Genomic DNA, 72089 nt, shown 5'->3' with positions numbered 1-72089 from the left:
TCTTTCTGGCAAATGATTTCCCCTTATCATCCAGTTCCTGCCCTCACCTATTTTGTCTGTCTCTTGTACTATCTTCAGTTTGTATCTTGATCTCTCATTCTTTCCTTTTCTTAGCTCACTGCATGTGATGTGATACATATTCTCACTCATCATCTTCATCACTTCTGTGCTCTCTGACCTTGTCTCTGCTTGTTTGGGAGTGCTGGTCCCAAAGCATTGTGTCTGCAGTTGCAGGATTAATAGTGGGCTCCTAGGCTGCATGGGTGACTCAGAAATCCTGTGCACAGACAAGAAAAGGATGATGGGTTAAAATTGGCTTCAGCTGATCTAAATCCATACAGCTGAAAACTAATTTTATTTTTTTTTTTTTGGAGGGGGGTGGGTGGGTGGTGGCTAGTATTCAGATTATTTCAGTGTGTATCTGCCTGTCTATGTATCTGTGGAGGCTGAACCCAGGGGAGGAAAGAGTAGGAACATGGACCTGGACATGGTGTGGAGAGAGAGATCAGCCCTTTTGGTTATAGCGCAGGCATAGTTTGGCTTTATCTGATCATGAAACCCCATCCTCAAGTTTAACCAGTTTAAGGAACAGGAGTGAGGATTAAAACCTGACTTTGTTATAGTATATTTTGAATATTTCTCCTTCTTGGGAAACCAGGCCCTCGGGTTATGTTTGGCCCAGGGAATGCAGATGCACTTTTGAACTCTGACATGCATGAGTGTGCCTCAGTCACATCTCAACTCTGCACTAATGTGAGACCCAAAGTAAATGGCCAAACCCCAGATGTTCCAGCCAGATCTTCAGTCTCAATGACCAAGAGACCAAAAACCTAAGACATGCTGCAACACACTCTCAACTACTCACTCCTGTATAGGCTACCGAACTTGCCTGGGGAGGGAAAGATCAGCTAGATTAGATTAGCAATGTGTGCACAGCAATCCTAGCTAATGGTAGCCCACCAGCCTGCCAGCTGCAGAGACACAGTGAAAGCAATGCCAACAACAGTCATAAGTTTGCAGACACCTTTGCAGGTGTACTGATGAAAGGCAGAGATTTTATTATACTTTTATGGCATCTTCGGTAATTTTTTAATTCCCTTTTAAGTTTTAGTGTCTATCATACATCTGTTCCACTATAGCTGTTTCTGTGGTGGCAGCAGTGTGCAAGCCATGCCCAACAGTGTCCTGTGAAGTAGTTTGTGATGAAAGTGGGGATCATTTCTGCCTTTATATATTAACTTGGGCATATCTATGCTTGAAATTCAGCAGGAACACAACCTGTACAAATGCATAGGTGAGTGTAAGAGGGGGAATAGTGGGGATGAGCTCCAGATGCGCTTGATGCAGCAGTGACATTGTGCTCTGAGCAGGGAGGGCTGCCCCGTGGCAGTAGCTGTGATCCCAGAGCATGCAGAGATGCACCAAGACTGGTGGCCTTGAAGTCCCCCAACACCTCTAAACCATGCAAATAAAGTTCACGGTCGAGATTGTGTATGCATTGTGTTCAGCTTGCTTTTCTTTCCCTTCCCTTTCCTTCTGAATGATGGTGAGAGGAGAAGGATCCTCCTTTATCTTTTCAAATTCAGCAAAAGAAGAAACTAGAGCAGCTGACAAAACATCTTTTTGTTGGAACACCTTTGTGTAGGCAAATTCAGGCAGTTCAACAGCTCTTCTACCATCTCCTACCGTTCCCCCTTCAGTGCCTCCCACCAGCAAGGAGGAGGAAGGAGAGAGTGCAGAAGCAGCAGAGAAGAAGGAATGGGATTTGGGGGGAGAATTTAGAAGCACAAGAAGCTTCCTTGGAAATCTGCGGCTTTGCAAATCTTCCCCCTGCCCTCTGTTTCACTGTGCCAGGTGGTTCCCACCATGTACCCTGTCTATAGGCAGCTGAAGGGTTTTCTGACACTTGAAAGAGGAGACACAGCCTGACCTGAGTCATATTAGGGAAAGTCAGTTTTAGGGGTGGAGGGAGGCATCTGCTTCCCCCCTAGATTTATGGCTGCAGCGGAAGCTCCTGTCATCCCTCACTCTGCACCTGTGTCTCCAGCCTCTTCTCCATTGTTATTTCCAAGTGATGACTGATTTAATTTTGCTCCTTAATGAAGTGTGCAGGCTGGGGCTTCTCCATGTGCATGCTCCAACTCCACAAGATGTCCACTGGCCACAGAGGGCCCTCTGCCTGCAGACCTAAACATGTTTGATTAAGAAGTACCTGCCAAAAAGCATATTGTTCTGTATTGTTGGAGTGTTTATGTTCTAGTTTTTTTTCGAGAGATCCTGCCAAATAGCTAGATAGTGGTAGATAGCATATGCAATGTGTTTATTACTGATGTGAAGGGGGCCAAACAGATGTGGAGCTGAGTCCCGAATTCTGGCTACTGCAGAGGTTGTGGAGGGGGAGGTTGTTTCTTGGCTCCCACCTTCATTTGTAGCTTTATAGATGGTTCCCTTGTCCTGGCATCTCCCTCAGTCCAAATTTGGCTAGAGAGTGTGAATTTTACTGGAACTGGAGTGTTGCACCAGCACAACTCTTGTGTATCTGGATATAATTACAGCTGCCCGCAATTTTGAGTTAATGCCATGGAGGTTATATCACTGTCCTACAACTTGCCAGCTAAAGCAGTTGAATTTGCAGTGAAAACCAACCTCTGGTGAACCCTTTACCCAGTTCTGCTGCAGTGTAACCTTTTGCTCTGATATGACTAATCATCACCTGAGCAAGATGCCTTTGCTCTTTGTTAGTTTTTCAAGCCCCAGAACTCTGTCCTGTGCTCATTGGCACTGGAGGGTTACCAGCACAGCTCATACAGCTCAATGGCCAATTTGAACTTGTGTGAGGGAGATCAGAGCCAGACTCTGAGTGCCTTGTAAGTCAGGTCAGCTTTTAGTATACACCCAGAGAAAGCCACTGTGTCCCCTGAAGGACAATTTAGTAGCAATCCTATGGCAGAGCACTTGCCACCCATTTTTTTGGTTAATGAAAGGGCTACAGCTCCTTAGATATTCTGATAAACCTGCCATTCTCTACATAGTCCATCTAAGTTTATAATTGCCTTTTGCTTTGTAATACTATTTCCACTTCAATTTGTTTGCAGCTTTATGTTAATGGTTGCTTTATGTTTGCAGCTTTATGTTAATGGTTGAAGAAGATGAAGAATTATGGACTGAGTAAAGGAGAAAACATGCAGAGAAAAAGAGTTAAGGATCCAGAAAAAGACACAGAGGTCTGAAACAGGTTGACCATAGGTGCCTAAGAGCAAAGTTCAAATCCCCAAAAGCCTTTTTAGTAGTTGCTTGACTCTGCAAGTGCCTAAAATTATCAGGCACTGCCATATGTGACCTGGAAGTGTCTTTTGATACTAGCCACAGATTCAGCAAGGAGAGTGTCCCTCCCTTTGCCCCTTATCCCGGCCAAATCTCTATCAGAAAGGATGGATTCAAACGCTTGCATGCAGAGGGGTGGGGGACCCTGGCCACCCTGCATACATTCTCTTGGCCAGCATGGCTGAGGAACGTCAATGGGAACCATAATGGATGCGAAGAGAATCTGCAGGTGTTAAATGAACTGTGTTATAACCCTCTTTTTGTCTTATTTCTTTAGTTTTCTTCACAAACAGGCAGTTCCCTGAGGAGAGAAACCTGAATACTAATTTGCCCATCCTTGCCATAAATGTGTTCTCAAGATCAAGGGCACACGTATGGATCTGTGAATGCACACCATAACTAATAAACAATCACAAGCCCTTGTATTAATTGTGACCTATGTGGCTGTGTTTGGAAACAGAGCTTCAGAGACTAAATTGAAGCCTGCGCTGCCTTTGCACATCTCAGCTGGATGGCAATGGGGGGACGTTTTCTTTTATAACACCCTTCTGGCATGGATTATAATCAAAGTGATCTAAAATTCAGTGAGTTTAACTATTTCCAATTATTTTGCTTCTTACCACTTGGCAACCTTTACTAGATTGTTTGTGCTTTACCAGCTTTTTTGCATGTCTTTTGTAAAATTAACTCTGAACCTTTTAATGATGAAGTAATGAGCTGGTTTTCAGCAGACGGTCAATTACTGCTTGATTCTAGACATTTTGCTGCTCTTTCTGTGAGCAATTAGGGATGAATTGCAGCAGTGCAGACCATTGGTCTTAATGAACAGTGTAGGTCAGGGAGATGTTACGGTTATAACCCTTTGTAGGTAACATGACTGGATGATATGCAGTAAAAACATTGATCAGTGTTTCACAGACAGTTACTTACATGGCAATTTAGTGTATAATGAGTCGTCTCAGTAACAGAAAAAACTGCAGAAATGTTACGTGACATTTTTACAGTGAGGAAAGCTGAAGGAAAATTATAGACACTTTGTTCCTCCAACATTTTTGGCATGTCATTAGCCACACTGAGAATTGTACTAACAAGGCTAGAAAGGTCCAGTCTGGTGGATTGTCTGGCCCAACTGTTTATAGCATGAGATAATGCTCTTTTACCATGATTTAATATCACGGGCAATGTCTCCTAATTATTGACCCCAGCAACATACTAACCTACTAATTGCTCCTAAATAGGGTTTGAGGTATCATATGAGGCCCCGCGTATGACACGTGCTAATAGCTTTAGTATTCACTTGTGTGGCAGAACCAGACGTGTTGCTACATCTGTCCAGATCACTTACACCTGACCTCCATGGCAAGCTGTAAACTTGCTGCTACCCATGAGAGGTGCTCCCTCAAGGGAAGAAATGTAGGACAAAGCAATTGAAACTGCAGCCATTTCAGTGTCCATCTCTTCCATATGGAAAAGGCCAGTGGATGGAGCAAAGATGGTTTAATTCCACATTACTTACTTGTATTCACTTGGAAGCATAGGCAAGCAACCTATCAGTGCTGCAATCAATAGGTAGCAACCACAACTGATATCTCAAACGATGGGAAGACTGAGTAAATTAAGACTATGCAAGTGAAAAAGACAGAAAAGGGGAGGAAAGCATCTTTGGAAAAATACACAGTAATATAGCAGTGGAGGGAGGAAAAACAACTGCTGAAGTAAACAAAAACATTACCAGCCTCAAGCAGAAGTCTCAAAAAAAATATAAAAAGTGAGCAGAACAAAGAATCTGTGAACACTTTGGATACGTGAATGTAAGGGTCGAATCTGCAACAAACCCTGCAGTCTCCAGCTTCCCAAGACCTGCTCAGAGAATGGGATTGCACACCACTACCTAGTTTTGCATAGTTATGTGTGTATTCAAGGCAGCTGGTTCATTAGATGGTCTGTTTTTCTCTTGGCTGCTGACTGCTGCTCCATTGTGCCCTGCCTGCACTTACTGCTTTGTGAATTGCATGCCCACGTTTTGAACGTTCCTGGTCTGGGCATTTGAAATATTGCCAAGGTGCCATCTTAAATCACTGTTGCTGCTCAGAAATAGATGTAGTAATAGTGGGCGATAGCTAAAGACTTGTTTTCACTTGTAAAACCTAGATATGCTCCCAGCCTGCAAACAGAACATTATTATTAATTTGTGTCGGTGCCTGCCACATGCCAGACATTTTATAGACAAGCAAGAAATTATAATTTTTTTTGCATGATTAGACAGAGAAGCAGACAGCTGCAAGGGTGGGGGAATAGCAACAGATTATTTCAGTGTAAAGTTAGCACAAGCCTCTTAAAGCAGAAAGATTGGAGTGAATTTTCTAAAACTACATGGAAAAAGGTGCAGAGGTAGTGGCTGAAGAGACAGACAAAGGAGCCTGGAAAGATGGGGAGGCTAATGGATTACAGAGTGTTGGGGATGGCTTCAAGTGCAATGTCTGTAAGAAGACTGTGACCAGTAATATAAATATGATCAGAAAGGAGATGGTCAGCTTTTTTGCATTTGTTTCTGTAAAGCTGAGAGGTAAGCACATTTTCTAAATGCGGACAGATTTTGATGTTGCCAGCTACACTAATAGGATACACCATTCAGGCTTTTACACTCCTCTGCAAGTAGTCAGCCATTTGGGATCACATGTTATGGGACATTTCACAGAATCACAGAATCACAGAATGTTAGGGATTGGAAGGGACCTCAAAGGATCATCTAGACCAATCCCCCTGCCGGAGCAGGACCACCTAGATCAGGTCACACAAGAACGCGTCCAGGCGGGTTTTGAACATCTCCAGAGAAGGAGACTCCACAACCTCTCTGGGCAGCCTGTTCCAGTGTTCTGTTACCCTTACTGGGAAGAAGTTCTTCCTCATGTTTAAGCGGAACCTCCTATGTTCCAGCTTATATCCATTTCCCCTTGTCCTATCATTGGATGCCACTGAGAAGAGCCTGGCTCCATCCTCATGGCAGTCACCCTTTACATATTTATAAACATTAATGAGGTCCCCCCTCAGTCTCCTCTTCTCCAAGCTAAAGAGACCCAGCTCCCTCAGCCTTTCCTCATAAGGGAGATGCTCCACTCCCTTAATCATCTTTGTGGCCCCGCGCTGGACTCTCTCAAGCAGTTCCTTGTCCTTCTTGAACTGAGGGGCCCAGAACTGGACACAATATTCCAGATGCGGCCTCACCAGGGCAGAGTAGAGGGGGAGGAGAACCTCTCTCGACCTACTAACCACACCCCTTCTAATACACCCCAGGATGCCATTGGCCTTCTTGGCCACAAGGGCACATTGCTGGCTCATGGTCATCCTGCTGTCCACCAGGACCCCCAGGTCCCTTTCCCCTGTGCTGTTCCCCAACAGTTCAGTCCCCAACTTGTGCTGGTATATGGGGTTGTTCTTACCCAAATGCAAGACTCTACACTTGCCCTTGTTGTATTTCATTAAATTTCTCCCTGCCCAATTTTATTTGAATTGTAAATACATATACATATGGTTTGGAAGCTCTCATCCACAGCCCTTCTCTAATGGAAACAGAATGTCTTACATGAAACAGTGATCTTCTGTGATTCACTCACTTATCCCTGCCCTTAGAAAAAAATATATTTTGGATGCCTCTCTTTTAACCTGACTTTAATTTTCATGAAAACATGTCTCATAGCTTTGGAGACAATATCCATATGTTCTGTACAGAAATTTTACTAGCTGCTGTTGGTTTTTTTTTTTCCTTTGGCATCAACTTGAAAGAATTGTTAGAAGATGACACCTACTGGAAACATTTATCCATTTAATTTTAAGAATGTGAGCAACTGTGTAGTGTATGTCATGCATATTAAATGTTTCACTATGAAAACAAATTTTACTCATTATTGCTTCTTATGACATTCCAATATGTTCTCCTGGAATACACCTTGCTTTCTGCCATCTGCCCAGTTCTGGAATTAGGATGCAGGATTGATCCAATACTTTGTACAAATCACAATGGTTTTAAGATTAGGCTTTGCAAGAACTCATTCCACCAGCTCTCCAGCCTGGAAACAACAACAAAATAAGTATGTGGTGGCAGGAAGGGACACAGCCTGTTGGAAGTTTGGAATCGTGTGATACAGTGATGGAAGAGCGTTGTTAAGTCTATTCCCTGGCAGATAGGTTGTCAGTGTAAGGAGCAGCTTAATCCAAAGGCACGTCATATTGGCATTAGACTGGTTGAGCTATCAATTTTTATAGAACTTCTTTTTTCATTGAAACCTTAGATTTTTTTAGTCCCTGTGCAGTCTTGTTCTGAGCATGAACAAGTATGCCTAAGACAGCAGAAAGGCTATACAAAGTTATAGTTCAAAGACTATATGAAGTTATAGTTCAGAGGTCCCAAATGCACAGTGACAGACAGAAAGCATCCTTACAGATGCTGGGTCATGCAGGTATCACAGAAACAGTGGTGGGAAGAGACCTATGGAGGTCCTGCAATCCAAAGATCTAGCCCAGCCTCCTGCTTAGATCAGGACTATTGCCAACAATAAATCTTATTTCTATGTATCTGTCTAGGCGAATCTTGAAAACCTCCATGGATGGGGAATCCACAGGAGGGTAAATAACAAGGTAACAATGAGGGAAACTGCTGGACATGAGGAAAAGCACTTAACCAACCCAACCTGGGGTTAAATTAATAAAACAATAGCGGGTGAAACTTTTAGATAAAAGATCTGAAAGGAGGCATTGGGAGCTCACTTAGGTGAAGAATGCTGAAAGATGGTAAAAGCAGAGTGGAGTTGCTGACCAAGGCCAAAATTAAAAATAAGTGTGTAAAATAAGCAAAGCTAGGACCAAAGGTGAAAGTTTAAAGCAGAGTAGGTTGTTTATTTGGGAGGGAGAGAAGGGAACTTAGGCAAAGCAAAGCAGCTGATTAGGTCTGTGTGGGGACGTCCCTGTCATTCAGACCTGTGCATGATCACAGCAGTCTGAAGCAGGACAATCAACTGGTTGTTCTCACCATGCCACGTTCATCTGCCCTGTTTGATCAGTCAAGGGACCTAGGGTTATTACCTCAGAGGTGATTTGAGATAGACCCATGGTATCGTTCAGAGAAGAGGGAGCACAAGAACTAGAGCCACAGCTGGAGAAGAGGCTATTGTCAGGAGGGGAAATTGCAGCATGCAAAGGGATTCTTCCCAGATTATGACAAATCCAATTTCTGTTATAAAGAATATGACATGTTTTGAGGCCTCTGTAGTTTCAGGGAAGAAGGAAACTACCTCATTTCCATGCTCGTTCTCACCCCACTCCCTCACACTTTGTGACCAGGATAGACTGAAATGGGGAAACTCTGTGAGCCCTTGGGGAAAGAACAAAGAAATAGGAAGCTCAATTAGGAGCTTTTAATCAAGTTTCATTTCCTTATAATCCCAAGAAAGCAATGGAATATACTGGCCTACAAGCTACTACAGTATGCATCATCCCTGTTCCCTGTGTGCAGCATGCAATGTGTTGGAAGGGCTGGGATACTTCTTGCCAAAGCTTTGGGATGGACAGACATATTCTTGCTTTATGTTCCCTGAAACAATGCCTGGAGAGGCTGGTGGGATGTTAGCAGGCAAGATACAAGGACTGTTGAGGTACAACACAGAAGACTAACCATCGAGCCTGGATAACTGAGTGCTGGAATAGGTGAGACCTGTAGGGAGATGTGCCAGCTGGACTTCCACAAGGTTGGCTTTGCTGATGACCAAGCACTTGCTCTACAGTGAAGAGGTACCTGATCTCAGGGCCCCATCCCCAGTTTATGCAACTTGACGTAAGAAAATAACTGAAGAAACCAGTCCATTGTATGCCTTTTCCGAGGAAGTCCAGGAATGAATTTCAAGCATGATGCTGTCACAGTTAATATATAGTGTGATTACACTAGAGTAACCTGTAAACGTCAAGACTAAATATGAGGATTTCTTACATTGCTGATCTGCCATCCATGTGTCTCAAAGAGGTATGTGCTGTTAAGTGTGAGGTTAGAGATAATTACTGACTCTCCACTTTTAAGGAGCTGGTTTCGGTTACTTTTGTTTTGTGTTCGTTACACTTTACATTATTACTGATTCAGAAAGGCACGGCCAATAGGTATCTAACAGGTGGATGTGAAATGGGGAAGCAAGAGAGGTTTGTTAGCTATTGCAACTAGATCTCAAAAGCATGAACAATGTAAGTTAATGATAAAACAAATCAACCAAATTCAGAATCATCGGGTTTCATATACCACTCTCAAATCTCACCAAACATCAACTGTGTGTGAAAAACTCCAATTTCAGTTAATGGCATATTTTCCATTACCTTCAATAGGAGCTGAATGTAGTGGTATGAATGTGCAATCCTGGCTCTGTGGCTGCTCATTTCAACAAGATCTTGGTGAATGTTGATTTTGGAAAGTAGAATCATAGAATGGTTAGGGTTGGAAGGGACCTCAAAGATCATCTAGTTCCAACCCCCTTGCTATGGGCAAGGACACCCTCCACTACACCAGGTTGCCCAAAGCCTCATCCAACCTGGCCTTGAACACTGCCAGGGATGGGGCATCCACAACTTCTCCAGGCAACCTGTTCCAGTGCCTCACCACCCTCAGAGTGAAAAATTTCTTCCTTAGATCTAATCTAAATCTACCCTCTTTCAGTTTAAAGCCATTGCCCCTTGTCTTATCACTACATGCCCTCATAAAAAGTCCCTCTCCAGCATTCCTGTAGGCCCCCTTTAAGAACTGGAAGGCTGCTAGGAGATCACCCCGGAGCCTTCTCTTCTCCAGGTTGAACAGCCCCAACTCTCTCAGCCTGTCTTCATAGCAGAGGTGTTCCAGCCCTCGGATCATCTTCGTGGCCCTCCTCTGGACCTGCTCCAGCAGCTCCATGTCCTTCTTGTGCTGGGGACTCCAGAGCTGAATGCAGTATTCCAGGTGGGGTCTCATGAGAGAAGAGCAGAGGGGCAGAATCACCTCCCTCAACCTGCTGGCCACGCTGCTTTCGATGCAGCCCAGGACATGGTCGGCTTTCTGGGCTGCAAGCACACATTGCCAGCTCATGTTGAGCTTCTCATCCACCAGCACTCCCAAGTCCTTTTCCTCAGAGCTGCTCTCAATCCATTCTCCGCCCAGCCTGTACTTGTGCTTGGGATTGCCCCGACCCACGTGCAGGACCTTGCACTTGGCCTTGTTGAACTTCACGAGGTTCTCACAGGCCCACCTCTCCAGCCTGTCAAGGTCCCTCTGGATGGTATCCCTTCCCTCCAACGCATCCATAACACCACACAGCTTGGTGTCATCAGCAAACTTGCTGAGGGTGCACTCGATCCCACTGTCTGTGTCACCGACAAAAATGTTAAATAGCACCGGTCCCAGTACTGACCCCTGAGGAACACCACTCGTCACTGGCCTCCACTTGGATATTGAACCGTTGACCACAACTCTTGGAGTGCGACCATCCAGCCAATTCCTTATCCACCGAGTGGTCCATCCATCAAATCCAGTTTAGAGACAAGGATGTCGTGTGGGACAGTATCAAATGCTTTGGATAAGCCCAGGCAGACGATGTCAGTTGCTCTTCCCCTATCCATCAATGCTGTAGCCTCATCATAGAAGGCCACCAAATTAGTCAGGCAGGATTTGCCCTTAGTAAAGCTGTGTTGGCTGTCACCAATCACCACCTTATTTCCCATGTGCCTTAGCACAGTCGCCAGGAGGATCTGCTCCATGATCTTGCTGGGCACAGAGGTGAGGCTGACTGGCCTGTAGTTCCCTGGGTCTTCTTTTTTTTCCCTTTTTAAAGATGGGGGCTATGTTTCCCCTTTTCCAGTCAGTGGGAACTTCACCAGACTGCCACGACTTCTGAAATATGATGGACAGTGGCTTAGCAACTTCATCTGCCAGTTCCCTCAGGACCCGTGGATGCACCTCATCAGTTCCCACGGATTTGTCCACCCTCAGGTTCCTTAGATGGTCTCCAACCTGATCTTCTCCTACAGTGGGTGGTTCTTCATTCTCACAGTCCCTGCCTTGGCCTTCTGTGTCTTGGGCTGTGCAGCTGGAGCTCTTGCCAGTGAAGACTGAGGCAAAGAAGTCATTGAGAACCTCAGCCTTCTCCATATCCCAGGTAGCCAGGTCCCCCGTTTCCTTCCAGAGAGGGCCTACGTATTCCCTAGATCTCTTTTTAGCACTGACATGTTTATAGAAGTTTTTCTTGTTGCCCTTGATGTCCTTGGCCAGATTTAACTCTATGAGGGCTTTAGCTTTCCTAACCTGATCCCTGGTTGCTCGGACAATTGCTCTTTATTCTTCCCAGGCTGCCTCTCCTTGCTTCCACCCTCTGTAGGCCTTCTTTTTGTGCCCGAGTTTGTCCAGGAGCTCCTCGTTCTTCCATGCAGGCCTCCTGGTGTACCCACCTGACTTGCTCTTGCTTGGAGGAGGTGATCCTTGAATATTAACCAGCTTTCCTGGGCCCCTCTTCCCTCCAGGGCTTTATCCCATCGTACTCTAGCAAGGAGATCCCTGAAGAGGCCAAAGTCTGCTCTCCTGAATGCCAGGGTAGTGAGCTCGCTGAGCACCCTCCTTGCTTCCCTAAGAATCTTGAACTCCACTATTTCATGGTCACTGCAGCCAAGGCTGTCCCTGTGCATCACGTTCCCCACCAGCCCCTCCTTGTTGGTGAGAACAAGGTTCAGCAAAGCACCTCTCTGTCGCACCTGGAAGGCTTCAGGCAGCTCCAAGCAGACCAATGTTCTAATGCAAAGGCTTCAGGCTCTACTCTAAGGAAGGCCCACACTCCTCCAAAGCTCAGGAGGAAATACCTCACCCTTAGGAGTAAACGCCCTGCCTTAAATAGTCAGGAGTCATGTGGTTTGCTAGATGGGTCAAGGCTATTGGTCACTTGACCATCCATCTCCCAGAGTGATTGGCTGAATGCTACAGCACCTGTTTCAAGGCAACTTTCCCAGTGTAACGAGCCACAGGTGTTTCTTAGTTAGCCTGCATAGGGAAAGAAGCTGCAGCAGCCAAAAGATTTCTCCACAATTCCCCCTTTTTGTTTTAAGATTAATTTAAATCAAGCAGGGAGATTTTTCAGCAATACCATGGGAGATACATCTAGCAAACCAGTTGTACATTCAGTTATTAATTCTGACTCCGACGGAGACTTGAAATTTCGTCTCTGCTCGTGGAAGGGACAGGTTGATGGCCGATGTCATTATTTCCATTAGAAGGGTCATTTGATGGATGATCTCCGTTCTGGCCGTCGTTCGGACGTTGCCTGTTCTGTTTCTGATGTTGCAGGTCAGGGCGGACACATCTTGCCGGTAGCCATCGTATCCCAGTATCTGTGGAAACGCAAGCATACCCACAACCCCAAGCAATAAGCTCATACGGGCCTTCCCACGTCTTAGTGACTAGGTCCCGTATCCAGACTTTCGCTCGGGGCTGCAACGGAAGAAAGTGATTCAAAATAACGGGATTATTTGAATTTGATGGCACCGTAAAGTGGTTCATTGTGTATAACGCTTTTTCTAGGCGACTCTGTGGGGTTTCTCCATGCATTCCCCCTTTTTGTTTTTCTAAAACACGCTTCAAGGTGCCATGAGCACGTTCAACAATGGCTTGGCCAGTAGGAGAATGAGGAATACCCAAAGTATGATTCACACCCCATAGGTGTAAAAACTGCCTCGTCTTCTGTGAGACGTAGGCCGGGCCATTATCGGTTTTTATAGAAAAAGGCAGGCCCAAGACCGCAAAAGCGAGTTTCCAATGGGCAATGGCATCGTGACTTCTCTCCCCAGTATGAGCAGACGCCCACATAGCTGAGGAGAAAGTGTCAATAGACACGTGCACTTACTTAAACCTGCCAAATTCAGGAACATGCGTTACAGCCGTCTGCCAAAGCTGCAGGGCCTTTAGGCCTCTGGGGTTTACCCCCGATGGCAGAGGTGCCGCAAGTCCGTGGCAGTCAGCGCAAGCGCTGACAATGTCCCGAGCCTCAGTGGGCGTTAAGTGGAACTGCTTCTGCAGGGTATGTGCACTCTGATGGAAGAAATTATGCGATGCCTTGGCTTGTGCGATTTTATCAGGCTGAGGTGCTACCCATGCGGGGTTAGCTAGCATGTCAGCCCTGGCGTTGCCTTCCGTTATAAAGCCTGGCAAATTAGTATGACTATGGATATGCAGGATGCAATATGGGTGAACTCGATCTTGAATTGCACACCATAAGGTTTTTAATAGAGAAAACAGAGCCGCATTGTTCACTTCTTTCAGAAGTGAACAATCTAAGCGTTGTGTTATATCAGCCACATAAGCAGAATCTGTGACCAAATTCAAAGGTACCTGCGAGAACCGTTGAAAGGCCATGGCAACAGCCCTCAGTTCAACCAACTGGGCTGAGCCTGACTCATGGCCTTCCAGCACCTGCCACTCAGATTCCTCCTTCCAGGTAACAATAGCTTTCCCAGTTTTCCCAGACCCATCAGTGAAGACGGTGGGTCCTTGTACTGGCACTCAGCTATTTTTTGGCCGCAAGGTAAAGCTTGTCGATCTTGCCAATTGCAGCAATTTATGGCTAGGCAGATGGTATGCAATTTGTCCTGAGAAATTTTCCAGCGCACTTTGGAGAGGAGCACTGTTAGTAAGGCTCCACTCAAAGTATTCCTGCTGTACTGGCAGAACAATTATTGCAGGATCTGCTGCCATCAATTGTAGACAGCACTGACGGCCTTTGATTATCAGACAAGCAATTAATTCAAATAGTGTAGATGCTGTCTTTTTTGGTTGGTGCGGCAAAAAGACCCATTCCAGAATATGCAAGGGGTCAGACCACTGTTTGTTCCATTGGCCAATGATACCTGTTGGATGACAATCTGGAGTGGTAATAGAAACGGTAATATCAATGGAGGGATCTATTCGGTAAACCTGACAAGCAGAAACGGCCTGTTGAACCTCCTCTAGTGCCCGTTGCGCTTCAGGAGTCAATTTTCAAGGTGAATTCAACTCGGGGTCCCCCTTTAAAATATTAAAGAGCGGCGCAAGTTGCGCCGTGGTTATCCTTAGATAGGGACGTAACCAACTGATGACGCCCAACAGTTTCTGAGCGTCATTCAAGGTCTTAATAGAACTCGAGAATTGCACCTCTTGGTGTTGTATAGTTTGGTCCAAGATTTTGACTCCTAAATATCTCCAAGGAGGATGCTGTTGAACTTTCTCCGGAGCCACTTGCAATCCCTAAGAATGCAGAGCAGCGAGTAGCCGAGGCTGTATCTTCAGCAGCTCGTCCTGGGTGGATGCTGCTACCAGGATATCATCCATGTAATGGTAGCAGTATGCTTCAGGGAACTGCTTACGGATTCCGGACAAAGCTTGAGAAACGTACCATTGACAGATAGTCAGGCTGTTCTTCATGCCCTGAGGTAGGACCTTCCATTGATATCTCTTTGCAGGTTCAGCATTGTTAACCGCAGGTACAGTAAAGGCAAACTTTGGTTTGTCATCAGGATGTAAGGGGATCGTGAAAAAACAGTCCTTCAAATCAATGATCAAGATTTCCCACCCTGCTGGAATCATGGTGGGTGAGGGCATACCAGGCTGCAATGCCCCCATGCTTTCCATTACTGCATTGATTTTTCTGAGATCTTGTAGCAATCTCCATTTTCCTGATTCCTTCTTAATTACGAAGACAGGCGTATTCCAGGGACTGGTAGAAGGTTCAAGGTGTCCCTGTTGTAATTGTTCCTTAACTAGGTGATGAAGGGCGACTAATTTTTCTTCGGTAGGGGCCACTGGGGTTGCCAGATGGGTTTGTTTGCTAACCATCGCAAAGGCAACGTAGGATACTGTGCGCCCTTCAGTACAGTGGCCCCCATCAAAAATTTGTCCCGATACGTACTCCCCAGGCCGCCAAGACATCCCGCCCCCAGAGGTTGAGTGCAGCTGTAGTGACATAGGGCCGAATTGTAGCTGTTTGACCCTCTGCGTTCTTCACCACCACAGGTCGTTCGCTTCGATAACTCTGTGCGGTTCCTCCCAGTCCTGCAATGGCTGACCCCGCAGGGGCTAAAGGCCACGTAGGAGGCCATGCAGAGAAGGAGACAATTGTCACATCAGCCCCTGTGTCAATCAAACCTCGGAGCTGAATCCTGGACGGCTGGGCATCGGGCAATATTAAGGTGCAAGTCATCTGTGGCTTTTGGCTGGAGATATCCACAGTCCAGTAAACTTGCGGAAGTCCTGTGGAACCAAAGCCACCACCTTCACGACTCTGTCGTTTTGCCTTAGGAACGCTTGATTTGAAGGGTACAAGTTGAGCAATCCGAGTCTTTTCCAGTATTGTGACAGGGGGGGTGGGCGTGGAAATCATAACACAAATTTGTCCTGTGAAGTCAGCGTCAATAACTCCTGGGTGAACAAAGATCCCTTGAATGGGGGTACTAGATCTTCCCACCAATAATGCACTCAGCCCATGTCCTAGAGGCCCAAACGCATCCAAGGGAACCTTATAGACCCGACAGGATTCTAAGACGACTGTTGTTGCGGTGCATACATCCACCCCGGCTGATCCCTTTGTGCTGGCTGAAAGCTGGCTGAGTAAGCCTGGGTTGGTATCATGCTCTGGGGAAACATTTCTGTCTGAGCGCACATCTCCATTGCGCTCCTGGGGAAGTTCCCCCAACATGTCAGGGGTCGGCCATTGGCATGATACAAGGATTCACAATATCTCGCAGAACGGCCTGGCTTATCGCATCTTATGCGGCGAGCAGGTCTCCTGTTATCCTTGTTTCTTCTTTGTCTCGTCTGTCTTTGTCTATTGTCCCTCTTAGGTTGTCTTTTCGGTTCCGGGTCAGCATTTTTGGGTTGACTAGGCCGTAGAATTGTGGCCAGAGCAGACTTATAGCTTTCAGATTCTAGCTTAGAGCATGCTTCGATCATTTCTGTTAGCGTAGGCTCCCCTGGCATGGAATTTATGATTTTTCTACATTCTTCATTGGCATTGTCTTTTGCCAGCTGCTTACATAATAACTGTCTCAAATTTTCATCTTCGACCTGTTTTTCAAGGGCTGCAGCAACTTTCTCTACGAAAGATAAAAAGTGTTCTTTCTGCCCCTGATAAATCTTCACGTACCGTGTTTTTGGGGCAGCCATATCTATGCCCTTTAATAGAGCTCCCACGCCAATCTTTTGGGCTTGCTCAAGAACTTGGGGGTGCCATGTAGCTTGAAAATCGGGGTCAGCAAAAGCATTGGCTCCCAGTAGAGCATCTGCTGGAGCTCCGTATCTGGGGTCAGTTGGGGGTAATTGCATATTTCCGGCTGCAGCTCTCTCAGCCATTCTTCTCCAATTGGCCTCAAAGACCGTATATTGTACTGGTTGAAATAATACCTGGCCTAGATGTTTAATGTCAAATGGGGAGAGGTCAGTATTTAATATCCTGATGATCTGCATGACCTGAGGAGAGTCTAACCCGTATTGTGCTACCTTGGTTTGCAGGTCTTGGACTACCTTCCAGGCAATGGTTTCGTGTTTGTCAATTTGACCTGAGTTAGGAAGCGCCTTTTGTACTGGGAAGGCTTGGATAAGATCCTCTGTTCGTTCATTACTTCCCTGAACAATCTGCTCAGACCCCTTTTCAGGCAACCCAACTTTTTCTATTAGGTCCCAGTCACCAGCTTCCAGAGCCCGCCTCTTGACTTCTTCCCAGAACCGTTTTGAATTATTTGGACGCACAGTCACCTTGCATTCGGGAAGCGTCCAGGGACAGTTGTGGGCCGGCCATGTTTGTTGTCGTCTGACCATCGCCACGGCTTCCTGCAGCAATGAAACATCATCAGGCAGGGGTGTGTCCAATGGCTTCTGACAGGATACAGACACTGGGCCAATGGGTTGTGTAAAGGCGGAGGCTGTGGCCGGTTGTGGAACAGTCCACGGAGATGCAGTCTGGGTTGCGGAAACTTGTGTCGGCACCACTGTCTGTGAAGGTGCCACTGCTGTTGTCAGTGGCATGCTTGGCGCCACTTCCGGGGTCGTTGTTGAGCCGGTTGGCACGGCCAGCCCAGGTTGTCCCGGTACGGATTCGGCAGTAGTAGCCTGCCGCAACATCTCCATCAATGCCATTAGTTGTTGCGACATTCCTTGCAAACCTGCCATAATCTGCTGTATTATGAAATGCGTTGTTCGGGGTTGCTCCATTTGTGCCCGTGGCAGATAGCCAGGTGCTATGGGTGATGCCGCAGGACATGAAGTTGCGGTAAACCAGGGTGCCATGCCCGGGAACGGTCCTTGTGGTGCCTGGTCTGGTTGAGGGGCCAATGGCGGAGCAGTAGGAAGAACACGTTCTGCTGTAATGGCTGAAGTAGCCGGTTGAGATGCAGAAGAAGGGGAGGCTGTTGGGGTGAAGGGTGGGGGACGCTCCAATGCTTTGTCTTGTCCAGAGGAGTATTCTCACATCAAAAAAATCACAAGGAGGACACTTGGGTTGGACATAATCTCGCAGGGAGGGGTAAAGCTTCTGTGCAGTCCCCACAACTTTCTCCATATCTGAGGACAGCGGGGGCACAACTGGTGCACTACCCGTGGTCAGTCCCCTTTCAGATAACTCATCGTCCCCTTCAGAAACTTCACTTGCGGATTCATCAGAATCTGGCGATTCTTTTTCCTTTCTTTCTACTGTCCATTTCTGCATTACATCATATACAGATCCCCAAATACGTAGTAGACCGGTCAGGTTCTTACGTCCAAACACTGTTTCATAGATTAGCTTATCCCCTAGCTGCTTCCACACTTCTGAGCTAAAGGGGGTGTTAAGGTCAGTCAGGCATTCATGCTCTGCCACCCAATTTAACAGCTCACAGAGAGCTTCATCACTTATTTTAGCACCTACAATTATCATTGCAGGTTTGAGAATGGAAAACATCATGCTTTCTTTTGTGGAGCTTTGTCCCATCATTCTAATTTGCAGTTCGTCCCTTGGAGCCCCATGTACAGAAGCACGTACCTTCAGATCTTAGTTGCGGCTGGATCACGTCGGAGTCACCAGTTGTCGCAGCTGGAAAGCTTCAGGCAGCTCCAAGCAGACCAATGTTCTAATGCAAAGGCTTCAGGCTCTACTCTAAGGAAGGCCCACACTCCTCCAAGGCTCAGGAGGAAATGCCTCACCCTTAGGAGTAAATGCCCTGCCTTAAATAGTCAGGAGTCATGTGGTTTGCTAGGTGGGTCAAGGCTATTGGTCACTTGACCATCCATCTCCCAGAGTGATTGGCTGAATGCTACAGCACCTGTTTCAAGGTAACTTTCCCAGTGTAACGAGCTACAGGTGTTTCTTAGTTAGCCTGCATAGGGAAAGAAGCTGCAGCAGCCAAAAGATTTCTCCACACCTCTCCTCGTTGGTTCCTCTACCACTTGGAGAAGGAAGTTATCATCCATGCATTCCAGGAACCTCCTGGATTGCCTATGCTCTGCTGTGTTGTCCCTCCAACAGATATCAGGGTGGTTGAAGTCCCCCATGAGGACCAGGGCTCGTGAACGTGAGGCTGCTCCTATCTGTCTATAGAGGGTCTCATCCACTCAGTCTTCCTGATCAGGTCGCCTGTAGCGGACCCCTACTACTATGTCCCCTGTCCCTGCTCTCCCTTTAATCCTGACCCGTAAGCTCTCAGTTGGCTCTTCATCCGTCCCCAGGTGCAGCTCCATGAACTCCAGCTGGTGTTTGACATAGAGGGCAACCCCTCCTCCTCTTCTCCCCTGCCTGTCCTTCCTAAAGAGCCTGTATCCTTCTATTCTGACACTCCAGTCATAGGATTCATCCCACCACGTCTTGGTGATGCCAATAAGATCGTATTCCAACAGGCACGCACACACTTCTAACTCCTCCTGCTTGTTCCCCATGCTGTGCGCATTAGCGTAGAGGCATTTAAGTTGGACCCCAGATGAATCTGATTTCCTGGCTGGAGTGGCTGGAATTCCCTTTCTGCTGATCTTCAGGTGCTTCCAGCATATCTTGATCAAGCTTGATATTATCCCCCTCCCCCTTCATATCTAGTTTAAAGCCCTGTCAATGAGCCCCGCTAGCTGTTGTGCTAAGACCTTTGATCCCCTTTGAGAAAGGCAAGTCCCATCCGGTGTCATCAAGCCTGGTGCCGTGTGGCCCATCTGATTGTCAAAAAAGCCAAAATTGTGGCGATGACACCAGCCACGGAGCCACATATTAATGGATTGGATGCCTTTGCTTCTTCCAGTGTCACTGTTTGCAACTGGAAGGATAGAAGAAAAGATAACCTGTGCCCCAGATCCTCTTACCAGCTTTCCCAGGGCCCTGAATTCTCTCTTGATTGTCTGCGGACTCTGTGTTTCAGCTTCATCGCCACCCACATGGAAGAGCAATAATGGGTCATAGTCCATAGGCCGTACCAGGCTAGGAATTTCCTAGCGATGTCTTTAACATGGGCTCCAGGGAGGCAGCAGACTTCCCTCCGAGCAGGGTCAGCCCGGCATATTGGGCCTTCTGTCCCCTTCAGATGGGAGTCGCCTATAACTACTACCCTTCTTTTCTTCCCTGTGGAGGTGGTCTTGATACAATGGGTAGTCCTCTCTGACCCTGGTGACGCCTCCACTGCAGATGGTCCCTCAGCCACATCGTCCGTCGATGGGCCTTCCACCTCCAGAGCCTCATACCTGTTGTGCAGGGGCACCTGTGGAGCTGAGGTGGGCAAGGAGGGAGTTCACCTGTTGCCCTGAGCACGGACTTCTTTCCATTCGTGGCTCACCTTTGAGTTACTGTCTTCTGCCTTGTGGGGTGAGGAACCAGAATCCCCTACGTCTTGGGTTTCCTTTTGTGGCTCTTCCTGTTCTTGCTTCAGGTCGAGCAGCACCCGACACCACCAATCTCTCTCTTTCTCAGACTCCCTGATGCTTCTCAACCTTTCTACTTCCTCTCTCAGCTCTGTGGCCATGATGAGCAGATCACCTGGTCGCACCTCACACAGTTGTTCTCACCGCTTACCATGGAGAGGCTCAGGCACTCCCTGCAGCCCAAGACCTGGACGGCCGCATCTTTCTGTGGGAGCTCTGCCTGCGCTCCCACATCCCTCTTGCTGGGTGCAGAGGTCTTCGCCTTCTGCCGTGTGGCCACCATAGCTGAGCTCCTTGTGAGAGGGAGACAGCCACCAACTAAACTCACCTCTTGAGCAGGCAGCCTGACTGACTGCGCCCTTCTCTCGCGCCCTTCCTCACAAACTGAATTGAAGTTAAAGGTCTGATGTCCCTGCCTCCATCTAAGTGCAGATGAATTAATATAGTTGTCAGTGCAGATGATTGCTGCTTGGGATCGTTGCTTGAAATAACCTATTTCTGGATAATAATTGTCACAAAGTATATATGTTTTATTCTGTTCTTGCAGTGTTTTCTATGGATTGTTAAGCTGCTTCCTTTGTCACTCCTTTGCCAAAATCCTATTTAGCATCCAACACTAACAAGTGGCTTTAAAGGCTTATGAAAAGGGTCATAAACATGATTTCCACTTGTGGATTTACTTTTTGTTAGAAACAAAACAAAAAACCTTTGCATAAAATCTCCCTACATTCCATGCTGTCCTGGTTTTAGCTAGGACAGAGTCAGCTCTTCTTTTTAGCAGCTAGAAGAGCTCTGTGTTTTGGTTTTACTCAGAGGCTCGCTCTGAGAAGAATGTTGATAGTGCACTGATGTTTGTAGTTGGCACTGAGGCCTCAAGGACTTTTCAGCTTGTCGAGTTCTTGCCAGTGTGCAGGAGCACAACAGGATAAGGGGGGAGCAGAGCCGGGACAAGGGGTCCACGACTCTCCCTACGATTTGTACCTGAACTTAAGATTGAGGGCCAAACTGGCCAATTAGTATCCCATATCATGCAGCGTCATGCCCAGTATAAAAGTGAGGGTCAGCCGGAAAGAAGGGCTTTTGCCCTTCTGGGACTCTCACTTTTGGACTCTCAGAGTGTTTTCCCTCTCTCTCTTGCTCTCTGTCTCGGGGCCTCCCATTCATCCAGGATTGCGGTATCGAGTTTTATCCGTTTCGGGATTGAAGCTTTGGAACGAGACAGGCCTCGGTCAAGGGGTGGTGAGCAATTACACCGTACATCACTCGTTTGTATATGTTTATCCTTGTACGTATCCATATATATATATATTGGTAGCGGTAGTAGTAAATTGTTCTTATCTCAACCCACGGGTCTCTTTTCTTTTTCCTCTTTGATTCTCTCCCTCATCCCTGGGGGTAGGGGAGGGTGAGAGAGGGACTGTGTAGGGTTTAGTTGCCAGAGCGGCCTAACCCACGACACATGCCCAACTAGCCTTGGGAGTGTAACTCTCTACTCTTCCAATCGTTGCCCATGTGTTGGTAAATTCTTTTCTAAGTTTTTATTTTCTTAATGAAGTCACTCATGGGTTCCGCGTCCTGTCTTCATCCAAAAATAGCATGAACCTTTCCTGACCATATAATGTAGGTAATATTTCTTTCTCTTCTAGAGTTGATAATGGCAGATCTGGGATTGTACATAGACAGTAAAGAAAATGAGCAACTATCTTTAGTTTGTGCTGGTCAAAGTATGAAAGAGTTGAGTCAACTATATTTAAATCCTTACCCCTACATGTCTAATTTTCTCCTGTGTTGGGGGGGGGTGGACTGTGCTGTGTTTATAATATATTAGCTTGTTCCTTCTCCATGGGGTGAAACGCTGTTTCACATCCATCCAACAAGAGCAGGAAAGGAGTCCCTGCTTTAAGTGCAGTGTTAAAGTTATAACCCATCCTGCTGATGATAAGTGCATTAGCTAAAGATAATTTTTTGTATTCCTTTTCCCATGTCCTGCCTGCATTCATGCTCAGGTGATTTCTTCAAATGCTCAAATTGCTTTTTCAACTCCCTGCTTGGTACTGACAGCCTCACCAGGGCCACCCATCATAGACTGTCCTCACCCTTCTTGGCACCAAATGGCCTGCTAAACCTCTCCCTGGTAGTTTGCCCACCCAGCTGCAAATCCTCTCTATTTTGCCTTCCTGGGCTGCATGGTCTCAGGATATACCTTCCCAGCTGGAAAACAAAGTATTCAAGCCAAGCAGGCAAGAGCAAGAACCCAGGGTAGATGCTGCTGAGAAACTGCCTGAGGAGCCAGGCGTAGGTGGCAGGACCAGCAAGGCTTCAAGCACCAAGGAGACAAACTGCAGTCAGATACAGGTATGCCATGAATGGTAACATGGGGATACATATCAAAGCCATATATTTCTTATCTGCACGTATACTGAACGCTGTGTCTGATTTTACATTGGTGTATTTGAGGGAGACTAGGGTGCACAAGAGGGTGTCAAGGAGCAGAATGGCATGGTGAAAGACAGTGAATCCCATGTCAAGAGTAGGAAGAAATCTCTCTCCAGTTCTTTCAGTGCAGAAAGTAAATTTGACTTTAAGGGGCAGTGGGAAAAGGGGAAGGAGATCAGGAAAAGGGAGTTTGGCTATAACTGAGTCATTGCTTGGGAATGGCCTCTGTGGCACACATTGTGGCAATTCCATGGCTCTGAAGGCACAAGTGGCTCTAAATGAGTGGTGGCTTGGCCATGAGGTGGGCAGCTGTGCTGCTGAGGCGGCCAGGCAGTGACAGTCCCCAGCTGCAGGAGTGTCATGGTTTAGGCAGGCTGGCAACTAAATGCCACACAGCCACTCGCTCACCCTCCCCCACCCCAGGGGATGGGGAAGAGAATTAAAGGGGAAAAGGGAAAGAGACCCATGGGTTGAGATAAGAACAATTTAATACTACTACTATATTAATATATATGTATAATGATAATAATATACACAAACAAGCAATGCACAGTGTAATTGCTCACCACTCGGTGACCAAGACCCGTCCCGGACTAACAATCCTGAAAAAGATAAATCCACACACTGCAATCCCAGACAAGAGAGAGAGCGCACTCAGAGTCTGAGAGTGAGAGCCCCCAAAAAATCAAAAGCCCTTCTTTCTGGTTAACCCTTATTTTTATCCTGGGCATGACGCTGCATGACATGGAATACTAATTGGCCAGTTTGGCCCTCAATCCTAAGTCTAAGTTCAAATCATAAGGAGAGTCGTGGATCCCCTGTCCTGGTTATGCTCCTCCCTCTCCTGTTGTGCTCCTGCACACTGGCAAGAACACGGCAGCTGAAAAGTCCTTGAGGCCTCAGTGCCAACTTAAACATCAGTGCGCTGTCAGCGTTCTTCTCAGAGCAAGTCTCAGACTAAAACCAAAACACGGAGCTCTTCTGGCTGCTAAAAAGAAGAGCTAACTCTGTCCCAGCTGAAACCAGGACAGTATCCACCCCTTATTCCATACCATGCATGTCATGCTCAAGTCTCACATATGTACATAGATACTGTTCCCTTAGTCTATGTGTCATCCCTCCAAAAATGTCTGTTGAGTTCATTTAGTTCATAACTCTGGGCTCCATCTGTTATGGCAGTCTCTCAGGGCAGGAAAGATGATGTGGAATTCGCTCAGTCGGTAGAACAGATGACATGTAGTCTCTGTTGCATGTGACATCTGGGGCTCATAATTGGTGTATCTGGCAACAGTCCATGTCCACAGTCTGCAGGTTGAAGATGTTGATCTCGAGGAAGTTGCTGGGTGTCTGGAATCAGTTCTGGTTCTGTCGAAGTTCATTCTTCATTAACCTGAATGATTTTTAATATAATGGCATTAGTATAATGTGACAACTACAGCACCAATGGTATGCAGTGACAGGATTATTCAGCAATTGACATCATACAATTCAATTCATTTATTGTCTATTTTCACCCAACATCAAATCCCCTTGAGGTACACATCGGACTTCCCCTTCCTTCTGCATCACCCACCAAGTGCACCCAGGTCCTTGAGCAAAAGCAATCCCACGAATGGGTTTACCTTTACCCGAGGCAGGAATAACCCAGACTGTCTTCCCCAACATATTCCTAATGTGCACTACAGGGACTTTATCCCCTTTTACAGTATGTAAAAGTTTGATTGGGCAGGACCAGCTCGATTGGCAGATCCTCTAGTGTTGACTAACCAGGTGGCTTTTGCTAAATGCGTATCCCAATGTTTGAAGGTTCCACCACCCATTGCTTTCAGTGTGGTTTTTAGCAGTCCGTTATATCGTTCAGTCTTCCCAGAAGCTGGTGCATGATAGGGGATCTGATATACCCACTCGATGCCATGCTCTTTGGCCCAAGTGTCTGTAAGATTGTTACGGAAATGAGACCTGTTGTCTGACTCAATTCTTTCTGAGGTGCCATGCTGCCACAAGACTTGCTTTTCAAGGCCCAGGATAGTGTTCCAGGCAGTGGCATGGGGCACAGCATAGGTTTCCAGCCATCCAGTGGTTACTTCCACCATTGTGAGCCTGTAGCGCTTGCCTTGGCGGATTCGTGGAAGCGTAATATGTCACCTGTTCCTGCCCTCCCTTTAATCCTGACCCATAAGCTCTCAGTCAGCTTCTCATCCATCCCCAGGTGTGGCTCCATGCGCTCCAGCTGGTCTTTGACATAAAGGGCAATACCTCCTCCTTGTCTCCCCTGCCTGTCCTTCCTAAAGAGCTTGTATCCTTCTATTCTGACACTCCAGTCATAGGATTCATCCCACCATGTCTCGGTGATGCCAATAAGATCATATTGCAACAGGCGCGCACACACCTCTAACTCCTTTTGTTTATTTCCCATGTTACGTGCATTTGCATAGAGGCATTTAATTTGGGCCCCAGATTAATCTGACTTCCTGGCTGGGGTGGCTGGAATTCCTTTCCTTCAGGTGCTCCCAGCTTGTCTTGATCCAGCTTGATATTATCCCCCTCCCCCTTCACATCTAGTTTAAAGCCCTGTCAATGAGCCCTGCTAGCTGTTTTGCTAAGACCCTCATTCCCCTTTGAGAAAGGTGAATCCCACTTGGTGCCAGTAAGCCTGGTGCCATGTAGGCCATCCCATTGTCGAGAAAGCCAAAATCGTGGCGATGACACCAGCCACGGAGCCACGTATTAATAGACTGAACGAATCTCCTTCTTCCAATGTCACTGCTCGCAACTGGAAGGAAAGAAGAAAAGATAACCTGTGCCCCAGATCCCCTCACCAGCTGCCCCAGGGCCCTGAAGTCTCTCTTGATCACCCTTGGACTTCGTGTTGCAGCTTCATCACCACCCACATGGAAGAGCAGTAATGGGTCCGAGGGCTGTACCAGCCTAGGAAGTTTCCCAGCGATGTCCTTAACCCAGGTGCCAGGGAGGCAGCAGACTTCCCTCAGAGGAGGGTCTGCCTGGTATATTGGACCCTCTGTTCCCCTCAGATGGGAGTCGCCTATAACTATTACCCGTCTTTTCTTCTTCGTGGAGACAGTTGTGATACCAAGGGTAGTCCTTTCTGACCCTGGTGCCACCTCTGATGTAGATGGACCATTAGCCACATCATCCATTGATGGACCTTCCATCTCCAGAGCTTCATATCTGTTGTTTAGAGGCCCCCTGGAAGGCAAGGTAGTTAAGGAGGTAGTTTGCCTGTGTCGGAGAAGTCTTCTGGCTGCTGTATGGGTTGGATAGAAAGCACCTGTGGTTCGTTAAAACAGGTGCTGTGAGTCATGTTGGGAAGCTGGAAGCCACGTGACCTGTGAGTGGTTAAAGGTGGGGCACTCCCCCTGGTAGTGGGGTATTTCCCTCCAGGAAGTTGGAGAGGTAGGAGCCTTTAGAGAGTAGTGCTCTGAAGCTCTCTGGTGGAAGAGCCTTTCAACTGAGATATATTGTGATTGGAATAGCTTTCTGATTGTGATATATGAGGTGGTTGCAATGACCCTTGGGTTGTGGCTTGTTGCGAGAAGATACCTTCAGTTTGTGACAGTTTGTGACATCTGGTGACCCTGGTGTGATTTGTTGGAATGTGAACTACTTGGACTGCAGGATGAAGTGCAGTAGAGCCCAGTGAAGCTCGAGAGCAGTGGGGGAGCTGTGGATTGATTCGTTTTGACTTAGACACCTGGAACAAGGTGAGCTGCTGGGAACAGAAAATGGGACAGAACTTTGTAAAGGAAAACCAGACCTTTGCATTCCTTAAATCCATGATAATGGCTGCAGGGGCCAATATAAGCAATGAAGATCTCTATAATTTACTTAATTGGGCATCGGAGCATGAAGGCCTAGTGAATCTTAATATCACCTTTAGCCTTGAGCTCTTGGAAAAAGCTGGGGGATAAGTTACTTTGTGAAGCTGTGTTTGAGCAAAAGGACCGGACTGACCTGCTGTGTACATGGGGGGCCCTAGGCAATATAATTCAAAAGGGGCTGGCAGAAGGAGAGGAAACAGACTATGTATCTGTGGGTGAAGGTTTCGAAGGAGATGAACTGTCTGAGGGAGGACTGACCCCAGACAGTGTGGACAGTGAATCTGATATATCTTCACTGTTTACGGAGATTAAGAAAGTTGCAGGGACTCTGCCCCACCCTGCAGGAGGTGTTGAAGCGTCCCCTGCCTTTTGCCCCAGCAGCCCCCTCTTCCTTCTCGGGATTTGACATGCCTACAGCTCTGCCACTTGACCAAATGACCCCATCCCCGGCAACTTCGTATCCCGCAATATATCTGGCACACAGAAATGGCGGAGCCTAAGGCAAGGTACTCTACGATTAAACAAGGGGTCAAGGAACCTTTTCTACAGTTTGTGGAAAGGTTGCAAGGGGCAATAGAAAAACAGGTATTTGACAGCAGACTACGGGGCCTTGTTAACAAAACAGCTGGCAAAGGATAATGCCAACCCTGATCACCGGAGAATTACTGAAACATTGCTAAGGGACCCCTCTCTAGAAGAAATGGCTATTGCATGTGCTAAAATCGGGTCCGTAGAACATGGGATGACCACGCTGGCTACTGCCCTAGCTACCTCGCGTATTAAGAAACAGAGATGTTATACTTGTGGGAAAATAGGTCATCTCGCTAAAAACTGCAGGTCAAAGGTTTACACTAATGGCCGGTCAAATCGGGGAAATAAAAAAAGCAAAACAAAGAGGTGCGCATCCTACAGTCCAGAAAAACCCTTTGCGGGAATGTTGTGGCAGCCACAGGCCAATCCAGTAATAAATCAACAGGAAAAGCAGCCAGAACAGCCGGGGTGGATGTATCCGTTACCACCAGACCAATGGATATATCCACCACTGTTGTGGTATAATGAGAAATAAGACTTCCCTTTAGTTCTGGTCTCAAAGGTATTCGACAAGTGGCGATGGAAAACGGAGTCAGAATGATAGAACCCCTAAGGCGATTAGTTTTTTTCAAAAAAAAAAAAAGGGGGAATTGTTGGAGAAGTCTTCTGGCTGCTGTATGGGTTGAATAGAAAGCACCTGTGGTTGGTTAAAACAGGTGCTGAGAGTCATGTTGGGAAGCTGGAAGCCGTGTGACCTGTGGGTGGTTAAAGGTGGGGCACTCCCTCCTGGGAGTGGGGTATTTCCCTCCAGGAAGTTGGAGAGGTAGGAGCTCTTAGAGAGCAGTGCTCTGAAGCTCTCTGGTGGAAGAGCCTTTCAACTGAGATACATCGTGATTGGAATAGCCTTCTGATTGTGATATACGAGGTGATCGCAATGACCCTTGAGTTGCAACTTGCTGTGAGAAGATACCTTCAGTTTGTGACAGTTTGCGACACGCCTGCTGCCCCAAGCGTGGACTTGTCTCCATTCATTCCTTTCCTTTAAGCTACTTCCTTCAGACTGGTGAGAGGAGGATACAGAATCCCTTTCATCTTGGTTTGTTTTTTTGGCTCTTCCTGTTACTGTCTCAGGTTGGGCAGAGCATGACACTGCCAGTCTCTCTCTGTCTCTGACTCCCTGATTCTCCTTAACCTTTCTACTTCCTCTTGCAGCTCTGCCACCATGCTGAGCAGATCGTCCGCCTGGTCACACCTCAGACAGTTGTTCTCACCACTGCCTTCCCTTACCAGGGAAAGGCTCTGGCACTCCCTGCAGCCTGAGACCTGGACAGCTGTGTCTTTCTGTGGGAGCTCTGTCTGTGCTGCCACATCCCTCCTGCCAAGTGCAGAGGTCTTTGCCTTCTGCTCTGAGTTGTCACCACAGCTGAGCTCCTTGTGAGAGGGTGACAGCCACCACCTAAACTCACCTCTTGAGCTGGCAGTCTGACTGTGCCCTTCCTGCGCGCATCCTTCCTCATTAACTTCTGCACAAACTGCTCTGCTGTGCTCGGACTGACGCACCACACTTTGTTTGCCCGCTCTGTTCGCTGCGCTCCTATTTGCTCGCTCTCCCTGGGCTGTAGGGGTGGGAGAGATCACCATTGCTCTGGCAATGCCCAGGCCACGTCAGTGTCTCCTGCGAGAGATGCTGACTCCTGGGGGGGGGGGGGGGGGGGGGGGGGGGGGGGGGGGGGGGGGGTCTCTTCGCTCCCCTGGCATTTCCTTGCTTCAGGAAAAGCCCCTGTGTGCCAAGATCTGCTGCTCCGCAGTGGGTCGGGCTGGCTTCCAAGCAGCTCCCTTCAGTAACTGACTTGTGTACTGTTAGATGTGTAGATAATGCAGCCTATTTTTATAGATTGTCATTCACTTTTACCATCATAAAGTAGTCTTCATGAATCTTCTGATGGAGTCCGATTTCTCATCTTAAACTGACAAAACAGTGAAACTGCCTATATACATCAAGTAGGAGGAATTGTTTCAAGCAGTGGTGGGAGCTACACCAGAGTGGTTCAGGTCTTTTCCTTCCACTTTTATGCTAAGAAGCTGAAAATAAAATGAAACATAATTGTGAGTATAACTCACAACTGAATTAAATTTGGATGGAATGCAAGCGATCTTTTAAGCAATCAAGGGCCTAAGATGAGAAGAAGGTGGAGTCCAGGCATGTAAGTCCAATAACAAGAACGTTTTCTCTGTGTGTTTCTGCTGTAAGAATGTTTTTTTTAATACATTGAAGTTAATGGGTTCTGCTGTAATTAAAATGACAAAATCAGTTTTTCTTAAGAAAAAAAAAATAAAAAATTACTAAACAAAAGGGAGTTATGGAAATGTCTTTTTCAAAAATAATAGTATCTGTATTTAAAAGGTGCTTTATTTCTGGTAGTTATATCAGGATATTGCAGTCTTTAGGAAAAAAATACTGTAACTTCTCATTTCTTTTGGTTTTGGGCATAACCATGCTGCAATTCCACTTTGCCACTGAGTATGTTTGCTTCAAGTGAGATTTCATTTTTCTTTTTTCTTCTGAAAAATAGGGATACTACCTCCTTGATATGCATGGAATTGGTTTTAAATTATCTTTTAATAGTGCTATGGAGATGTAAAACTATGTAGAGATTCTTAAATATTATTGAAAAGCAGTGCGGGAAGTGTACTAAAAATTTCACAATAATCACTCAATCTCCATTTCATATCATTGTTCCAGATAGTGATATTTTGTCCAGTTCACTTTATTTATTTAAAAATAAAAACAACTATTCTAGGCTTTTAATCATAATGCACAGTTATAGATCAGTATAGGACAAGAATATTAGTTTCAGTTCAAATAATTAAGCTTTTGAAGCCATCTTTTTTTATTTCCATTGTTCATGTTTACTCATTCTTAGTAAATAGCCGCATATTAATGTTCTACCTGTAAATTTAAGAGAAGCAGATTAGTCTCAGCATGTGCCTGAAAGATTGCCAGAGCTCTGGTAGCAGTCATCTTGCTCAATCTGACTGTCTGATCTTTTGACGCTTCATGTTGTAAGGCAGGGGACTTCTGTACGAGTGAGTGGGGCCAGCTTTTATAATTCGAAACTTTTGTGGGAAAAGTCCTATCTCAGAGGTGTATATTTAAAGTGTCTCTGCCTTAAATTTAAGAGTTCTGAACTAATTTTAGTGGAAGTCTTTAAAATCTCATTACTTTAATGTGGTTTACTGAAAAACATCATGTAAGTGCAGGTCAGTAATGAGCTCTCACAGAGAAGTAGTATTTTTCTTAATTTGACAGATACGTCAGTTTTATTGAAGAACTAGTAAAACACTTAAAAACTTATCAGTCATAAAAAGATAACTGTAAGACTTCTGTATTATTTTGAATTAAAGACTTGGGTTCTTTTCAAGCAGTGGAACACAACACCCCACCTCACCCCTTGCTAAGAAGGAAGTCATCACCTACATGATATATCTGCATCCTCAGAAACTTTAAAATGGTACAGCCTTTTTAATGGGAGTGGGAGAGAGATAGTAAAAGCCATTAAAGTGTATGCATAGATAGCTGTTCCAGGTCTGTTTGTAGAACAAAGTATTAATCAAATATGGGATTTTGAAATGTTTAGGCATTAGCTTAGTATGTTGAATTAATCTAATTATTTACTTACTGTCTTTTTCTAATATAGCCAGCAGCCAGCTTCGGGTGTAGCCTATTCCCATCCAACTACAGTTGCTAGCTACACTGTCCACCAGGCACCAGTTGCCGCGCACACCGTTACTGCAGCCTATGCTCCAGCAGCAGCTACAGTTGCAGTAGCCAGGCCAGCTCCAGTAGCTGTTGCAGCTGCTGCAACAGCTGCTGCTTATGGAGGCTATCCTACAGCACACACAGCCACAGATTATGGTTATACACAGAGGCAACAAGAAGCTCCACCACCACCGCCTCCTGTCACTACGCAGAATTACCAGGTGTGTTTAAAAAAAAATAACTTGTGTGATTTTTAAATGATACATTAAAAGGAGGAGACCTGTTTGGGTAAGAGGATGTGATTATATTTTTTTTCTTCCATGAATCACAGTTTGAATGTAACTCAAATTACTTAGTAGCTAAAACTGATAGAATGTGAAGTGACTGCAGTCTCATATGGTGTGTATAGAGGATTATCAGCATATTACTGCAGGAGCTAAGATTTAGACATTCACACAATAAGCAATGAATTGTCATTTATCTCCAAATGATTTTGTGAACTACTGCTGAAATATTTGTCTTGGCTAGCCTAAATGTTCAAGTAGCATGTGGTAAACTGGGTCATGGAACTGATTTAGATGAAAAAACTGTTCCAATAAAAATTTTCAGTGAGAGAGAGAAATAGTTTCCTTGTCAGATTCCTGGATGCCACAGGAGCTATAGTACCAAATGTAAGAAGATAGAAGATTACCCTAGGAGAGGAACTACCCTTTGGGTAGGTTTTGGGTACCCTTTGTGAGACCACTGCCTAACCTTGTGTGGCTACAGGCTTCTACAAAAGGGAACTGTTGTCTGTTTTCATCTTGCTGTGACCATTGCTGACACTTCCTTATGTTGAATCTAGCAGTTGTCAGCATTTGGGTGGGTCAGTTCAGGATAAGGATCCCACAGAAAACTAACCAACCAGAAAAGGAGTAGCAGCTTTCCACGAGATTGACAGACTTCTGTAGAATTTCCTTGGTTCTGCACAGTTGTGATACCAATGCAAGAGACAGAGGTGGGATCATGTAGGGCTGTGGAGAGAGATGTGATTGTACCTCAGGCATTCTTATGCTGTCTTAAATGTCATATGAAACAACATCCTGTCAGTGACTTGTATTCCTCTGCAGTTCAGGAATAAACAAACTTAGCAGTACAAATCAGAGTGCTGCATCAGTTTTGCAGTTGGAAGATTTCAGTCTGTACAGGTTATCTTGGGACCTACCCAACATAAGTGTTTATTCCTGTTCAGTTTTTAAGAAAGTGAGAAGTTGCAGGTTTTCCTGTCTATCTAGATTCACACAATGCAAGCATATATGCACATCAGTAACCCTAGCCCATTGGTTTCAGACAACTTAGATGCAGAAAAATGAGGGGTTTTACATGACCAGGTAGTTTCCCATTGGAAATGTGAGCTTTATTTGATTTTTTTTTTTTTGCTACATTAACAAAATATTTCTAGGCTGGTGTGTTTATACACAAGAGTTATCAAACTCTTATGGTGTGGCTCATACTTAAAACGTGCATTTACTATGAGACAGAGAACATTGAAATAGTAATGATTCTTTAACTTTTTACTCCTGAACTTATCAAGGCATTATCTAGATTCTAATTAGTATTTTTGTTTGTTTAAAAGGACTATACTGTTACTGTATGTTATAAATTCCTTTGTACTGCTTTTATAATTTGTTACATGTGGTAATGAATCAAAATGTAGGCATCTTTCCAGTAGCATGTTTACTCATAATTACGAGGTCATTAAACTAGTCAGTTGTTAGATGCATTCAGATGGAAGAGAGTCCCCTAAACTAAAGAAAAATAATTGTTTTACACAGATTGGATGGAAAAGAGATTTTGTTATATTTCTTTGAAATAAAAAGAAATTTTATACATTAATACATTTCAACTAATGTAGTTCATACCTTGCTACCCCTCAGTTGATCAACTCTTTACGCTTTACCATAAATATGGTAAGGATGGGAGAATATATGTACATGCATATAGCGTCTTCCAAGCCCTCCCCTTCTAAGCTTAATAATCATCTGAGTTCTGGAGGTGTCAAATGGGCTACTTGCCTTGCCCTTATAAACTAGATATGGTTCCCCAATGGAGTAGTTGATACTTTTAAAGCCACCTTTACTTTTTGATGTATCACTTTCATACTCTAAAAAATATAACCATGAAAAGTATTGTTGATGATGGGATTTTTAAAGCCAGTAAAGGGTCATGTTTGTGAACTTGTGAATTGATTGTGGTTTGTGGAGATCTGTGGTGGTTTTTCCTTCATGTTTTACAGGAATCATGTAAATTACATGTGATCTGATACAGTCATTATGAAAAACTAGTGAGAATAGTTGCTTTTCAGTAACAAAAATAATTTGTAAGGGAAAGTGATTTATTAGCATGAGGTTAATTCCTATATTAAGTCTGAAAAAAGACCATCAGAGTTGTCTTCAGGCCTGAAGTATCTGTAAACATAAATTTAATTTCTTTAATGCATATATTAGTATATACTGTGTCTGTAAATGTTTTTTAAAATCTACTTTAGTAGAGTAGAATAAAATTCTTTGACTCTGCTAATGATTTTTATTGCTCCAGATATACTTAAGGAGAAATTTGCTGGTTTTTCTTTTTTGAATTTTTAGGATTCCTATTCTTATGTTCGATCTACTGCCCCAACTGTAGCTTATGACAGCAAACAATACTATCAACAACCAACAGCAACTGCTGTGGCTGCTGCTGCCCAGCCTCAACCTTCAGTAGCTGAATCATACTACCAGACAGGTGGGTGACATGATTCATCCTCCTGTCATTATACACAGTCTGTGTACTATTTTAATACCCTAAAAATATGCCTTTGAATATTTCACATTATCCAGATTTCTTTGTGTTTTTTGTGGTTTTTTTTTTGTTTTGGTGTTGGGTGGGGGTTTTTTGTTTGTTTTTAGTTTTGACATGTAATCCCTGTCAACATGTAGAAAAATTTGTTGCACCTAGAACTTGAATGTTATTGTGACATTGCCATAAATAACTATCTTTGAGGTTTGGATTGTTATTAAATACACTCAAAACGTACTCCTAGGCAAACTTTTTTGCTGAAGTAGGTTCAAAAAGTCAGGGGTGGGTTCAGATGATAACTTGGTTAGAAATACTTCTTTTTTAATTCTTTAATTATTGGTATCATGAATGCTACAAAGCATAAATCCGATTTACTTTTTTACTTGAATTAGGAATAATAGGAAAGCTTAGATGTACTTTAGTGTACTCTAAAACCATTGAATAGCAGCACAGTTAAAAAGGCATAAATGAATCGGAGGCTTACTAGTCTGAGCTGTGACATGATTAAACAGTTGTGTGATATATGGTAGGTGAGACATAACCATTATGGTGGAAAAAAACAACAACAAAAAAACCCAACAAAACTAAAACAAAACCCACTTGTTATATGTTTATTCCCCAGCATATCATTAAGTATCATTTAATATGGTTTCCATTTCATTCAACTAAAATGTATCAATGTTTGTACACTTCTATTTTCTATCCTAATTAGCTCCAAAAGCAGGATATAGCCAAGGGGCAACTCAGTACACCCAAGCCCAGCAAACACGACAAGTGACAGCTATAAAACCTGCAACCCCAAGTCCAGCAACAACTACGTTTTCTATATATCCGGTATCTTCTGCTGTGCAGCCAGTAGCAGCTGCAGCTACTGTTGTTCCATCTTATACTCAAAGTGCAACGTACAGTACAACAGCGGTTACTTACTCTGGTAAGAATTTTGCGTGTTATGTTGCTGGGATCTTTGCAATTGTTACAGGAGAAGATTTAAATGCTCAAAATTTTAGCAGTTTGTGTTCAATTACATGATAGTCTCCTGAGAAGTATCAACCAGTTAAATCATAATAATAGCAAAATATTTTGATGTATCAAGAGGTTTGATGTTGGTACGTGCCTATTTTGTTACATGTGAGACAAAGCAAGGACAGGTAGCATGGGAAGAATACAGAGAAATTGTCCAAGCAACCAGAGATCAGGTTAGGAAAGCTAAAGCTCTGATAGAGTTAAATCTGGCCAGGGACATCAAGGGCAACAAGAAAAACTTCTATAGCTATGTCAGTGATAAAAAGAGATCTAGGGAAAATGTAGGCCCTTTCCGGAAGGAAACGGGAGACCTGGCCACCCAGGATATGGAGAAGACTGAGGTACTCAATGACTTCTTTGCCTCAGTCTTCACTGGCAAGAGCTCCAGCTGCACAGCCCAAGACACAGAAGGCCAAGGCAGGGACTGTGAGAATGAAGAACCACCCACTGTAGGAGAAGATCAGGTTGGAGACCATCTAAGGAACCTGAAGGTGGACAAGTCCATCGGAACTGATGAGATGCATCCACGGGTCCTGAGGGAACTGGCAGATGAAGTGGCTAAGCCATTATCCATCATATTTCAGAAGTAGTGACAGTCTGGTGAAGCTCCCAATGACTGGAAAAGGGGAAACATAGCCCTCATTTTTAAAAAGGGGAAAAAAAGAAGACCCAGGGAACTACAGGCCAGTCAGCCTCACCTCTGTGCCTGGCAAGATCATGGAGCAGATTCTCTTGGCGACTATGCTAAGGCACGTGGAAAACAAGGAGGTGATTGGTGACAGCCAACATGGCTTCACTAAGGGCAAATCCTGCCTGACTAATTTGGTGGCCTTCTATGATGAGGTTACAGCATTGATGGATAGGGGAAGAGCAACTGACATCGTCTGCCTGGACTTGTCCAAAGTATTTGATACTGTCCTGCATGACATCCTTGTCTCCCAATTGGAGGAACATGGATTTGATGGATGGACCACTCGGTGGATAAGGAATTGGCTGGATGGTTGCACTCAAAGAGCTGTGGTCAACGGTTCAATGTCCACGTGGAGATCAGTGACAAGTGGTGTTCTTCAGGGGTCAGTACTGGGGCCAGTTCTATTTAACATCTTTGTTGGAGACATGGACAGTGGGATTGAGTGCACCCTCGGCAATTTTGCAGGTGATGCCAAGTTGTGTGGTGTTGTGGACACACTGGAGGGAAGGGATGCCATCCAGAGGGACCTTGACAGGCTGGAGAGGTGGGCCTGTGAGAACCTCATGAAGTTCAACAAGGCCAAGTGCAAGGTCCTGCACCTGGGTCGGGGCAATCCCAAGCATAAGTACAGGCTGGGCAGAGAATGGATCGAGAGCAGCCCTGAGGAAAAGGACTTGGGAGTGCTGGTGGATGAGAAGCTCAACATGAGCCAGCAATGTGTGCTGGCAGCCCAGAAAGCCAACCGTATCCTGGGCTGCATCAAAAGAAGTGTGGCCAGCAGGTTGAGGGAGGTGATTCTGCCCCTCTACTCAGCTCTCGTGAGACTTCACCTAGAATACTGCGTTCAGCTCTGGAGTCCGCAACACAAGAAGGACATGGAGCTGCTGGAGTGACTCCAGAGGAGGGCCGCAAAGATGATCTGAGGGCTGGAGCCCCTCTCCTATGAAGACAAGCTGAGAGAGTTGGGGCTGTTCAGCCTGGAGAAGAGAAGGCTCTGGGGAAACCTTCTAGCAGCCTTCCAGTACTTAAAGGGGGCCTACAGGAAAGCTGGTGTGGGACTTTTTACAAGGGCATGTAGTGACAGGACAAGGGGCAATGGCTTTAAACTGAAAGAGAGTAGATGTTGATTAGATCCAATGAAGAAATTTTTTAAAATGAGGATGGTGATACACTGGACCAGGTTGCCCAGAGGAGTTGTGGCTGCCCCATCCCTGGAAGTGTTCAAGGCCAGGTTGGATGAGGCTTTGAGCAACCTGATCTAGTGGAGGGTGTCCCTGCCCATGGCAGGGGGGTTGGAACTAGATGATCTTTGAGGTCCCTTCCAACCCAAACCATTCTATGATTCCATGTTGGCATCGCTGCCTGTGTTATGTTTTGTGATTTATTGTAAGGTTTGGAGAGAAAAGATGGGGGATAGAAAAAAAATAAGGAAACATATCCACACAAATGTAACCCGGGGAAATTGGGAGCATACTGCCATCAAACAGCAGTTACAGGGAGGAGCAGTCTAATAGAAATCTTGTAAGTTTGGGTTGTCTTGACCTAAAATGGGAGGAGAATGGATGCTAAAAAAACAGACTTTCCTTCGAATGTTAGAAACCCAAAATGTAGTTAAAGATGAAAAGATGTTATCTTTATGGGCAGATGGTAATCAACTGGCATATTATGGCTTATTGTTTTGTTTTGTCTTCTGTTATAAAGGGTTTTTAAGACTTCCTTGAAACAGAGCTTGGTCAGAGGATTTAAAATAGTTGAACCAGTAGATGTAGAAAGTTTATGGGAAAACGGGCTCTTTTGTATCAGTTTCCTTGATTTATTCAACTTTGATACTAGAAATCAAGGAGTGTGTAGACAGGGTGTGCTGCAGAGGTTTTAGTGGGCAAGCAGCTTCTCTGCACTAAAATGATTCTATTTGGTGTAATAGAATGTAATAGCACTAGCAATTCTGTCTTTTATCTTCGTGGGTTTTTTCCTTCCTCTACATAATATCTGTTCTTTTCATTTTGGAACTTGAATAGTAAATCTGATTCTGGAAGACTGCTTACTTCAAGTGGCCTTTGATAAATCTTTTATTAGAATTCTTGTTACATCATACTTGGTCTTACCAGATGTACCAGGAAATTTCACATATTCTTTAGGGATGTGTCATGGTTTAGCTCAGCTGGCAGCTAAGCTACCACGAGGAGAAAAATATAATAAAAGGACTGAGGGTTGAGACAAGAACAGGGAGTGAGCACCCACCAATCATGGTCCTGGGCAAAACAGACTCAGATTGGGGACAAATCATTTCAATTTATTAACAGCTACTTGAGAGGATAACAAGGAACAAAGCCAGATCTTAAAAACACCTTCCCCCCACCCCTCCCTTCTTCCCGGTTTTACTTCCTCCCCCAGCAGCACAGGGGGACAGGGAATGGGGGGTTGCAGGTCAGTTGTTTCTGCCACTCCTTTTCTTAAAGGAGGACAACTCCTTACACCCTTTTCCCCCTGCTCCAATGGATCCCCTTCTCACGAGACAGTCCAGACTTCTCCAACACATGAGTCTTTCCCACAGGATGCAATCCTTACCCATCAGATTGTTCCAGTGTGGGCTTCTTCCCCACAGAGTCACAGCTTCTTAGGGAGCTGCCACCCACTCCAGTGTGGGGTTCTCCACAGACTTCAGATGCCTGTCAGCTTCCAGCAGCTCATGGACACCATTCTCTACAACCTCCTTCAGGCACAGGCATCTCTGCTCCGGTGTGGGGTTCTTCAAGGGCTGTGAGTGGATCTCTGCTCCACTGTTAATCTCCATGGGTGGCAGGGGGGCCGTCTGTCATCTCACCACGGGTTGCAGGGGAATCTCAGCTCCAGCACACCTCCTCCTGTTCCATCTTTGCTGTCCTTGGTGTCTGTGTGGCCATTTCTCTCAGGTCTCAGTCCTCTCTCCACTGCAGCCATGGCAGGCCTGATGAACCTTGATGGTCCCGGCAGGATTAACTCCACCCAGTGGTCACCCCCGGGGAGTGGGGCACTTCGGAGCTCTCCAAGCTGCACTGCTGTGGCCATCTCCTGTTGGATAGCAGTGGCTCAGTGCAGGCAGCTGCCCACCTCCCCCCTCTCTTCAGTGTAGGTCCAGCCTTGGTTTGGGCTTCTTTGTCCTCTTCTTAAATAAGGCATTCGCAGAGGTGCTGATTGGCTCGGCCCTGGCCAGAGGGCGTGGGGAGTCCAACATGGCCAGAGGCCCCTTGGAGTGATTTTGGAGCCGGGGAAGCTTTTCAGAGCTTCTTACAGGGGCCATTTTTGCAGCCCCTTCCGTGCTACCAGAACCCCATCACATAAACCCATCACATGATGCTTTGATATATCTAACATAACTGCGTGTCTGCAAAGATTGGTCTAAAATCAAATATATTCCTGATGCAAGTGATATGCTATATATTTGTGTACTGTGAAACATCAAGAAAATTTTAGACTGCCTAACAAGATCTCAATAAATCATTTATATCCTGCCCTGTGTGTCCCATCTCCCTGCTCAACTCTATTATGCAACATGCTTGGAATTAGTGTATTATGTAATTGATACATGATGTACAGTGATGTAACATTTATTTTATTTTAATCTTTGAGGTACTTCTTATTCTGGCTATGAAGCTGCAGTGTATTCAGCTGCATCGTCCTTTTACCAGCAGCAGCAACAGAAACAGGCAGTGGCAGCAGCTGCTGCTGCAACAGCTGCTTGGACGGGGACCACCTTTACCAAAAAGGCAACATTCCAAAATAAGCAACTGAAACCAAAGCAACCTCCCAAACTGCCCCAGATCCACTACTGTGATGTTTGTAAGATCAGCTGTGCTGGACCACAGGTACCTGTATTATGTAATATTCTGCTATAGTCATAATTTTTTCAACTAAAAAAATGACCCCTTTAAGAATATTTCTTAATTTTTAAAGACCTGATTCTATACTTTTATTAAAGGAGTAATTAAATGAAAATGCGTGCTATTATAGATAGATGCATCCCCTTAGCTTGTACAGAGAAGCTTCACCTGTGCTTTGGACTCCGGAAATATTCTAAACTTTGAATTTTATTTGCTTTTTTAGCATAGAAAACTTTTTAGAAAATACTTTTTTTCAAAACTTTGTGAATGGTAAACCTGAAAATTTATTCTTCATTGTATTCCAGCATCCCAGTTTCACAGTGGGTACAAGTGTATAAAAAGTAGATATCAATTCATGCAGAGTGTTTGTGTGTATGTATGTTTGGCAAAACAGTTCTTACTCTCTAGGTAAATTTGTCAGTTTCCCATCCTGTCTGCTCTATAGATTGCCAGTGTTGGTATGGGAACAAATATCAACTTCTGCATTTCATTTTCAGCACAGCTTTATTTACATGCTGTTGTCTTTTGAATTTATTTTTTTAATTCTCTGGATACATTTAATAACTGTGGTCTTGCAGTTTGAGGAAAACTCAAAATCAAGAATAATTCAATGCAATGCAGGAAGCTGCAACTGAGACACGCTTTTCTGACCTTATCAAGCTTTCAATGTCTGATGGCATTGTCTGATGACAATGTCTGATGGCATCTTTTCAATATCAGTTGACCAGTACTTGATTGAGGAAGTGAAAAGGTAAAGGAGAAAAGACCATATTGTATTACCTAAAGGTGGAATACTGGTGGTGAAGAAAATTTCTTGGTCTTAGAAGTGGCCTGCTTATGCCTTAGAGCATGTCATATGAAAGAAACTTTCAGTGTAGGAAGTATTTCTCATACAAAGCATATATTTTATGTTCTATATTACATGTATTCACATGAATGATGAATAAGCAGTACAAAGACAGGTTATTGTGTGTGTATTGTTTATTTAAACAGACTTACAAAGAACACTTAGAAGGCCAGAAACACAAAAAGAAAGAAGCAGCATTAAAAGCTTCCCAGAACACCAATAACAGCAGCACTTCTGCTCGTGGAACTCAGAATCAGTTGCGCTGTGAGCTTTGTGATGTGTCTTGTACAGGAGCAGATGCTTACGCTGCCCATATCCGTGGAGCCAAGCATCAGAAAGTAAGAACTTTCTCTTGTCCTTATTATACAAGTCAGTCGTATATTTCTTCCCATCATTTTTTCTCATCTTAGAGAGGAGAAAATAAACAGAAACATTATAATTAGATTTTGTTTAAAGATGTTCTACTTTTTGTTTCAAAGTTGTCTTTAAGCTCACTATTAGAAGGGCCTTGTTGGGAGAAAGGGGGAAAAAATATTGCCACAGCATCAATGAGAAGAGGATGTATTGAGGAAAGTACATAAATCGTAGGAAGAAGGTGTAGAGTAAGATGGGGAAAAGCATCAATGAGGACATGCAGTAGCATGCTTGTGCCTCCTAACTCTTTTCAAGGCTTCTTGACATTCTCCTTATTTGTCTGCTTCTGTGAAGCTCTCAGTGCGTTTTGAAACACTGTAAGCTGAGTCATTGCCAAGGGACGGGACTATTATGCATCGCTTTTTGGTATTTCTTGCAAAGAAAATTGGCATATGGGAGCAAGGAACAATATCCTGTAGTAGACTTTATAATGAGTATGTTTGGAAGAGTTTTGGTAAGCATGCTTTCCCTACTGTCTGGGTGCAGTTAGGTGGGCATTGTGGAATAAAGACTGCAGGCTGCACTGTGAACTTATGACCTGTGTTTTAAATTAGGCCATACAATAGTAAATAGAATGGCAGTGTAGAATGTGTGTTTAGATATTACAGATTTTCCTCATAACTTTGAAAAGATTAATGTCAGTAACAGATACAGTATTAATATTCAGCTTTTATAGCTCTTTGTATCTTAAAACACTGTACAGTGGCATCAGTAACATCATTCCTATTAAAATAAATCTCATAGCAAATTTAAAACAATTTTCCCAATGTTATTTTTTGTTAGTATGAGAACAAAAATTATAATTTAGATAGACTTGCCTAGTGTTCTTTCTTTCATTAATAAGTTGACCCATGAAATTTTTGGATTGTGCCCAGTAACTCCATAGATATATGGAATATGGTATATATTTATGTATATGGAGTATGGTATATATTATCTTTATATATTTGGATGTTACTTTCTTTTCCTCATAGATAGTTGCTAATTTAGGTTGTTATCAATGTAAAAGTGAAATCTCAAAGGACTCTATTTCTTTGGTACACTGAAGAATCTTGTGCCTTCTACTGGAAAAATAATTTTGAAGAGTTACTTGAACTTAAATTTATAGTATTATGTGACATTAATATGTCTGTATTCTGATGGGGAACATGCCTAAAAACTGAGAACAAAAGCCTAAGAAGTGTATGTATACAGTTGTGTGCATATCATGATTGTGTACATGTGCTTGCATTAAAGACATATCTAGCAGATTTGTGTTTTTTTATTTTGGTTTGGGTTTTTACTGCTACTTTCAAACCCAGTCTTTAGTTTTCATTTTGCATGTTTTGTTCTTATGGACTACGTGCATTGCTTTTTCAGGTGATGGTCAGCTGTCACCAAGAAGAAGTTTTCGATCTTAAGCATGTTGTGAAAAGGCCTCTGCTTATTACTTCTAAGAATAAGCATGTACTTTACAAATAAGCATGTACAAATAAGTCTGCTGCCTCCCTGGGGCCCGGGTCAAGGATGTCAGTAGGAAACACCCTGGTCTGGTACAGCCCTCTGATTATTATCTGTTACTGGTCATGCAGGTGGGAACTGATAAGGTAGCAGAGAGAGGCCCAAAAGCCATCAAAAGGGACTTCAGGGCATTGGGGCAATTGGTTGAAGGGTCAGGAGCACAGGTAGTGTTTTCCTCAAACCCTTTAGTGGCAGGAAAGAATACAGATAGGAACAGGAAAACACACCTGATTAACAGATGGCTCAGAGGCTGGTGCCACTGATGGAAACTTGGTTTCTTTGATCATGGGGAGGCTTTCACAGAACCAGGTCTGATGGCAACTGATGGATTTCAGCTGTCTCAAAAGGGGAAAAGGATTCTTGCCCATGAGCTGGCAGGGCTCATCAAGAGGGCTTTAAACTAGGTTTGAAGGGGGAGGGGGATACAACTAGGCTATAGCCTAGTAATAGCAATTTGTAATAGCAAGTCTTGACAATTGCTAGTAATAGCAATTACTGAGACTTGGTGGGACAGCTCGCATGACTGGAATGTGGTCATGGATGGCTATGTCCTCTTCAGGAAAGATAGGCCAGCAAGGCAAGGTGGTGGAGTTGCTCTTTCCATGAGGGAGCAACTAGGGTGCATTGAGTCCTGTCCAGGGGCGGATCATGAGCAAGTTGAGAGCTTGTGGGTGCGAATTAAAGGACAATCTGGCATGTGTGATACTGTTATTGGTGTCTATTACAGACCACTGGATCAGGATGAGGAGGTTGATGAGGCCTTCTACAGGCAGCTGACAGCGGTCTCGCAAATGCAGGCCCTGGTTGTCATGGGGGACTTCAACTATCCTGATATCTGCTGGAAGGCCTACTCAGCCAGCCATCCACAGTCCAGGAGGTTCCTTCAGTGCATTGATGATAGCTTCCTGATGCAAATGGTGGATGAGCCTGCTAGGAGAGGAGCGCTGCTGGATCTTATTCTCACTAATAAGGAGGGTCTGGTTGAAGCGCTGAAGGTCGAGGGTAGCCTTGGTTGTAGTGACCATCAAATGGTGGAGTTCAGGATCTCATGTGGCAGGAAGAGAATACCTAGCAGAACTAGAACCCTGGACTTGAGTAGGGCCAACTATGATCTTTTCAAACAATTGCTAGGAGAAATCTCATGGGACAGAGTACTGGAAGGTAAAGGGGCCCAAGATAGTTGGTTAGCCTTCAAGGACCTCTTCTTCCGAGTTCAAGACCAGTGCATCCCAACAGGTAGGAAGTCAAGAAAGGGTACTAAGAGACCTGCATGGTTAAATGGGGAACTGTTGGGCAAACTCAAGTGGAAAAAGAGAGTGTACAGATCATGGAAGGAGGGGCAGGCCACTTGGGAGGAATATAGGTCTGCTGTCAGAGGATGTAGGGAGGCAACTAGGAAAGCTAAGACCTCCTTGGAATTAAACCTTGCAAGAAAGGTCAAGGATAACAGAAAGGGCTTCTTCAAATACATTGCAGATCAAACTAACACTAGAGGCAATGTAGGCCCACTGGTGAATGATGAGGGTGCCCTGGTGACAGAGGATAAGAAGAAGGCAGAGTTACTGAATGCCTTCTTTGCCTCAGTCTATACTTCTGGAGGCTACCCTGATGAGCCCTGGAACCCTGAGGCTCCTGAGGAAGTCAGGATAGAGGAGTCTACCCTGGTTGATGAGGACTTGGTTAGGGACCAGTTAAGCAACCTGGCCATCCATAAGTCCATGGGTCCTGATGGGATGCACCCGCGGGTGCTGAGGGAGCTGGTGGATGTCGTTGCCAGGCCACTCGCCATCATCTTTCATAAATCGTGGGGAACAGGAAAGGTGCCTGAAGACTGGAGGAAAGCAAATGTCACTCCGGTCTTCAAAAAGGGCAAGAAGGAAGACCTAGGTAACTATAGACGGGTCAGCCTCACCTCCATCCCTGGAAAGATAATGGAACAACTTATCCTTGGTGCTGTCTCTAGGCATATCAAGGATAAGAGGGTCATTAGGGGCAGTCGACATGGCTTCACTAAGGGGAGGTTGTGCTTGACAAACCCGATAGCCTTTTATGAAGACATCACCCAGTGGGTGGATGATGGTAGAGCAGTGGATGTGGTCTATCTTGACTTCAGTAAAGCATTTGACACAGTCTCCCGTGGCATCCTCACAGCTAAACTGAGGAAGTGTGGTCTGGATGATCGGATAGTGAGGTGGATTGTGAACTGGCTGAAGGATAGAAGCCAGAGAGTAGTGGTCAATGGGACAGAGTCCAGTTGGAGGCCTGTATCCAGTGGAGTCCCTCAAGGGTCAGTACTGGGACCAGCATTGTTCAACCTATTCCCTCATCCAAGTCATTGATGAGTAGAGTGCATGGTCAGCAAGTTTGCTAATGACACTAAACTGGGAGGAGTGGCTGACACACCTGAAGGCTGTGCTGCCATTCAGAGAGATCTGGACAGGCTGGTGAGTTGGGTGGGGAGAAATTTAATGAAATACAACAAGGGCAAGTGTAGATTCTTGCATTTGGGTAAGAACATCCCCATGTACCAGTACAAGCTGGGGACTGAACTGTTGGGGACAGCACAGGGGAAAGGGACTTGGGGGTCCTGTTGGACAGCAGGATGACCATGAGCCAGCAATGTGCCCTTGTGGCCAAGAAGGCCAATGGCATTCTGGGGTGTATTATCATAGAATCATAGAATGGTTAGGGCTGGAAGGGACCTTCAAAGGTCATCTAGTCCAACCCCCCTGCAAGGAACAGGGATATCTCCAACTAGATCAGGTTGCTCAGGGCCTCGTCCAACCTGGCCTTGAATGTCTCCAGGGATGGGGCATCCACCACCTCTCTGGGCAACCTGTTCCAGTGTTCTACAACTCTCATGGTAAAAAATTTTTTCCTAATATCCAACCTGAATCTACCTCCCTCTATTTTAAAACCATTACCCCTTGTCCTATCACAACAGGCCCTCCTGAACAGCCTCTCCCCATCTTTCTTGTAGGCCCCCTTGAGGTACTGGAAGACCGCTATCAGGTCACCCCGGAGCCTCCTCTTCTCCAGGCTGAACAGCCCCAACTCTTTCAGCCTGTCCTCATAGGAAAGGTGCTCCAGCCCTCTTATCATCTTCGTGGCCCTCCTCTGGACCCTCTCCAACTGGTCCATGTCCTTCTTATGTTGGGGCTCCAGAACTGGACACAGTACTCCAGGTGAGGTCTCACGAGGGCAGAGTAGAGGGGGAGAATCACCTCCCTCGACCTGCTGGCCATGCTCCTCTTGATGCAGCCCAGGATGCGGTTGGCCTTCTGGGCCGCGAGAGCACATTGCTGGCTCATATTGAGCTTCTTGTCCACCAGTACTCCCAAGTCCTTCTCCTCAGGGCTGCTCTCGATCCATTCTCCGCCCAGTCTGTATTTGCACCTGGGATTGCCATGACCCAGATATAGGACCTTGCACTTGGCCTGGTTGAACTTCATGAAGTTGGCACGGGCCCACCTCTCCAGCCTGTCGAGGTCCCTCTGGATGGCGTCCCTCCCTTCCAGCGTGTCGACGGCACCACACAGCTTGGTGTCATCGGCGAACTTGCTGAGGGTGCACTCCATGCCACTGTCCACGTCACCGACAAAGATGTTGAAGAGAGCCGGGCCCAACACGGACCCCTGAGGGACTCCCCTCGTGACCGGTCTCCACTTGGACATCGAGCCGTTGACCACTACTCTCTGAGTGCGGCCATTGAGCCAATTCCTTATCCACCGAGTGGTCCATCCATCAAACCCATGCCTCTCTAGTTTAGAGAGAAGAATTAGAAGGGGTGTGGTTAGTAGGTGGAGAGAGGTTCTCCTCCCCCTCTACTCTGCCCTGGTGAGGCCGCATCTGGAATATTGTGTCCAGTTCTGGGCCCCTCAGTTCAAGAAGGACAAGGAACTGCTTGAGAGAGTCCAGTGCAGGGCCACAAAGATGATTAAGGGAGTGGAGCATCTCCCTTATGAGGAAAGGCTGAGGGAGCTGGGTCTCTTTAGCTTGGAGAAGAGGAGACTGAGGGGGGACCTCATTAATGTTTGTAAGTATGTAAAGGGTGACTGTCATGAGGATGGAGCCAGACTCTTCTCAGTGGCATCCAATGATAGGACAAGGGGAAATGGATATAAGCTGGAACATAGGAGGTTCCGCTTAAACATGAGGAAGAACTTCTTCCCAGTAAGGGTAACAGAACACTGGAACAGGCTGCCCAGAGAGGTTGTGGAGTCTCCTTCTCTGGAGATGTTCAAAACCCGCCTGGACGCGTTCTTGTGTGATCTAATCTAGGTGGTCCTGCTCCGGCAGGGGGATTGGTCTAGATGATCCTTTGAGGTCCCTTCCAATCCCTAACATTCTGTGATTCACTTTCTATGGGATACTAAAGAGCTCTGAAATGTCTCTTGCATCCTCCTTAACTGTCTCTGCAGATGTGCTTTAAAAAAAAAAAAACACAAAACAAACAAACCGCAACAGTAACAAAAAAACCAAAAAAACCCAACCACCTTTGTCTAAGGAATATCTTCAGTTTTGCTAGGTAACCTGCAAAGTCTTTCAATATAAATACTCTTAAAATGTAGTGATCCAAAGAGATGGTGTTGTTCAATCTGAATTAAATAACTCTTATTTATAAATATTATTTGGAATAGAAATATTTCAATGTACTACAGTTTTTGGAAGGAGAATAAAAAGCAACAAAACAGTTTGAGCAAAATGTTTCCTTGAGTTTTACTGACTTGTGAGTTTATTTGCTTTCTGTTCTTGTCTATGCAGCTTTTGGAGTAAATGTCCGAATTTCTAATGGAAATAAGCAATTTGAGATAACTATTAACTATTTCCTTGTTACAGATTACAAGAACTTTTACATGTCCTTTCTTTTTTCCTTGAGATCACTTTTTGTAAAGAAGCAATTACTTTTTATATTGATTTTTTTTTTTAGTGATATTGATGTTTCTATTAAAGCTTCCATAACATATAACAAATTCATTTTTTATAGTTATCCCAGGGAGATCATATTATGAGTTTCTCTTTATTTTTATAGGTAGTGAAGTTGCACACAAAACTTGGCAAACCCATTCCTTCAACTGAACCAAATGTGGTTACCCAAGTTACTTCCTCAGCATCCACATCTGCTTCCAAATCAACTGCTTCGTCTTCAAACATAGTAACTAACAGCAGTACTGTGAACTCCTCTGTTGCATCCTCTGCAGTGAAAATTCTTACTCCCCCAGCAAATGCAGCACTTAACATGGCGTCCAACAACAAAACATCTTCAACTGCTGCTAATATAGCTGTAAAGAAAATATCTACACCGAAAATAAACTTTGTTGGCAAGTACAGAAGTCAGTCTTTATTTTGAAACCTAATCTATTCTATATTTTTTTTAAGATTCTAGTGCAACAAATACAAATGTATTTAGTTAACTTTATGCATGAGTAACTGTGTTTAAGAGAATTACTGATAGGCGAAAATAAGAATGTATATAAAAGTTTTGCTTTACAATTTATGATGTTTTCTGCCCTGTTGTCTCCACCTGACCTCTCTTGGAGGCTTTTCCCACTTTCATAAGAATCCTCCCACCTTTGGTTTCTTATGTAGTAGCTATTAGAGTATTGCAGTTTATAGTCCAGTTGGTCCTAATTTCAGTTTACAGCCTGGGCTGTTAAGGCAACCTGCAGTAAGCTAGCAGTTGATAACTGGGCAATTTAAACATCTTTGTAACAGTGGAAACTTTTGAAATAAGCATGACAGACATTTAGAGATAGGAAGCAATCGTTCAACAATAAGCTATCCTGCTCTTGAAGGAAAAACCTATGCAGTTGCAACACTGAGAGTATACTACCTTTGTTAGTACAAACATTATAAGCTTTTGAAGTACTTTTTTGGAACCATTTACACAAAAAAATCTGATTAAAAAAAGCTATTATTAAAATTTATTTGCTGAGTTGTTCCCATTCAGTCCTATCTCTTTTAAAAAAGCATAAAAATTAATAATGAAAATTGCAACTATGTAAAGCAAAAGTTTTTCTTCCTAAATAAAAAACTAAATGTTTAAATAACTTGTTAAACTTTTTTAAAAAAAAAAAACCTTTAATTGTATTTAAAATATGTTTAAGCTTTAACTAATTTTAAAAGACTGATAATACTTTGGCAGGAACATTGATACTTGCAAATAAAGTCTACAGTTTGCACATCATGCATAATCATATTCTAATTTTATGGAAGTTATCATTTTAAATTTTTTGATTTGTAGGTGGTAATAAGCTTCAGACAACAGGAAGTAAACTGGAAGAAATGAAATCAGCTGAAAGTGTTAAAACAACAACTGCTGCTACAGTACAAACACAGGAAGTAAAACCAGACACAGCAACTGAACCAGTGACTCCTACAACTCTTGCTGCCTTACAAAGCGATGTCCAGCCAGTGGGCCATGACTATGTGGAGGAGGTATTGATATGAAAATGTAGATTGTTTTTTAACTATTTTAGTGAAAATTTGTTCAACACGAAACAATCACAGAATTACTGAGGTTGGAAGGGACCTCTCGAGGTCATCTGGTTCAACCCACCTGCTCAAGCAGGGCCACCTAGAGCCAGTTGTCCAGGACCATGTCCAAACAGCTTTTGAATATCTTCAAGGAGGGAGACTTCACAAGTTCCCTGGGCAACCTGTGCTAGTGCTCAGTCACCCTCATAGTAAAAAAAAAATAAAAAATAAATAAATCCTGATGTTCAGGGGGAGCCGTCTGTGTTTCAGTTTGTGCCCATTGCCTCTGGTCCTGTCACTGAGGACCACTGAAAAGAGCCTGGCTTTGTCCTCTTTGCACCCTTCCTTCAGGTATTTATATACATTAATAAGATCCCCCCTGAGCCTTCTCATCTCTAGGCTAAACAGTACCAGTGCTCTCAGCCTTTCCTCATAGGAGAGGCACTCCAACTCCTTTATCGTCTTTGTGGCCTTTCATTAGACTCTCTCCAGTATGTTCATGTCTCTCTTGCACTGGGGAGCCCAGAACTGGACACAGGACTCCAGGTGTGGCCTCACCAGTGCTGGATTAGAGAGGAAGGATCAGCTCCCTCAACCTGGTGGCAATACTTTGTCTAATGCAGCCCAGGATGCCATTCGCCTTTGTTGCAAGGGCACACTGTTGGCTCAAGTTCAACTTGGTGTTCACTGGGACCCCTGCCAGGTCCTTTTCTGCCAAGCTGCTTTCCAGCTGGGTGGCCCTCAGCATATATTGGTGCATGAGCTTGTTCCTCCCCAGGTGCTGGACTTTGCACTTCCCCCTGTTGAACTTCACAAGGCTCCAGTCAGCCCATTTCTCCAGCCCGTTGTGAGATCTCTCTCTTTGGATGGCAGTGCAACCCTCTGGCACATCAGCCACTGCTCCCAGTTTTGTGTCATCAGCAAACTTGCTGAGGGTATGCTCTGCCCCATCATCCAGATGATTAATGAAGATATTTAACAGAAAAAAATGCTAAAATTGGCAAGTTCTCTATAAAAGGAAAGAAACTTCACTAGTATGGAAAATTGTAATCAGTTCTTAAAACATTCTATATTTCCTGCCTTAAGCTACTATTTTGCTTTTCTAGGTACCAATAATGCAAACTACACTTTAGCTTACCATTGTTGCATTTAAGTACCAGACAAAATTTTACACATAATTTAACACCCCAGAGTTAAGTCTACAACTATCAATCCATTTTGAGGTTACAAGTACAAAGGACATAACTATACCATTAACAGAAAAGCTTTCCCAAGTGCTTGGTTCCTAAAGACACGAGCCTGTTGCAAATTTAAACTAGCTGGCAGACTTCCCTCCTAAAAATGACAAAGGCTCCTCTGATTAGTGAGGCACCTTTCCTCCCCAATTACCATCACCCTCCTCTGTCTCCCCATCATTAGTCAACTGCAATACTGGCATACAGCCCATGTTAACAAATCCAGAGCCCTTTATTGCCTTTCTAATGTTGGCATATCTCCTTTGAGAGTGGGACCTCACTGATTTGAAATTAAGTCTATGAAAATCTTTTTACAAGCAGCAGTAACTTACTGGAGGCTTCTTGTGTACATTAAATAAGCTAGAATAGCATGTTTAAGATAGCACTTAAGACTAACATTATCCAGCATCACTAAATTAGATTAATTTTTGCATCAGCTTTGGCGTGGGTTTTTGGTTTGGTTTTTTTTAAAAGCCAAATGTGTTATAAATTTATTTTCCAGGTAAGAAATGATGAAGGAAAGGTGATCCGCTTTCACTGTAAACTTTGTGAATGCAGTTTTAATGATCCTAATGCCAAGGAGATGCACTTAAAAGGGAGGCGACACAGACTTCAGTATAAGGTTAGTAGAAATGCTAATGCTTCTATCTGAAAATCCATCAGATGTCAGCTGACTGATTACACGTTCTTACATTTAAAGACTAGTCAAAAGTAGGTACTCTGAGTAAACAGCATATAAAAAAGCTAGAGGAAATATATTTCTTAGGGAATATAGTCTTTAAAGTAGTAATGCAGACTGTGAAACTGCATTTTGGCTTGGGGTTTTTTTTTAAACATTTTGAACATTGCTTTCAGGCAATCTTTGCAACATTAAAATATTGTACAACATATGCAAGCAACGGGAGGTGCTTTGTGTTGTTTACCATGAATTTTCAAATAGTGTGAAATACTAGCACTCCATGTTTTTGACAGGATAAACCACATAAACCCTTTGTGGAGACATTTGAGAAACAAGTGTTGCAGACTTTTAGTCATGAATGGAGCGACACCTATACTGACATATGGTGTGCGTTTTGATTATTATAAGATTATATAGGAAGAATCTACTGTGGTCACAGGAGATACAATGGGCCTGCATAATCATGAAAGGGATGAAAGAAGAGAAAAAATTGCCAGAAAAAACGTATTCAGTAACTCATGATTATGCCCCTGTATGAGGGACCCTTCAAGAACAGAGTATCAGAAAGCACACTGTAGTTAAGATGAAATGTTTTTTTCAGGCTATAGAGTAGTCATCCTGCTACAGAACGAACAGCAAATTACTTAGTATTTCATGTAACGTTTTAATCTTAAATTGCTTTGTTCTCACATAGTTGAAGAGGGAATTTATGCTATTTGTAGTATGTTGCTATTTCTTTCCTTTAAAGTACTGGATACAGATTTTTCTTCAACTATTCATTCAGTGCAGTTCTAAACCTGCATTTTACTCACCTTGATTTTATCATAGACCCAGTAGTGTGTGTTAAACATGTCAGAAGAACTCAATAACTTTGAGATTGCAAGAGGCAAACCAACATTTCATTCATCATTTTTCTGAACTAGAAAAAAGTAAACCCAGACTTACAAGTAGAAGTAAAGCCCAGTATTCGAGCAAGAAAAATTCAAGAAGAGAAGATGAGGAAACAGATGCAGAAAGAAGAATACTGGAGAAGGCGAGAAGAGGAAGAACGCTGGAGGATGGAAATGAGGTAATGCACTCTGTTTTATCAATGAATGAGACAAAGCTGCAGTCAGATTATCTAAAACTAACTCTGCTTCTGTAGTTACTTATTTTGAATACTTGTTTTGGGAACTCTCTACTGTCTTGTTTTAAATTAAGTTGTCGTTCTCCCTCTGGGTTTTTTACTTGGTTTTTGTTTGTTAGTGTTTAATCCCTCTGAGGAATGTAGACTTACTAAAATTATTTGCTATAATTTCAGGCCCACTTTCAAAATAACCATTCGTTTTAGTTACCCTCTGGAGTTCACTAGTATTAGCTCATGACTACTAGAAATGAGCTAGTGAGGACATCCAAGAATTTATCTAGAATGATTGGAAGTATTAACTGCTTTGATCGATGCACTTCAGGCGATATGAAGAGGACATGTACTGGAGGAGAATGGAGGAAGAGCAGCATCACTGGGATGACCGTCGCAGAATACCAGATGGAGGATATCCTCATGGTCCTCTGGGACCTCTAGGCCTGCTGGGAGTTAGACCAGGAATCCCTCCTCAGCCCCAAGGACCAGTTGTGAGTTTCTTAACTTGAGGTGAAAAAAATCCAAAACCAAACCCCATACTTAGCAGGAGGCACAGTTAAAAACTAGAAATTATTCAGTGCTACTTCGGTTGTCTCCAGTGTTTCTTAATAAAGGATTTGGAAAAGTGAGGAAAAAAAGATATACTAATGAAACTCTGTAGATCATAGAATCATTAAGGTTGGAAAGGACCTCAAAGATCAAGTCCAACCGTCAACCCAATACCACCATGCCCACTAAACCATGTCCTGATATGCTACATCTACACGTTTTTTGAACACTTCCAGGCATGGTGACTCCACCACTTCCCTGGGCAACCTGTCTTCCAAAATAGATCCACTTATATGACAAAAGGATGCCTTGAAGACAAATATTGTTTCTTCTGAAATACAAGTCACTGAATTTGTATACTACTTTTTATTTCATTTAATTGCATTATACTTTATTTTTCTAATTGCGTATGGATAAAAAGTGGTTGGATCATCAGTCCCAGAGGATAATGGTTAGTGGTGGGTTGTATTCTACCTGGAGGTCAGTAACAAGTGCAGTACCACATGGGTTTATCGTGGGATTTGTCTCATTAGCACCTTATCAATGATCTGAAAGGTGATGGAGTGAGTGTACGCTCATCAGGTTTGCAGCTGACACAAAACTGAATCGGCTCAGGGTGGGGAGAACAGTTGATACCTTTGAGGGCATCCAGAGGGACGTAGGCAGACTGGAGGAATGGACCAACAGGAACTTTATGGAATTCTGCAAGGACAAATGCCTAATGCTGCACTTGAGAAGGTATAATTCCTTGCACTGAGGGGTTGAGGAGTGACAGGCTGGGTAGCAGCCCTGCTAAAAGGGACCTGGAGTTCTTGGCAGATAGCAAGCTGAACATGAGCCAACCGTGTGCCCTGGCAGCAAGGAAGGCCAACAGCATCCTGGGTGATATTAACGGGAGCATAATCAGTAGATAAAGGGAAGTGATGAGCTTTCATTAGACCCAAACTGCAATACTGCATTCACTTTTGGGCTTTCTAGTACAAGACAGATACTGATAAACCATAGCAGATTCAGTGTGGGGCTACCAGGATGGTCAGGGGTCTGGAGTGCGTGCCCTGTGAGGAGAGACTTGAGAGATCTGGGCTTGTTCAGCCTGGAGAAGAGAGAGCTTCAGTGGGACGTAATAGCCTTCCAATACCCGTGCATTATAAAGACAACGGAGCCAGGCTCTTCACAGTTGTGAGGAGGCAAGATACAACCAGCTTAAGCTGAGACAAAAGAGGTTCAGACTGAATACAAGAAATATTATTTTTTTTCCACACAGATGTTGTGCAGCTTCCATCTTTGGCGGTTTTTGAAGAACTGACTGGATAATGCCCTGAGCAACATGATATGGTCTTATAGCTGACCATGGTTTGCACAGGAGGTTGGACTAGAGGACCTCCTGAGGTCCCTTCCTATTTGAATTCTTCTGTGATTCTATGAAAGCAATCATGAATACTTTATTTTGCAGCAGTATGCAAGTATTTACCAGTTAACAGAAAGACAATAGATATTTATGTTGGAGAGGTACTTTTGATCCTGTGATTTCATAATTTGTTTGGTTTTGATACATTTTGTGGTTTTTCAGACATGATTGATTGTGACCAGTGTAAGTTGTTATGGACACTTCAGTTCACATTTTGTTACATTTCAATGATTTGAGGTTTGAATATTCTGTTGTTTAGCCACAGGTTTGGTTTTTGGTCACATATCATCTGTGAACTTGGAAGTGTATCCAAATTTCAGAAATGTGCTTTTTCATCTGTTTAGCCTCTACGCCGCCCTGACTCCTCTGATGACCGCTATGTGATGACCAAACACGCAGCTATATATCCAACAGAGGAGGAACTTCAAGCAGTCCAAAAAATTGTTTCTATTACTGAGTGTGCTTTGAAACTTGTTTCTGACAATATGACTGACCATGAAAAAAGCAAGAGTAAAGAGGGAGATGACAAAAAAGATGGCAATAAAGACAGGTGTTTTTCATTATTATTATTATTATTTTTTTAAGAATTTAATCTTTTTTTTCTGAAGTCATTTTATGTTTTTCCTTGCACCGTTATCAGTGCTTCCAGGGATTCTGTTCTCTTTGGGTTTTGATATGGCGTATGGCACTATGGCCTCAAGAGTATATGGAATACTCTTATTTTATTTAGTTTTTCTATCTTTAGAATTAGTTTTATTGTTTTTATATTATTTTTAAGGCAACTTTTAACTGTAATTCACAGAGCTTTGAAAGGAGTTTTACGGGTAGGCGTTTTGGCTAAAGGTTTGCTACTCCGTGGAGACCGAAACGTCAATCTTGTTTTGTTATGTGCTGAGAAGCCTTCAAAGATGTTACTCAGTCGTATTGCTGAAAGTCTTCCCAAACAACTTGCAGTAAGTAGAATTTAGATTTTTGAATTTGAATTTTTGTAAAGATACTGTAAAAATGTGTTCTCAAGTCAAATGTCTGCAGGGCTGACTGTGCTGTGTTTCATAGCTCAGATTCAGTTCCTTTTCATTTTCTGAGTGTTTCTGTGTGAATTCAAGGACTATGCTGCATGTTTTGCTTTCTGTATATTGTGTCCATACAAGTGTCTAGGTTTTATCCTAGCAATGTAGTATCAGTCATCATTTAATAGATTTCATTTAACTGGGAAATAGAAATGAGCAGAAGACAGACTATTATCCAGTTACCAGTAGCGATAGAGGTAATTTGTGCGGTATTACAGGAAGCTTGTGTTGACTGAAGGTCAAAGTTCTCCGTTAACGCCAGTCTGTTTGTACTTATGTCTTATTTCCAATTTTCTGTGTGTCAGTGCTTTGTAGTCCCATAATTAGTTAACTACATCTTGTGTTTTGTTTTTTTTTTAATTTGACACTTAAAAAGAAAAAAAACACAAAAAAATACCCCGAAAGTACATGCAGTCTTAGACCATTCAGCAGAATTCATATAAACCACTTGCTGTATTTCTACAAGAAATGAAAGTACAGAATAAAGTCTTTAGCTCCAGTGCTCTCTACTGAACAAAGCCTCTCCACCATTGTTATAGAATGCTTGTCACAGCATTAGTATTTCAATGCAGTCTGGTAAAATGTTCGGCAGAATCAGTGGCGTGATAGAAGCATTAGCAAGATCAGATTAATTAGAAAATAATCTTGGGTTTGCTCTTGTTTGGAATAATAGAACAGAAGAAAATTTAAAAACTGCACATCTTGATCTGGCTTTGTGAAGAAGTCACTTGTCCCTCTAGTTTGTGGAAGAAGGTGATAGGGGTGCCTACAGCTTCCTTTTGAGGGTATTTAGAATTATTAAATCTAGTTGAAAGAAGCAATTCTGAATAATCACCTTGTTACTCTTACTTTTTTTTTTTTCTTCCCCTTCGTGTTTATCTTGCCCTTTGCTCTCATCAGAGTATGTTCTGACAGCCAAGTATAGAATGTGCATAGCGGTACCCATCCTGTAACTGTGAGCTTGAAGAAGAACCACTGCATCTTTGTGCTTTTTAAAGGCTTCTATGTTCCAGTGAGAAACATATCCAACTGACATTTTAAGTGGCACCGAGGCTTTTCTTTATCTCAAACACTGTCAAGATTCGTGTTATGTAATTTACTTAGTATATGAGTTTCCTTTATGGGTAGTTTTTTTTTCTTTTGCATGCTTGGTGACTGCTGTGTATTTTCATTAATGATTTGGAAACAGTATGCAAGTCCATCTCTCTGTCTCTCTCTCAATTGTGTATACTGTTATATCTTTGAATACAGAGGTATCTGCTTCATACAATTATATTGCGTTTCTGTCTTTCTATTAAAAAGACTATGTTGAAATCCATTTTCTTCCCCATACTTTTCTTGGCCACATGCTAATAGAAATTTCTGTTTCTCGATATTTAGGTTATAAGTCCTGAGAAATACGAAATCAAATGTGCAGTCTCAGAAGCAGCAATAATTTTAAATTCATGTGTGGAACCCAAAATGCAAGTTACTATCACACTGACATCTCCAGTCATTCGGGAGGAGAACATGAGGGATGGAGGTTGGGAAGTTGTTAAAGATGTTACTTCTTTCTGGTTTTATATGTTTATCTATTCTGCTTAAGGTGGCATTAAGGTCCTAGAAGACATGCTGGCACAACTAATGTATTTGATCGAAAACATGTTTTTCAACAACCAATCTCAGTAGACAATAGTTCGTTAAAATAAATGCTTATATGATGCATTTATTTATTTTTTAAAAATTCTAACTTTACGTCCAACCTCAGCTTTCTGGAAAAGGTACAAACTTGACATTTTTTTTCTTTTTTATTCTTCCTTTTTATAAAATTATGTGGAAAACTAAGTATTTTACAGCAAGTAGCTATAAACTGACTTTCTAGAGAAGTCTTGCCCTAAGATTGTATGGTTTTAGAAAAATCATGCAGTTTTGGGTTTAAACTGGATCAGTATTACCATTGCTTACGCATTCCAAATAGCAGCACCACTTAAAATGAACTTTTGTAATGCTTTTGATGGTAACAGTGCTTCCAACTTTAAAAGACAATGCAATTTTTATTTTTTTTTTTTCCAGCTCTCTGAGGTTACTTTTTGATCTGGAGTGCTTTTTGAGCATATTTAGGCTCCTGGTATTACAATCAATCTTCTATCCAACTGACAAACCTAGACTAGTACAATAAGAAATGGCTTTGGCACTGAGCTGAAGCAGAAGGTGGAGCTTGTAAATCAAATTACATTTCTGAATTTCACAGTTTCTCTGGTGCCAGCACTGTTGCTTTAGGGTCTGTTCTGTAACACTTGCAATGCTTCAAAAGCTTTTAAGCCAACAAGCATGATTAATGTCTGCAGTACATTGGTTCTTTTTGTTTACGGGTCAGATAAAATTAACTTGTTTCCTTTTAATCCTATATTTTCATAGTTGAAAGATATTATGGCAAACAGGGTTCTGGTGTTTGACAGTGAACCTACAGATAGGAAATCTGAAGCTATCTTAATACTTCTCATATACAGGTTGAAAAAATTGTATGTGTGTATATATACATGTGCTTGTGTATATATGTATTTATATAAGCCACAGAGGCTTTTTTATTTCATCTCATCATTACATATCCTCTGAAATACTTGAGGTTTTTATATTGCACTAGTAAATGTTCTATAGCTATGACTAGTGCATTGTAAGCAAGCTGTGTTAACAAAGTCCTACATAATCAGAAAGAAAAATTTCAAGATACGTTCTCTAGTTTGGATGACTTCTGAAGAGTCTTTAAGAGTGCTTTGTACATGATTTTTAAGCTGTGCATATTATTCCTAGCTATAAAGGCTTTGTACATGTACTGTCACACCCAACCAATTCTACTTGTTTTTTGACAATCTAAGTGTAACATGACTCTTGGTTTGTCTGTGCTTAATCAGACTTCACATATTATTTAAGTTCCTAAAGAATACTTTAACTTAAAAGACTTGATTATTAAATTATGTTAACTATTAAATGAAGTTAAACTTAAACGCTGTGTTTATTTCTTATTGTACTGTGCAAAAGTGCGATATTGATTCCTGCCACAATACTCAATTTCAATTTTATGACCTGAAATTCTATTATGTAGACTAAAAAAATAAATTTCAAGTTACTGTGATCAATCCCTTAATTTATGCCACCTAAAGGAAACAAACCTGTATTTTTGTCTGACCCACACTTGAGTTAAAATGATCATTGTGAGTTTATTCACTGCTGAATACAGTACTGCCTCTAGGCAAGTAAAATCAAGTTAGATTTCTCTTCAAGACACTGAGCAGTATAAAATGGATGTGCAGATAAGTTCACTTGTGAAACTAGAGCAAATAGAAGACTGAATTGCAAATTATTGCATCAAAGAAGGCCTTATGAAGACTGCTGTTTATTTGCTGCAGAGTAATAGTATGTTTTTGTGGTTTTTCTTACTGCAGCTTCTCATGCTCTGTGTCTTAAAATGGTTTAAAGTTTTCATTATTTTTTTTTTTTTTAGTCTGCTTAGGGAGCTAGTTCATGTGATAAGGAAGGCTTTACCAGAAGAACCAGTTTGAGTAAAGATGAGACTGAGACTTGCACAGAGTAGAATCATGTTTGATGTGTAATAATCCTATTACATGATAAAAGGCTAAAAAAAATACAGTGTGAAATAAAATTGTTAACCGCATAGCTACTGTTCCTTACAGTATTGTGCGTTTGACAGTTTACCAAATCTGATATATTCTAAGTGCTCTAACCCCTGCTGTGGAATCTTATAAACACATAAATATGTGCGCATGTGTGTCTTTTTTTTTTTTTATCTTTAGCTAACAGCCCCAATCTGCCTTCTAGCAGAGGGGCTTGATTCCTGTCAGGGGTTGCTGACAAGACATTGGAAGGATTTTTGACCAAGGTTTTCTAAAGCTCAGTGTCACATCTGCCATGCTTTACAAAGGAGGGGGTTTGGATGCATGGTCCTAGCATCTACTGTTACTTTATGTGTTTGGGTTTTTTTCTTTTTGTCGTTGTCTCTCTCCTAGAATTAAGCGGTGTTCACACTACTCTAGTTGACTGAGTAAAATGTATTTCACGTAATAAAACTTACCAAAATTGATATACTTATTAACTTTTAATGAAGAGATAGTGTGGACACAGCATGTCTAACTGAAGATTAACCCCTTATATTTAGGCTAGTAATAAATTAAGTTATATAGGGTAAGAATTCATGCTTGTGTTTTGTAAATTAATTCATGTTTTTGTCTTAGCTTAACAGGGTGGTAGATTAGACATCTGCATTTAGTCAACAGTCTTTAAGGGGTTAATCCTGAAATGTGAAAGAGATGCAAAAATCCACCGATTAAGTATTACAAGAGTTTCCTTGATACATTTTTTCAGTCAATATATTCTCTGCAATAGGTGCCTTGCAACTTCTGACTTAGTCTTTCTAAGTTTCAAGGGTATTCGTATGTTATCTTAGTAGAACATTTTAGATTGACATTTCCAGCACTGAGTAAGATTCTCTTCTGTGCACTTAAACTGTAATTTTTTTTAGTAAAATTATTTTCCAAATTGAAGTTTTTTAGAGCTAGAAGTAATTGGAATTTTAAACTATGTAGTGAATTATTGTGATAAAAGTTTGCACTGTCTGATTAGACTACTAGACCCAACAGACCCATATTTTTATTTTTAATTTCTCAACCTTACTTTGCCTCTTTTTTCCTGCTGTGGGTTTTCTCTAAATGTACTCCTTGTCTTTTACATCCAAGTTGTACTTGTTTCATCAGTTATCTTACTTGGCGCCTCTCTTGTATAGGTTTGGGGTTTTTTGTTTTGTTTTAAATGAAATACTGCTTTAAATGGCTTCGTTTGCTCTGTAAATGCCTTGTTAGTGAAGTTTTTCTTCTTTCCACTTTAACATATAGTCCATAAGTTTGAATATCTGTGTGAGAAGATAACTATGTTCTCAGCTTTGTTCTTATTTTTAAATTCTCCCTTGCAGCCCTGTGCAGAGCAATGGGACTATCCTATAAAAAAAAAAAAAAGCCCAAATCTGAACGTAGTACTTCAGATTAAATTTAATTATTGTATTGCAAATTAAAGTATCCTACTGTTTATTTTACATTTGTGTATAAATAGGTGATTTCAGAGCTGTCTCTCTGCAGCATCCTTAGAAGCTTCTCCTTGCTGGCATGTTTCATGAGACTATATATATATATTTATTTTTTTTTAATTATTCTCAGACTCAGCTAAATTTATATCTTACTAGAGTGAACTATATTGTTCCATACAGCCAGCTCCTGTGAAATTAGTGCCATTAAGTGAGGGCTTTTTCTTTCATCTTATCTGGTGTATCACCAGTTATGCTACCAATATACTTTGTCACTAGTCACAATAGCCATTTTCATAATTAGTAAAACAAAGACCTTTTAAAGCTGATCATTGCATTATATCCCTACAATTTTTAAGTAACCTGAAGATACTATTTCATATCGTTCAGTGGTTCCAGTTTCATTGATTAAACCACTTCCAAAAGGGCCTTATGGTCTTTTCCTTTTTGGTAACAAAGCAATCAGCTTGGTAATTTAATGAATCCTTTTCTAAACATTTAAATATGCAAGATCTACTATATTTTCTTTATCTTTCGGACATTCTGCTTTGTTTTTTAAAGTATTCCTTGCTTTTCTTCTTCCTGCTGAATCTTCAAGAATGCAGTCCCTTTTCAGATCCTTCCTTGCATCCTAAATTATATTGGAGCACATATATCTTGGGCTGAGGAATTTATTTATATGAGTAAGAGAGAGGATACTAGAAAGTAATGGAACTCTCTAATACTGAAGAGCATTTCACATTACTTTAGTCAGGTTTTTTAAAGCAAAACAATTTCCATTTTAAGTTTAAGATATGATTAAAACTAACATCATTGCTAAACATCTAGTGATTTTAATATATTTTTTTATACTTAGTTTTTCTTTTAAAGAGTAGATCTCAAATAACACATGACCATTAAAATTTACAAGAAACTAAGTTTAAATGTTTCTACTTGGTTAAAGTGGATTTTTGTGTTCCTTCTGTCTTGTGTTCTCTGTGCTGGTGCACTGTGTCCAACCATCCTTCCTTCAGTATTTAATTTTAGGGGATATGTGTTTTTTCCAGTGTTAGCTTAAATAAAGAAGTACTATGCATTGCATAGTCTGCAATGCGTTTGAAAATAACTTGAGAGCTCAAGTGTAATATGCTCTTGATCTTCATACTGGGTTGATGCCCTAATCCTAATTGAATGGCTTTTATTAAATATTTACATTTGTTGTTAAAGTGCTTAAACTTTAAATGGCATGTGTGACATTGAAGCTGTTTTACGGAAGTGTCTTGCTCACCTGGTCAAACACCCATTCCTCACTGCATTTTGCCAATTCAATCCATTTTAGATGTAACCTCGGGTATGGTGAAAGACCCACCGGACGTCTTGGACAGGCAAAAATGCCTTGACGCTCTGGCTGCTCTACGCCACGCTAAGTGGTTCCAGGTTCGGAACATCATTTTACTTTCTTCTTGTAGCCTTATGAGAGATTAGTTCAGTTGCAATATAAATGTTTAATTGTGTGAAAACACTCAGTGTTGTTCATGCTAATAATAATTAGTATTTTTCTGGTCCCTAAATTTAAATGTAGAAGGTTGAGTATCGTGAAACTGCTTTATGCGGTTATTGCTCATTTGACATGATTTTTTTTTTATGGTCATTGAGAAGGCGATGTTGAAAGCTTGACTCGCTTGGGGTGATCATATGTTGTATATTTGTTATATATTCCATAAGGCTGCAGAGTAACTTTGCTTTAAATAATGAAATATGTGTTTAAAGCTTTGTGTTTAGATTTAAGACTTTTTTTCCTATTTCTTTAAGTGTATTAAGTGTAGGGAATGAAAGGCGAGAAACAACTGTTTAGTTTAGTGACTTTGCTTTCTGGCAAAGGCACAATAAAGAAACCAAACAGATTCCCTTGACCTTTCAGTCTCTATATCTATTTCTCAGACCTTTACTTTATCCTTTTTAGTTATAATATAGAAAGATACTGTATTTATTGTTACAAGTGAACATAGGTCAAAGTGTACAGGGGATCAAGAAATATTATTCTTGTATAACCTGTGCACTTTGACTTCTACCACCTTAAATTACTAACCCTGTATAAAATACTGCTGTAAATGGCAGCTCATGGAATAAAGTCGTAGAATGATTTGTTTCAATCTTGTACCTGAGCTTCCATTGAACAGTGGTGGTTTAGTCTTTCAACAAGTCCTATTTGCTGTAGATGCTGGGATTAATTAATTTGATTTTGTATTGCTCTTAAGGCTAGAGCTAATGGTCTGCAGTCCTGTGTGGTTATCATACGTATTCTTCGTGACCTCTGTCAACGGGTTCCAACTTGGTCTGATTTTCCAAGCTGGGTGAGTAATGTTCTTTTGAATGAGTCTTTTTAACGCACATGGTACTGCAAGTAAAGCATAGGAAAACATTGCTACAGTTTTAAAATGTAGACTTTTTCAAGGAGTAATGTAGAGGGGTTTGGGGGGGGAGGGTTGGTTTTTTTTTCCCCAACAAATGATCCAGATTCCCTCTAAAAATTTAATTTTCTGAGGTTTTGTCATTTGGAGCTGGAATTTTTTTCAAAAGGAATTTTCTTGTTCTTTTGAATTCTTTCTGTGTAGCATTCTTATTCTAGATTTTAGCAATTTTTTTTCCTTTATTCTGTATAAAAGAATCTGTTTTTTTCCAACCACCTACTCTGAATTAATATTCAAGGATCACCTCCTCCAAGCTCAGGAACGGTGCATCCCAACAAAGAGAAAGTCAGGTAGGAACACCAAGAGGCCCGCATGGATGAACAAGGAGCTCCTGGACCAACTTGGGCACAAAAAGAAAGCCTATAGGGGGTGGAAGCAAGGACAGGTAGCCTGGGAAGAATACAGAGAAATTGTCCGAGTAACCAGAGATCAGGTTAGGAAAGCTAAAGCCCTGATAGAGTTAAATCTGGCCAGGGACATCAAGGGCAACAAGAAAGGCTTCTATAGATATGTCAGTGATAAAAAGAGATCTAGGGAAAATGTAGGCCCTCTCCAGAAGGAAACGGGGGACCTGGCCACCCAGGATACAGAGAAGGCTGAGGTTCTCAATGACTTCTTTGCCTCAGTCTTCACTGGCAAGAGCTCTAGAGGCATGGCCCAAGTCACGGAAGGCAAAGGCAGGGACTGGGAGAATGAAGAACCACCCACTGTAGGAGAAGACCAGGTTCGAGACCATCTAAAGAACCTGAATGTGGACAAGTCCATGGGACCTGATGAGGTGCATCTGCGGGTCCTGAGGGAACTGGCAGATGAAGTTGCTAAGCCACTATCCATCATATTTCAGAAGTCGTGGCAGTCTGGTGAAGTTCCCAATGAATGGAAAAAGGGAAACATAGCCCCCATCTTTAAAAAGGGGAAAAAAAGAAGACCCAGGGAACTACAGGCCAGTCAGCCTCACCTCTGTGCCTGGCAAGATCATGGAGCAGATCCTCCTGGCGACTATGCTAAGGCACATAGAAAACAAGGAGGTGTTTGGTGACAGCCAACATGGCTTCACTAAGGGCAAATCCTGCCTGACTAATTTGGTGGCCTTCTATGATGAGGTTACAGCATTGATGGATAGGGGAAGAGCAACTGACATTGTCTACCTGGATTTATCCAAAGCATTTGACGCTGTCCCACACAACATCCTTGTCTCTAAACTGGAAAGACGTGGTTTTGATGGATGGACCACTCGGTGGATAAGGAATTGGCTGGATGGTCGCACTCAAAGAGTTGTGGTCAACGGTTCAATGTCCACGTGGAGGCCAGTGACGAGTGGTGTTCCTCAGGGGTCAGTACTGGGGCCAGTGCTATTTAACATCTTTGTTGGAGACATGGACAGTGGGATTGAGTGCACCCTCAGCAAGTTTGCAGATGACACCAAGTTGTGTGGTGTTGTGGACACACTGGAGGGAAGGGATGCCATCCAGAGGGACCTTGACAGGCTGGAGAGGTGGGCCTGTGAGAACCTCATGAAGTTCAACAAGGCCAAGTGCAAGGTCCTGCACCTGGGTCGGGGCAATCCCAAGCACAAGTACAGGCTGGGTGGAGAATGGATTGAAAGCAGCCCTGAGGAAAAGGACTTGGGAGTGCTGGTGGATGAGAAGCTCAACATGAGCCGGCAATGTGCGCTTGCAGCCCAGAAAGCCAATCGTATCCTGGGCTGTATCAAAAGGAGCGTGGGCAGCAGGTCAAGGGAAGTGATTCTGCCCCTCTACTCTGCTCTCGTGAGACCCCACCTGGAGTACTGTGTTCAGCTCTGGAGTCCGCAACACAAGAAGGACATAGAGCTACTGGAACAAGTCCAGAGGAGGTCCACGAAGATGATCCGAGGGCTGGAGCACCTCTGCTATGAAGACAGGCTGAGAGAGTTGGGGCTGTTCAGCCTGGAGAAGAGAAGGCTCTGGGGTGATCTTATAGCAGCCTTCCAGTACTTAAAGGGGGCCTACAGGAAAGCTGGAGAGGGACTTTTTACAAGGTTGTGTAGTGATAGGACAAGGGGCAATGGATTTAAACTGAAAGAGGGCAGATTTAGGTTAGATATAAGAAAGAAATTTTTCACTCTGAGAGCGGTGAGGCAGTGGAACAGGTTGCCCAGAGAAGTTGTGGATGCCCCATCCCTGGCAGTGTTCAAGGCCAGGTTGGATGAGGCTTTGGGCAACCTGGTGTAGTGGAGGATTTCCCTGCCCCTGGCAGGGGGATTGGAACTAGATGATCTTTGAGGTCCCTTCCAACCTTAACGATTCTATGTTTCTATGAATTGCTTGGACTTTATGGAAACTGATTGAAAATAATGTCAGCTGTGCCCAGGTAGCTCTGTGATAACAGAAAGGCTACTTGAAAGAATAAATCACAGTAATTCCTGCAATCATTAATATATCATAGAATCATAGAATGGTTAGGGCTGGAAGGGACCTTCAAAGGTCATCTAGTCCAACCCCCCTGCAGCAAACAGGGATATCTCCAACTAGATCAGGTTGCTCAGGGCCTCGTCCAACCTGGCCTTGAATGTCTCCAGGGATGGAGCATCCACCACCTCTCTGGGCAACCTGTTCCAGTGTTCTACAACTCTCATGGTAAAAAATTTTTTCCTAATATCCAACCTGAATCTACCTCCCTCTATTTTAAAACCATTACCCCTTGTCCTATCACAACTGGCCCTCCTGAACAGCCTCTCCCCATCTTTCTTGTAGGCCCCCTTGAGGTACTGGAAGACCGCTATCAGGTCACCCCGGAGCCTCCTCTTCTCCAGGCTGAACAGCCCCAACTCTTTCAGCCTGTCCTCATAGGAAAGGTGCTCCAGCCCTCTTATCATCTTTGTGGCCCTCCTCTGGACCCTCTCCAACTGGTCCATGTCCTTCTTATGTTGGGGGCTCCAGAACTGGACGCAATACTCCAAGTGAGGTCTCACGAGGGCAGAGTAGAGGGGGAGAATCACCTCTCTCGACCTGCTGGCCACGCTCCTCTTGATGCAGCCCAAGATGCAATACCTTTCTGCAAGATGAAATACCTCAGTACTAGTCTGTGGATGTGTCACCATTAGCATTTTAATCAGTCTCACTTAGAAACAGATCTCTAGGTTTTACCCAGTTACCTCTCTTAATTCTTGCAGCCGAGTGTTCTTGGAGCATTCCTTTGACTACCTTAACTGATGCTCTCCAGGAGTGCAACTTGCACTCCAAATATTAACAGGTGTTCAATCTGTGGACTGGACAAAGTCTGAAAAAAAAATATCTGAAGCGTGTATATGTGGAGGTAAACTCAGCTCTGAGTGTTTTGTTTCATAGACCAAATCCTGTTGTACCGTGCTGCTTCCTAATGTAGACTTTTCAGTTTTGGCAGGAAGAGCGCTAACATTGTCAGGACAGTTACAGTAGTTGGCATTATTTCAATGAGGAATGTTTTACAAATGTACTAAGCTTGCAGACAATTTTATTAAACTACTTCTGATAATATTTATTGCTTCTGGAAAAATTGTGGAGCAGTTATTTCTGTTATTTAAAGTAAAAAAATAATAAAAATAGTTCCAGTTTCCATGCTACACTTCATGAAAGATATACTGTACAAATATAGCTTAAAAGAAGCTAAGTAGTATGTAAGTGCCCTCAATATCACTATGATACTGAGTTGCCAAAGAATAAACCCTGGCTTACTTTTAGAAAAGCATCCTTAGAACTATTGCAACACACTGCAGGCACATAGCTGAAGATCAAGGAATGTTGTTTCTTATTTCTCATAATATCTGTTTTAAGGTACAACCAGAAGGGAAGAGAAGTATGAAGCAGTGTGTCAGGCCTAGCTGTCTCAGTTCTCTCCAAAAGTGCTTCCTGGCTTGCTCCTGGTACCTGATATATTGCCAGTGACATGAATCAACATTGCAGTCTGTGTAGTCAGTTGTTCTTTTGGCCTGTTGGCAAAGTCTTACTGACAAAAACAACAAAATGAAAATGGTGATTTTAAATATATATAATTTCTGACAATCACAGATGAAGTTTCATAGAACAAAGAAATATATTTTTCTGGATACAGAACTTCTCCTGACCTGTATGCTAGAAGCCTGTTACAAGCCAAAGAGATGTCAGAGCTTTTAAAAAAGAGCCTAAGTAGTTATAATAATAGAAAATATTAGGAAGTCTAAACACAAACATATTACTATCAGCCTCTTTATATACCTAAAAATAAAAACTAAATTAGAAGAATTTTGTCAAGTTCCTGCCAGTTAGAAGGAACTAATATTCAGTATTTATTTATTTATTTTTCCAAACTTGAAATCCAGCCTTTCGTGCATATAAACACCAGGGCATCATAATTTACATTTTCTTAGGATTAAGTTGTGGACTTTATTTCTTTTGGATCCTCATACAATACACTACACTTGAATAAATGCAATAACATGATCTGCTTTTTTTCTTTCCTTCTCTATTTTGTTTCATACTTGAAAACAACTAAATTACTGTTGCTAAAACTCAAATGCTTGATCCTGAGTGATACAGTGGGAGTACGGAAATACCATGGTCAAGAATTGAAATTTGTCAGTTAAATTGAGCTAAAATAGAAAGGAATGGGCACCCTTTGTGAAGGATTGTAATCAACACTGCCTATAGTTACTTGCATGCATTAGAATAGGCATTTACTCTTGGAAAATAAAAATAAAAGGCAACATTTGAATAACTATAAACTTAGGAGAGAAACCAAAAAACAAACTCCCAAAAAATCCTAGCAAAAAAAAAGAGAGACAGTGTTTGAAAATGAAACTTGCCACAGAGGTGGTATTAAAACATCCATTTAATGCTGAAAAAGCTAAGGAAAGCTATTCTTTACTTTTGCAAACAAATTTTATAGGTTTTTCTGGAAAAAATAGAGTCTAATAAAAGTAAACAATGGAAATATTCACAGAAAAAATATTTAAACTACAGCTAATAATTTAAACCATTTTAACTAATATCAGGTAATGTGTAAATTTTAGAAAACTTGTTTATCATCAAGATTTTTTTTATAGTCATTTAACATCTGTGTTAGTGTTAGCCTATATCCAGGAAAAAAACTTGCTGTGAACTTCAGTTTTGCTAAACTGGAGAACTAGTAACCACTTAAACATTAAATGATCATTAAATTTTTGATACTTTAAGTTTCTATATTCTTGCAGAAAAAAAAATAACTTCTCTGTAGCATCCTGTTAATTTCATTAGACAAATCAAATTCATCATTTCATACTATTCTGTTCAAACTGTATTCTGTTTATTCATGTGGCTGACAGATTCTGGTGACCCACCATGTTTCATGTGCTCTCAAAAAATGGCTGAACAAATTGTCTACCTGCATATGTAGGCTACTACTGTATAAATTTCTACAAAACCTTTGGACAACTTGTGATGAGAAGCAGCATATCAGTATCAGTACTCAATGTTAATCTTGCAGCAGCTTTCATTTTATTCATCTTTATAAAAGATCTGATTTTTTTCCATTTTAACTGAAAGTGTTCTGTGATGTGTAATGTTCTTCATAATTCCAGTATCAAAAGTTCTGTATTGAACAACAGTAGTAGCTTTTTTTCTGTTTTAATCACTCTTCTAAATTGGATGGATTTTCTCATTGTCGATCTAGGCTATGGAGTTGCTCGTGGAAAAAGCAATTAGCAGTGCTACTGGACCACAGAGTCCTGGGGATGCATTGAGAAGAGTTTTTGAGTGTATATCTTCAGGAATCATCCTTAAAGGCAAGTCGCATTTGATCAGTGTCTGTATACTTATGCTTAACTAATGTAAAGTCTGTGATCTTGGATGAAATAAGATAGAGATGTGCTACTAATTAGCCTAACTGTTGTAGGTGGTCCTGGCCTTCTGGATCCTTGTGAGAAAGATCCTTTTGATACACTTGCTGTAATGACAGATCAGCAACGAGAAGATATTACTTCAAGTGCACAGGTAAGGAAAAGTATGTATGAAGTAACTAAATTTGATGACTTTTTTTTGGGGGGGTAGGTGGGGTGTTTTTTTTAAATGGAGCTATATGGTGGACATAGAATCATAGAATGGTTAGGGTTGGAAGGGACCTTAAAGATCATCTAGTTCCAACCCCCCTGCCATGGGCAGGGAAACCCTCCACTACACCAGGTTGCCCAAAGCCTCATCCAACCTGGCCTTGAACACTGCCAGGGATGGGGCATCCACAACTTCTCTGGGCAACCTGTTCCACTGCCTCACCACCCTCTGAGTGAAAAATTTCTTCCTTATATCTAACCTAAATCTGCCCTCTTTCAGTTTAAATCCATTGCCCCTTGTCCTATCACTACATGCCCTTGTAAAAAGTCCCTCTCCAGCTTTCCTGTAGGCCCCCTTTAGGTACTGGAAGGCTGCTATAAGATCACCCTGGAGCCTTCTCTTCTCCAGGCTGAACAGCCCCAACTCTCTCAGCCTGTCTTCATAGGAGAGGTGCTCCAGCCCTCGGATCATCTTCGTGGACCTCCTCTGGACTCGTTCCAGTAGCTCCATGTCCTTCTTATGTTGGGGACTCCAGAGCTGAACACAGTATTCTAGGTGGGGTCTCACGAGAGCAGAGTAGAGGGGCAGAATCACTTCCCTTGACCTGCTGGCCACACTTCTTTTGATACAGCCCAGGATACGATTTGCTTTCTGGGCTGCCAGCACACATTGCTGGCTCATGTTGAGCTTCTCATCCACCAGCACTCCCAAGTCCTTTTCCTCAGGGCTGCTCTCGATCCATTCTCTGCCCAGCCTGTACTTATGCTTGGGATTGCCCCGACCCAGGTGCAGGACCTTGCACTTGGCCTTGTTGAACTTCATGAGGTTCTCACAGGCCCACCTCTCCAGCCTGTCAAGGTCCCTCTGGATGGCATCCCTTCCCTCCAGCGTGTCCACAACACCACACAACTTGGTGTCATCTGCAAACTTGCTGAGGGTGCACTCAATCCCACTGTCCATGTCTCCAACAAAGATGTTAAATAGCACTGGCCCCAGTACTGACCCCTGAGGAACACCACTCGTCACAGGCCTCCACGTGGACATTGAACCGTTGACCACAACTCTTTGAGAGCGACCATCCAGCCAATTCCTTATCCACCGAGTGGTCCATCCATCAAAACCATGTCTTTAATAATTTTCCTTTCTTAGAATATGGTTCAATTTTTCAGATGCTCAGTCTTAAGTTAGGCAATGAAAACTTCACAACAGAGGACATAATAGTGTTCATTTTTGCACCAAAATGAATGCATTTTCCTGAAAAGTTTGAAGAACTTTCATCTATATATATCTGTAAAGATGCTCACTCTACAGCAGTATGTTATTAGATTTAAAATTACATTGCCATTAATATTTCATAAATAAATCTGTGTGAATTTAATTTTTAATACTTATTGTATCCACTTACAGTATTGACCATTCATGCTTTCAATTTGAGATTACTGCCCCTACCTCTTCATTTGATCCTTTTGCTAAAGATTACTAATGCGTAATGGGACATGTGACAAGCCTTGGCTGCTTCAGTGCCAGTCTGGCAGCTAAAACACATGCATATTATTTTTAAGCTAAGATGATGTACTTTGTACAGAAGCAGCAAATGTGACATACATGTTTTATTGTGTTGACTTTGTTGGGGGAAGGAAGAGGGGATAATAAGAGGTAAGGATAATATACATCACTAACATTCTTCATTAATTGTTTGACAAAGTACTCAAAATTGACATTTCTTTCTAACAGAAATATCTTCTTTCTACCCTTTTTTTAGTTTGCACTGAGACTCCTTGCATTCCGTCAAATACACAAAGTTTTAGGAATGGATCCATTACCACAGATGAATCAGCGCTTCAACATGCATAATAATCGTAAAAGGAGAAGGGACAGTGATGGGGTTGATGGATTTGAAGCAGAGGGAAAAAAAGACAAAAAAGATTATGATAACTTCTAAAAATGTTTGTCATTTGTTGCCTTGCTTTTAAACGAACATAATAATGTCCATTTAAAACATCCAAAACCAACTCAATAATTAGATTTGGAAGAGAACAACCTAGCTCTTCTGTGAGATTCTGAATATTTTAATGGATGTACTGTATCAGACAAATTATGGATGGAAAGACTGCAAATGGAAACTCTGTTGTCATTAGAAAAAATAGTTTGAGGTTTTTTCCCTCATTGCATTTTCTTTAAATGTATTGCTAACTTTAGTAACTTTTCTTCTTTTTTTTTGTCTTTTTTATTAACAAGTGCATTGTCTTCTTATCTTGACTGTATTTAATGCAGCATTTGTGCTTCTGTTGCTATGTGTATTTTGACTTTTTATTTAGAAGTTTTTTTGTTTGCCTTTTGACACTAGTTGTATAAGTTACTTTGTGTTAGTATAAACTGTCCCCCTCCCAATTAATATTTTACAGAACTTTATTTTGTAAAGTGAGACTGCAGGATTATGTTGGGTTTTTTTCTAAATGTGAAGAGGTTGCAACACATAATTATCTTGCTATTTGAGTGCTCAGAATTAAATGTTTTTGCCAATCTTGTGGCGTTTGTCTCAGTGTGATATAATGGTGTAATTAAGAAAAATTTGTGTTAATCTAATCAAGTTTGCTGTTAGTCGTGCATTAGCAGTATAAAAGCTAATATGTACAGTATGGTCTTCCAACAGTTTTAAAGCAGATGCATAGCTGATCAAAGTTTTGCATGATGTTTTTGTTTCTAATAGAAGGACTTCTAAAACTATGATTTTAGGTTAAATGCATAGGTCTTTGTATGATTGACTTTGTGACATAGCAAGGCCAAAAAATAACTTTCTGAATTTCTTCTCTCAACATACAAGCAGAAGCAGGTATTTCCCATTTAGACAAAGTTAGTCATTATTTTCAGTCAACTTTGTCAATATGATATTAATGCCTCTCAGCCCTTAAAATAAACATTTGTCATATCAGTGCCTGTGAGGTTATTCCTTTATAGCTATTCCTGCATAAACTTTCTGTGATTTTTTTTTTCAATAATTCAAAAAAGTTAAGGTGGAAGAATGGACTCTGCACACGAATCAATGTGATTCCAAACAGAAGCCAATTTATTGCTAAAACACAGCAATACTTATACGATTCTTGTTTCCGTACACACGATTACGCGTAAGTTGATTGGAGAGTTGTCCTAAGCATGAGCTGTCCATGCACCCGTAGCACGAATCAGCGGCTGCTTGCGTGTTCTGCTTTCGTTGCAATTTTTACCTGCTGTTCCGTCTTTTAGTTCCTCTTCTTATGTTCTAGTTTCTCTTCTTTACAGCATGGGCCTGTGGAATAAAAATAACAATATTTTAAAAAATAGAGTCTTAAAGAAAAATTTTAATACAGCGTTCTTCAAGCATCAGAGGGCAATTTTAAAAGGAGTGGTTATTAGTGGTTAGCAAATAAAGCTTTCTCATTGTAGGAAAGATTTCTTACCAATTTCAGCATCAGAAATACAATAATTAATGTGTGTTTTAAAATTACTTTAAAAAAAGATTACACTAGTTTCTGTTGTCCAGTCCTGATGTGAAGCTCCAAGCATGTGCTTAGTTTAGTCTTTTTGTAAGAGAATATCTTTCTGCCATGTGCTATTTTGAAAGCTACAGGTGCTATTCATGTGGCTAGTTCAACTCCATACCAAAGTTTCTTTCCTCATAAAGCAAACTTGTCTATTCAGGCATGTGACCCTAAAATTTAGGATTAAAAAGGTTAAAGATGTATTTTGGATTTCCTATATTTTTGTTCTACTGGCTTTTAACTCAACCAATTTCTGGATCTTTTTAACTATTGTATACTTTAAGTGATTCTACATTAAATATGAGGCTATGACTATGATTTTTGCACTGTTTGATGAAGAGTGAATTTACAGTTTGTTTCTGGTTTTCCTGCCCATTTTAATGGGCTATTTTAACTACATAACTTCCGACTCTTGTTAAGCTAAGAAGAATGGAAAAACAAGGTTTTTAAAAGTACAGAGCTAGCTTTGATTTTTAAATATTACATTGTGCACTTAGGAAGGCAAAACTAAGACCAAGTAATCAATTTACAAACAAGTAATCGTTTAAATATTCTATATTTTGAT

The 72089-nt window shown here is 42.6% G+C and overlaps 1 protein-coding gene across 1 annotated transcript; it reads left to right on the top strand.

Moving 5' to 3' along the window:
- Positions 1-26967: 26967 nt before the first annotated feature.
- Positions 26968-69948, top strand: LOC104379741 (zinc finger RNA-binding protein-like). Its single transcript, XM_086630108.1, has 19 exons — positions 26968-26987; positions 30711-30993; positions 33397-33535; positions 34302-34520; positions 38913-39148; positions 40157-40348; positions 46957-47245; positions 48169-48362; positions 50139-50258; positions 51239-51384; positions 51764-51926; positions 53737-53942; positions 54195-54345; positions 55843-55984; positions 60852-60949; positions 61771-61866; positions 67630-67741; positions 67852-67949; positions 69769-69948. The coding sequence occupies exons 1-19, from the start codon at positions 26968-26970 to the stop codon at positions 69946-69948; spliced, it is 3084 nt and encodes a 1027-aa protein (XP_086486234.1).
- Positions 69949-72089: the final 2141 nt, after the last annotated feature.

The sequence above is a fragment of the Tauraco erythrolophus genome, chromosome W (genome assembly GCF_009769465.1).
Source record: "Tauraco erythrolophus isolate bTauEry1 chromosome W, bTauEry1.pri, whole genome shotgun sequence".
NCBI lineage: Eukaryota > Metazoa > Chordata > Aves > Musophagiformes > Musophagidae > Tauraco > Tauraco erythrolophus.
Note: the sequence above shows the minus strand (reverse complement) of the source record. Positions and strands in the feature narration are given on the sequence as shown.

Coding starts and splice junctions, on each gene's coding strand:
- LOC104379741 (XM_086630108.1), top strand. CDS start 26,968: ATGGCGGAGCCTAAGGCAAG. Junction 48,363..50,138: donor GCCATGACTATGTGGAGGAG/GTATTGATATGA, acceptor TTTATTTTCCAG/GTAAGAAATGATGAAGGAAA. Junction 54,346..55,842: donor GTCTTCCCAAACAACTTGCA/GTAAGTAGAATT, acceptor CTCGATATTTAG/GTTATAAGTCCTGAGAAATA.